General features: G+C 33.9%; 2 protein-coding genes and 1 long non-coding RNA gene across 3 annotated transcripts; 1 reads left to right on the top strand and 2 right to left on the bottom strand.

The window, feature by feature from the left end:
* Positions 1-27,632: 27,632 nt before the first annotated feature.
* Positions 27,633-29,424, bottom strand: LOC139526029 (uncharacterized). The gene is made up of 2 exons (XR_011665095.1): positions 29,257-29,424; positions 27,633-27,784 (listed from the first exon to the last, which is right to left on the bottom strand). It is a non-coding gene; the product is annotated as an uncharacterized lncRNA (long non-coding RNA).
* A 31,132-nt stretch (positions 29,425-60,556) lies between these two features.
* LOC139527362 (uncharacterized) lies at positions 60,557-64,312 on the top strand. Its single transcript, XM_071322750.1, has 2 exons — positions 60,557-61,554; positions 63,265-64,312. The coding sequence occupies exons 1-2, from the start codon at positions 61,261-61,263 to the stop codon at positions 63,613-63,615; spliced, it is 645 nt and encodes a 214-aa protein (XP_071178851.1). The 5' UTR covers positions 60,557-61,260; the 3' UTR covers positions 63,616-64,312.
* A 2,659-nt stretch (positions 64,313-66,971) lies between these two features.
* LOC139526279 (uncharacterized) lies at positions 66,972-67,472 on the bottom strand. Its single transcript, XM_071321410.1, has one exon. The coding sequence runs from the start codon at positions 67,470-67,472 to the stop codon at positions 66,972-66,974; it is 501 nt and encodes a 166-aa protein (XP_071177511.1).
* Between the last annotated feature and the right edge of the window lie 4,617 nt (positions 67,473-72,089).

The following is a 72,089-nucleotide window of genomic DNA, read 5'->3' as shown; positions in this document are numbered from 1 at the left end:
CGCGGACGCGAGCGCTATAGTTGGACCTGAGCGCGGACGCGAACACTATATTTGGGCCTTCACGCGGACATCGGGACACCAACTCCATATTTGGACCTGAAATCGGGACGCGAGACGTTATAGGTAGACCTGCGCGCGTACACTAACGCTATATTTGCGCCAGTAAGCAGAGAAAACATAACACATGTGATCGTTAGAAAGGCACATTTAAATAAAGATCGTGAGGCGGTAAACAGTAAAAGGAAATAACCCATCAATCATACATGTATAATCATGACACATGGAGTAAGGGAGATAATACAGATTAATACATGTGACAATCAATACAATACATTGGCGCAACTTCTTTCTCCTTTAAAGTCTCTCCGTCTCTCTCTCTTTACAATTGTCACCTAATAATCTCTGTTATTGTAAGAACATGAATGAAAATAAATGTTATCAATATGCATAAACTAAACACATAACTATCAATAAGAAACAAAATAATTCTGACATTTTTTTTCTCCTTTAAGCTGGGGTCACACATTCACGATTTTTACTGCCGTCCTTGACAGGACCATTCCCGATTAAAATTTGTCAAAAGTCTGATTAAGATCCTGTGAATCGTGGATGAAAATTCAAACTTTCATTTAAATTTGAAAAATAAATTATTTGTTCAAGACGACAATCAGATATTGTTCAGGAAGCGTCCAGATTCAGCCGTTTTCAGCCGAATTTGTCCCGATTATCCCGTTCTCAATCCGATTCTAATCCGATTTGTATCTTTCGCCAGGTAAAATTCGACCGAGTCTGTCACGACTGCGTCCCGATTCTACCGAATGTAATCCGACAGAGATCAGATAGTGACAAGACAGTGAACCGACGCTGACGGAAGTTATCTGTTCGAAAACTGTCGGCATACTCGGGATGATCAGGTACTATCGGAACGTAATCCTATCGCGGTCCGCTCTATCGTATTGCAAACGGCTTTGTCTGGTCTCAGTCGTATTGTATTCTGTAATTGTCGGGACTCTGACGTGGGTATCATTGACGAATTTAGAATAAATAACGGGACTGTTTCGGAACGGTTTCGGCAAAAACGGTTCGCAATCGACAAGATCTGGATGCAATCTGGACTCAATCGGCAGAAAAACAGCAATGAAAAATTTCTCCAGATCATTCCCGTTCCACAGGACACCGTCCCGAATACACAGAACATTGTTAGGAATTCGATCCGATACAGCAGAATCTGTCAAGACATAGGCACGATTGTAATCCGACTAGACAAAATCGGCTGAGTTACCCCGAATGTTACGGGACGCACCTAACTGTCGGGGTGCTTTGCCGAACTATTCGGACCCTTCCCGACCAGTAGGAATCTGTTACGAACTAAAACGACTGCGTTCAGACAATAATAGGACATTCCAGATAATTGAGGATACTGATTCGACTTTTTCACTTTTCGTGTCGTATCGCTGTCTGATCTCAAACGGGAGCAATAATCGGCAATGTGTGAACCCCGCATTAAAGTCTCTATATCTTCATCGAATGCATATTATTATATAAGTAGTTAAGCAAAAAATACTGTGCATATACATTGTAATAAACATAAAATGAGCAGTAAATGAAATACGACGTATCTCTAAGTAAACAATTAACCCAAGGTGACGAGTGAGCATTAAATTTAAAAGGAAATGAAATTTTTAAACCGCGCTGGCGTTTTCAATTCGGAGCGCTTACGAAGAACGCGCTTATTATCTTGTTCAGTGCTCGAGTTACTAAGTGTCAAGTCATGTTCGAGACTATTATCATGTTGCGCAGTCGGCTCGTCCAGATTTTCAACATCGTCGATATTTTCGCAAATAAGAATAGGCGGGGGCTCCGAGCGATCTGGTGGTAGGTAACGGATAGGCCCAGGAAGGCTATCTTCGTCATGGTCATCTGAATCAGACTCCTGATTGTACACATTCTGAGAATATCTTGGATTTTGCTGAGCACGTATAGTGTTTAAAACTTTTAACATTCCGAAAGCTTTACTTTGTAGGACGAGGCGCGGAGTTGATTGCCTGAGAATTTTTTGATGAAACACCATTCGCCATCACGGGCTACAACAAGGTACCGATCTCGCGATTGGGTCTTTGACCTGTCGGTATAGAGGTAAACCAAATCCCCTATATTAATATCAGGGGTCGGACGACCGGGTCGACTGCATTTAGAATTTTCACTAAATCCGTGATTTTTATTGCGAGCCTCGTGCTGTGCGCGAATAAGGTTCATGTCAGAAATTGGCAATTGTTCATGAGTAAACTGACTTCTTTGAGTCCATAGTTCGCGGGAGGACAAGCCACGCTGGCGAAGCCTAGAATTAAGTCTCGTAGTAGCAATAACTAGAGTATTTTCATATAGAGGAGAATGATCGCGTTCCTCACGAATTAACTCGTCTTCGGGCTCAGCGATGGCTTTATCGGCAACTGGATTTTTGTTCCGATTTTTAACACGGCCAATTTCAATTGATATGTTGAGTTGCTTTAAGTATGAATCGTCACATAAAGGGCGAAACCCCGGAGCCAGGTCAACTCGAACAACAACACTGGGACCGTTTAAAGGCTTTAAAGGTATCAATAAGTGTATTAGCCCATCTCGCAAGCTACCCAGTGTTTCGTCTTTGATAAAGCATGTACTAGTGTACGACGTTACAGTTTCTCTGACGAGTATGAGTTGACGGTTGCGCTTAAGAACGTCGGCCACGTAAGATATGCCAACCAAGTCCGGTGGGTCTTCTGAAGACTGCTCGATGAGGCTCTTAGGGAACCGTTTTAAAGACGCACATGTGTGACAGGAGTCACTAGCCTGTTCGGTCGCCTTTGGCATATCTAAAGCGTAAAAGTGGCGCTTTAAGACGAGGCTTAATTGGTGTTTTGACGGATGGTCCAACTTAATATGTAGAGCGGTGACGAGTCCGTCAAGAACGCTACGTGGACCAATGATCAATTCGTTGGGTGGAGCAAGAGGATCACAACGCAGAACAACTAACAAACCGTCTTTGGCGATTGATGCAACATTCAGGTAACGTTTGACGTCTTTGATGTTTGTCAGTCTTTTGGAGGGCCGAGTGCCTTGTTTTAAATGAGCGTGAGTGTGTCCAAGATCAGGGCATTCTGATTGAATATTAGTCCAGGCCGACTTGGTGGTGAAAGGTAAGCGAAATTCGTCATTGAGAACGTCTTGAATGCTTACGGCTCGAACGACAAAATCTTCGGTACGCGATATAAAGCAACAAACCTGATAATTAGGCTCTGTACAAACGGGTGCGTTTCTGCTTGCAATGTCGGATGGAATATTTTCACGACCGGATAAATGGTTGACGCTGACCTGGTATCGGCTTACAACCGAAAGAAACGATGTGACACGCGGACTGGCCGAAAATTCACCGCGACATAGTTTTTCAAATCCCTGTACGCATGGTTTACTGTCTGTCAACACATTAGCTTGCAGTTTTGACTGAATAATAAAGGGACTGAAATGTTTGACACTAGCGGCAATGGAAAGCGCTTCGATTTCACACGGTAGCCACAACACTTGATGTTTACGCAACTTAGCACTGAAAAATCCTGCTAAGGACACTTTACCGTCACGATTTATGTATAGGGTCGCTCCGATACCGCGTTTAGTGACGGATCCGTCTGTGACTATCCACAGTTGATCACTGCATTTAGGTAGCGTGATGGCTTTACGGGAGCTCAGAGACTTTTGGGCAAACTCGAAATGTTCTCTTAGCATGTCGGACCAAATAATTTTGTCAGCTGATTTCATACCACTTATTTCCTCTTCTAATGGGGCTATTAAGTTGGAACAATTCGGAATGACGCGGCTTAGCATCTTGTACGCACCGATAAATGAGCGAAGACCCCACACAGTCTCTGGTACGGGACACGAGGCTAGTGTTGCTACTCTGTGTGTGCTAGCGGAAATTGAACCCTGTGACCAAATCCAACCTAGGATTGTTATCGATTTTGGGCAAATAACAGTTTTGCTAGGTGATAGGCAAATTCCTGATTTTTGTAGCGACTGAAGAACGCACTCCCAATTGTATAAAAGCTCCTCCGGGATATTACCGCCACAAAATAAGTCATCTGCCAACTTAGCTACGCAACCTTTTTGTAAGAAATCCCCTACTATACGACACATTAGTTCTTCAAGAGCCGTTTCGGAACCAGGCATTCCCATCGCACAATGTGTATATACGGGAACTCCACGGTAAGGGGTAGCGACACCGCAATACTTCATCGAATCTTTTGCCAGGGGGATTTGGTAAAATGCGCTCGTAAGATCAGACTTGATTATATATTTCCACTGTGCGATCGTACGGAGAGTGGAATCCACGTCGGGCATAAGAGAGGGTTGCGGCTTACTATATTTGCCAACATTGCAAATGCTGTTACAAGTCGGAAACCACCGGAAGCTTTTTTGACAAGAAATGAAGGGTTAATATACTCGCCTGAAATTCCGACGTCTTCGGGTTTACGGAACACTCCTTTACATTCCAATTCGTCAAATTTGTTTTGGAGTTCCACCAAATTGTTTTTTGAATACTGTGGCATTCTACCTTTCCTTTGTGGCGGCTGGACAGGACCCATATTAACAGATGCTTCAAAAGGACCTATTTCCCCATTATAACCTTCAAAGTTAGGACTATAAACTTCACTGAACTTTCGCAGAAGTTCATTAAACTGGGTTTGGAGATCTGGACTAAGTAAATTATCTGGGTCTACAGAGACTTGTTTGAAAAATTGGGAAGTATGTGTTGAGTCTATGTAGTTTGTTGTTTTTATGTCACGGATATTGTCCGGAGCCTCTGGTGCGTTGTCTATGGTAGTCGTAAGTCGTACTCGACAGAAATGTTCATTTCGTTGTATGAACTGCGATACCGACGTGTTATTCACGATGCGTATTTTGCCTGCGACGGACTGAGCAATTTGGGGACTGAGCTAATCTTTCGTACGAGAAGCGTCAGTGTGAGGCTCGATCGCGAGAATGCAATCCGATTCTATTTCCGACGGGATGTCGTATTCGCCGTAACATCCTGGCCAAACTACTGAACTGTTGATGGAGCCCGGATAAGAAAGGCCTGTGTTCTACGTACGCGAGTTTTACTAAAGTTAAGTTCCTCGTTTGTGCTACCATATATAACAGTTACCTTGTCGCGTATTACGATTTTATGTTTGCTAGGGAAAATCGCGATGTCGTTCGATGACATGAAAAGAATACCGGCGAGTATATCAACGTCCAAGTCGTTTACTACTAGGGCCTCTAACTGTAACTCGATTCCGTCTCTCGAAAGTGTGAAATGACATTCACCAACTATATTCAACGGGGTAACACCGTCAGCTTGTAAAGCGGAATGGTTGCTTTTCTTGATTGTTACGCCGATGTAATCCGCGGAAGAAGCTTTTATCATACTATCCTCAGCACCCGTATCTAGTGTTAGCTCAAGCGGGAAATGTTTATAAAATGCCTTAAAGTAAGGGGACTGTTTAGTGCTCACCCGTCTTAAAGCAGATACAACTCTAAGCTTACTTGGACCTACATTATCATTTAAAAATGAGACCTGTTCATTATCAACATTGTCCTCAGACTCACTATCGCCTACTTCTGTACAATAAGATTGCCTTACTCTGGACATATATTGTTTGTCTTCATCAGGTAAATATTTACAAGTACTTAAAAAATGTTGGGACGGACGACCTGCTTGCTTACATAAAATACAACACTTTATTTGACGACCAGTTCTTATACTACCTGTCTTTTTTGCACTTCTGTCAAAATGTTTGTCTTTTATTGACGCCCGTAAAACCTTGGCATCAGTGGTTGAATGAATTTCGTCAAGTAAACTATCAAGTGCCTGTGAAATTTCAGGTTGCAAAGAAGCTAATGTTTTTGACCGTAACTCAGTTCCATATCGCTGCTTCACTAGGTTGGGTAAGTCACGATTAATAAGTCTTAATCAAGTTAGTACAATCAGGTTTTCCAAAGAAGGCGATAGTTCTTCGTCAGCTTCAGGTACTTCTCCGTGGTGATGAATATCGCCACCGGCACGAAGCATATTGTCTTCAATAAAACTAGCCAATCGCTGAAATAAGTCCTCAGGACGCTCATCTGGTTCCAAAAAGATGCTATTAAAATCAAGAAAGTGTCCACCAGTAGACTGAAATCCGTAGTGTAGACGAATTGACTGCCAAATAGAATTAATGGATGTCGAATTTTTAATTATAGTGTTTCTTGAAATAATCGGACAGTAATCTGCTATTTGCCCAAGCATAAGGTCCAAATGTGTGCACTTTTGGGCTGCTGTTCTTCGGTTAGCTTCGGCAACCGCCTCGCCATCGTCAGCAATGCCACGTAAAGGATTGGCGTTGGTTTTCTTCAGCCATGTGTAAATAACTGTGTAAATCCATCTACAAGGGACGCTGCGAAGTTTTGATCTAGGGACAAAGTATACTGTAAGTTTTGTCTCCATGCTTCAAACGATGTTATTGTTTCAACTTTTGAGAGTGACCATTGTTTTGGAGCACGTGTGCCTGCCATTTTGTAAAGATCAGTTAAGTCCAACAATAGAAAATGTTGTCGTGTTAGTCAGAATAAATGACAAATTTTCCTGCTCACCTTTTACTTCTAGAGTGGAATAATGTTCAAATTGTTGAGTTATTTGAGATGTGGGTTTCTTAAACCGCTGCCGCCACGCCAGTAAGCAGAGAAAACATAACACATGTGATCGTTAGAAAGGCACATTTAAATAAAGATCGTGAGGCGGTAAACAGTAAAGGGAAATAACCCATCAATCATACATGTATAATCAGCAGGTGGAAGATAGGTCCGCTGATGTATGCCCTGGGGTAATCGGTGCCCTCAGGTAATCGTGGCAATAGTGCCCATATGCGTAGTAATAACATGATCTAAAAATAGAATAAACTAAAAATACATTATTGTACTTTTTATTTCGACTGACAGTTCATGTGCGAAAAATAGGAGAAAACAGGAACACATACAACTTTTCACATTAAGTAACGACAAATAATTCACGAAAAAAATCCAAATATTTGGTTAATTTGTGATCATTGTAACGTGAAAAGTTTTTTATTTAGTTTAGTGAAACGTAAATGACTTATAATAATTAAAAAGAAAACACTTTCTGAATGACGATTTACACTTTTATAATAATAGTTGTCAAAAACTGGTTTCATAAATATAAGATGGGACGATTTACACTTTTATATTGCACTGTAATAATAATATTAACACTAATGCAAAATTGTTAAATATTGGCCACTTTCGTTGGTTTTTCTTTTCTTTGTTTGAAATGTATTTTATTTAAAGCTTCTTTGTGTACCATTCCTTGTTTATTCTAAAAGGGTAGTATATATATATATTATTTTCTGTGACTGTATCTTACATTAATTTGTAGGATCCTTTACTATAGATAATTTAGCTGATCTGTAACAATAACATCTTCATGCCTTATATATCATGTACTGTAGTACGCCGCTAGATTAAAACTGACGTGGAAAGGTAACACATGCCCACCGAAAGCTCTTTTTTTTGAGAGCCCAGGTGGTCGTGTGGTCTAGCGGGACGGCTGCAGTGCAGGCGATTTGGTGTCACGATATCACAGTAGCATGGGTTCGAATCCCGGCGAGGGAAGAACCAAAAATTTGCGAAAGCAAATTTACAGATCTAACATTGTTGGGTTGATGTTTAGACGAGTTGTATATATATATATATATATATATATATACAATTAAAATAGAAGAACCTAGATAACGATATGTATGCGTTCAATAATGATACATATAAAAAAGAAGATGTGGTATAAATGCCAATGAGACAACTGTCCACAAGAGACCAAAAGAACACAGAAACTAACAACCGTAGGTCTCCGTACGGCCTTTAACAATGAGCAAAGTCCATACCGCATAATCAGCGATAAAAGGTCCAGAAATAACAATGTAAAACAACTCAAACGAGAAATCTAACGGCCTTAAATATATAAAACAAATGAACAAAAACAAATATGTAGCACGTAAACAAACGACAAGCACTGAATTACAGGCTCCTGACTTGGGACAGGCACATAATAGTTGTACAAACAGTCGATATGTGAAAAGTATTCCATCAGTTAAATGAAAGTAAAAATAATCATAAATCTTTATGATTTAAGTAAAGCATACATTTATAGATCCGTATTTTACTCGCTTGGTTTTAAAATAGTTAATAACTATGTTTCTGATCTAATTTTGTATTCTATAAACTGCATCCATATATTTACTCTACAAATCTAAAACTCTCAGTCTATTGCTACACGTGCTGATCTTTCTATATTCATGCATAATATTCATTAGCTGTGTTAGCGTATCAAAATCGTATTATGGTCATTGTACCAGCTGCATGTTACCACAGATAAACTTTGCAAAACGCTTATTTTCTGGAAACCTTAGGTAACCACAATTGAATGGTCATAACTCCCTTCGTCAGCTTAGTCCAGATTACATCTATGTTCTATTGTTCACGTACAGGTTACATCAGGTCATCTGTAAATTACTGTAAAATGACCAGGTTACCTCAGGTCATCTGTAATAAAATTAACGGTACCAATTTTCTTGCACCAGATGCGCATTTCGACAATACATGTCTCTTCAGTGATGCTCGCGGCCAAAATATTTGAAATCCAAAGCTTATATAAAAGATGAAGAGCTATAATCCAAAAGGTCCAAAAAGTATAGCCAAATCCGTGAAAGGAATCAGAGCTTTGCATGAGGGAGATACATTTCTTAATTTATAATAATTTCTAATATTTTGTAACAGCAAATTTTAATAACACAAAAAATCCGTATGTTCATGCCAGTACCGAAGTACTGGCTACTGGGCTGGTGATACCCTCGGGGACTAATAGTCCACCAGCAGAGGCATCGACCCAGTGGTAGTAATAAAATTAACGGTACCAATTTTCTTGCACCAGATGCGCATTTCGACAATACATGTCTCTTCAGTGATGCTCGTGGCCAAACTATTTGAAATCCAAAGCTTATATAAAAGATGAAGAGCTATAATCCAAAAGGTCCAAAAAAGTATAGCCAAATCCGTGAAAGGAATCAGAGCTTTGCATGAGGGAGATACATTCCTTAATTTATAATAATTTCTAATATTTTGTAACAGCAAATTTTAATAACACAAAAAATCCGTGTGTTCATGCCAGTACCGAAGTACTGGCTACTTGGCTGGTGATACCCTCGGGGACTAATAGTCCACCAGCAGAGGCATCGACCCAGTGGTAGTAATAAAATTAACGGTACCAATTTTCTTGCACCAGATGCGCATTTCGACAATACATGTCTCTTCAGTGATGCTCGTGGCCAAAATATTTGAAATCCAAAGCTTACATAAAAGATGAAGAGCTATAATCCAAAAGGTCCAAAAAGTATAGCCAAATCCGTGAAAGGAATCAGAGCTTTGCATGAGGGTGATACATTCCTTAATTTATAATAATTTCTTATATTTTGTAACAGCAAATTTTAATAACACAAAAAATCCGTATGTTCATGCCAGTACCGAAGTACTGGCTACTTGGCTGGTGATACCCTCGGGAACTAAAAGTCCACCAGCAGAGGCCTTAAGCGACTTAAGTAAACTTGATATGAATGGATAATACTTGTTGCTATTTTATGGGTTATCTGAGGTAACCCTGTCAAGACAGAATACTTAGTAGATACTTTGCTAGTATATGCATTTATGCTGTAATAAATCAACGTCTTCTTTTTTAATGTATGAATTCATTGAAATTATAGTGTTTAAGTGATGTATATGTAAAGGTGATCTGAATTAACTTGAGTTAAATAGGTTGTACTAGTATTTGCTGTTATTGTTTGGGTTACCTCAGGTTACCCTGTTATAAAAGAATTCTTACTAGATACTTTGCTAGTGTATACATTTATATTTTAATTACACAATTTCTTTATTTAAAATGTAGATTTGTATTGTTTATGCGATGTATATATAAAGTTACCTCAGTTGACCTGAGTTAAATGGTTGTATTTGTTGTTATTATTGGGGTTACCTCAGGTAACCCTGTCATGAATGAATACTTCAGATCATTAATTGAACTTTTATAAAAAAAATGTTGATAATTTCACCAGCCATCCTCACCCTACACGTACATACGAAATGAATGATCGGTGAATACAAATAATAAAATCACCTGGCAAGTTTGATGACATCTTTGGTATTTAGTCACATTAAAATTTGGTTTTAAGATCTATCTAAATAAGAACTACATTTTCGTGCGAATTTAATCAATGACGCATTACCACGATTACCTGAGGGCACCGATTACCTCGGGGCATACAGCAGCGGACCTATCTTCCACCTGCATAATAATAGTATAATCATGACAAATGGAGTAAGGGAGATATACAGATTAATACATGTGACAATCAATACAATACATTGGCGTTGGGCCTCAGCACGGTCATCAGAGTTGGACTCGACATGGGGATGCATACCTAAGGATATGACTCACACGAACACCTTATTTGGGTGCAGAGGCTATAGTTGGGCTTAGGCGCGGGCGCTATACCTAAATATTGGACCAAGCTACCCTCCAAGGTGGACGTAACGTCACACCCTTAAAAGTGGACGGTATACCCTCCAAAACGGACGCGCAATTTGTTTTTGCTAAACGCTTACCCAACACATAGATAATAAGTCTGTGATAATTCTCTAAAGAATATTCTACCTCTTTAAATAGTTACTGCTTATACATGCTGTATAACAACTGTAAGAATTCTCCAAGATATCCTATTTATATTAATCAGATAAAATGTCACTCAATCCAGTAGGCGGTACTATAAGTAGATGCACGTGTAAAGATAATTGGATTCAAATGTTTGATATCAATACATAAAATATTTAAGGTCTTTCCTCTTCCCGAGGAAAGACCTTATTGTTTTTCTAATGTTTTTTTTTTCTTTTTTTTCTTCCAGCATTTTTTTGGCAGGCCCTCCTACCGCTACTATTGGAGTTATCAATACCAAAATTGAACCATCAATAGACCTCAACATGAACTTTTATCAGATGAACTTTTGTAGGATTTCACCATCCCCTTTAGGAGTAATCTCCCTTTTATTGATTTTTTTCAACATGGTCCCCCCAAAATGTGTTAAAAAATATCATGACTTTATTTAGTCAATAGGTAGATCTCATCATGATGTATTACCATATGAGGCTGCATAGGATTTCATCATCCCCTTTGAGAGTTATATCCCCTTCAAGCAATTTCTTTTATTTGCATTTTTCTCAAAAAGTATTAGAGATAGAATTGAATTGAAAATGACAGCATGTATTAGAACAGATGGCAATGTTTATAAACATAAACAGTCAATTTGTTACTATCCCTTATAAGGAGTTATTTCCCTTTAAAAATTAAAAATAATTTTTTAAAAATTCTATTTCGAGAACCGGAAGTCATAGAGACTTGGAACCTTCACCAATAATCTTAAATTCATATGACCTTTAATATGCACCCAAGGTCAAAGGTCACCGAGTGCAAAAAAAAAATGACGCTGCAATTTCAAGCTTACATATTAGAAAAACGATAAGACTTTGCTGCATACATACAGCGTATAAAATGTTCTTCACGACGAGCTCTACATTTTATACAATAAGCCCAAAAATGTCCGACCGTCTGTTCAAAAGTTACAACGGGATGAGTCTTAAAAGTATAGTATTGTGTGTATATCTTTTTAAAGGTAACAGATATCAACCTCCTATAAACTGCAAAGATGATCAGTAATTCAAGACCTTCAATTTGAGGTCAATGTCAGGTCATGATGAAATTTCACCTTGACCTTCACAGTATACTATAACCTTGACCTTGTGATATTTGAAAGGTCAAGTGGTCCTGAGTTGAATGGTGGTAGTCCCAAGTCTCTACGACTTCCGGTTCTCAATTTTGTTATTGCATCATATATTTGATGACTCATTGTTACCTTGATGAACTTTGAAATTGTCCCAATTTTTTTCTACAATGATGTCCTTTAAGTACAGATCATTTATCATTTATCAGATTTGAGATATCTATGATCGTTTTAGAGGTAATGCAGTTTGAAATTTTGCGAGCGGAGGCATGTATTTCTGAATCAACAACAGGTTACCACCTAAAATGTTTTAAAAATTGAAGAGGTTAACATTGTTATATGTTTGAACAAGTACCAAAAACTTTCCATGAAAAAAAAACCCCAAAAAATCAATTTGAAATTTTCATGTTTTGCATTGACTTTTTAAGTTTCATAACTTCTATTTATATAGTTTTTTTTAATTTTTTATTGATCTTTTTGGTGTTCAAACTACAGTGCATACATACATTTTTACAAGACATAAGTGAATGACATGACATGTATGGCATTGTTAAACTATTGACATTATGCCAATAAGACATAGTAAAACATTGCAAGATAGTGGTGTGAATATTCAGTATATGATACGTCTTAAGAATACTTTGGAATACATTATACTATAACAATATTAAAAAATAAATTTAATTAAATAGCTTTCATACATTCCCCCCATCTGTTGGCAAATGACTCGTGTTTGTCTTTAGAAATATATAAATATTCTAATATCTCCAGACGTCTTTTCAAAAATTTAAGAAAAGCTTGCACAGATATGAACAGTCTGTCTACTTGTGTGTTCTTTACATAATAAATGTAATATTTTGCCTGTAGAATGCAATAATTTAGAACTAAGTTATCAGAACTCAATACACCAAAAATGACACTGTCTTTATTCAAGAATAGTTTTTCTCCAAAAACTGAATACCACCAATTTGAAAAATCTCTCCAAAATTGTTTTATTTCTGTACATTCAAAAAATTTATGCTCTATAGTTTCTATTTCTTTACAACTGGCACATTCATTAGTTAAGGAAAGTTTATATTTTTCAAGAAGATAATTATGTGAGACTATTCTGTGTAGTAATTTATATTGAAAAGCTTGTAGTTTGCTTTCTATAGTACATTTGAAAGCTAATGAATAAATATTTTTCCATTGTTCGTCACTAATTTCTATATTAAAACTTTCTTCCCATCTTTGTTGTGAAATAGGAGAAACACTTCCCCGATCGATAAAAAGTGAATATACACTTTTAGCAAATGATTTACTGATAGGCATTTTTTTATTCTCATGCTCAAAAACGAATCCAAATGAGTTGCTGTTAGGTGACATGTGTTGTTGTAATAACAAATCTTTCCAGTCACGTGGTATAGCAAGCTTAATAGATAGAATGTCTACAAAAGTGACATTCAGGTTATATTTTTTGTTAATAGCGTCATGAGACAAAAAATCGCCTTTATCATCTACAATATCATTGATGAACCTTATGCCTTTCATGTACCAAGATCTGTAAAAAATACTCTTTTGATCAATTTTGATAAACGGATTGAACCAAATAAATTCTTTTCTAACATGAAATGCATTTAACGGGATGAAAATACCCTTGAAACGTTTCCAAGCAGATAGCACTTCTATATAAAAAAGAGGTGCTTTCAAATTCAAAAACTCAAATTCACATCTGCTCATAAACAAGTCCTCTAAATCAAAAAGGGAGAAAAATGCTTTGGAAACATGTTTCCATTTGGAGTCATGTTCTGATAGAAATCTTTTTACCCACATAATACGAAAGGATAACAGCTGTACTTCAAAATTTGGAGCTTTCAGTCCCCCCTCGCTAGGAGACTTTTGAATAACTTCCGATTTAACTTTCGGAGTACTACCATTCCATAAAAAACTATTAATATCCCGTTGTATTTTAATTACATAAGATCTTGGTACATGTGTAGATGAAATGACATAAATAAGCTTCGATATTGCAAGTGATTTAAGAATTACAATTTTTCCGATCAAGGAAAGGTTTCTGATCCTCCATAGTTTAATTATTGATTCCATTTTTTCTATGCATGTATCTAAATTAGAACAAACCATTTCTTCACAAGCATTAAATTTTAAACCTAAGGTTTTAAAACCATCTGTCCATTTAATAGGAAGGGAACCTTCTTTGTTAAACTTATTTCTCCCAATCCATGTTGCTTCGGTTTTAGAAAAATTTACTTTTAATCCTGAACACTTCTCAAAATCGTTAAAGGAATCTAATAAAATTTGCGCGGAGAAAACATCTTTCAAAAAACAAGTGGTATCATCAGCCAACTGTGAAATTTTGATTTCAGTATCCCCAATTTTTATACCAGATATCTGATTGTTCTTACGAATACTTATTGCCAGCAGTTCAACGGCCAAAATAAATAAAAAAGGAGACAAAGGACACCCTTGTCGAACACCTCTCTCAATTGTGAATGGACTAGAACTAAATCCATTATTAACGACAAGACTAGATATATTTGAGTATAAAGTTAAGACCCATTTCCGGAAATTGCTACCAAAATTAAAACAAACCAATGCTTTTTGAATAAATTTCCATTCTAGCGTATCAAACGCCTTTTCGAAATCGACCAGTAATATAAGCCCTGGATAATTCTTTAAAGTAGTTAACAATATAATATCAGCAATGAGTCGTAGATTTTCACCAATGTATCTACCAGCCACATATCCCGTTTGGTCCGGATCTATAAGCTTTGGAAGAAATAATTTCATTCTTTCCGCAATAACTTTGGCTAATAATTTATAATCAAAATTTAAGATAGAGAGGGGACGCCAGTTCGACAAGAGTGTTCTATCTTTATCTTTCTTTGGAATAAGAGTAAGAATACCCCGTCTTTGGTCTATTGAGAGGGTTCCGGTTTCGAAGGAATATTCATAGCTTTCTAACACATATTTTTTTATATCAATCCAGAAAAATTTGTAAAACTCAGCAGTAAGCCCGTCTGTACCAGGGCTTTTATTATTCTTAAATGTTTTTAAAACTTTAACGCACTCAGATTCTGAAATATCTGCATCGCATATATCTTTTTCCAGATCTGTAAGCTTAGGAATAAAATTTAAGTCAAAAAAATTAGAATCACCTGAATATTTATCAGGGTCCTCTTTAGATGCGTACAAATTTTCATAGAACTGTCTCTCTTCGTTTAGAATTTTTTCTTGTGACACAATTTCAATGTCGTTTACAACTAATTTGTTTATACATTTATTTTTATAATTGCGTTTTTCTAAAGATAAGAAATATTTTGAATTTCTTTCATTGCCTTCACAGTGCTCGGCGTGTGATCGTATAATAGCCCCCCTTGTTTTATTATTTACTATTTGCTCTAAATCTTCTTTAACAGTGTCTAATTCAACCAAAAGATTATTTATATCTTTATCTAAATATGTACAAGAGAGAGTTTTCTGAACTTCGTCTTGTCGTTTTTTTTAAATTGGACTCTCTTTCCCGTAATTTCATGTTTTTATATTTCGAATACTTGACGGTTGCACCTCTTATTTCACTTTTTATGGTATCCCATTTCAAGTTTTTATTTTCTAAATTGTGATATTTATTATTACATTCTGATAAAGTATTTTTTACTATATCCACATAATTTTTATCTGTCAGTAAACCCGAGTTGAATTTCCAGAAACCGGGACCTCTCTTACTAAAGTTTTCGCCGGACAGTGTCAATTTGATAAGACTATGATCAGATTTTATAGACGGGACAATGGATGTTTTGGTAACACTGCTAGACAAAAAATTCGATATCAACCAAAAATCTAAGCGACATTGTATAAGAGGGGTTCTTTGACGCCATGTATATAATCTAGAATCAACATTTTGTGTCCTCCAAATATCACATAACTCAAATTCTTCTATAAAATCTTCTAATTTACTCGTATATTTGGCAGGTGTGTTATATTTTGAACCACCCATTTTGTCTAAAAATGGATTAAGTATCGTATTAAAATCTCCACCCAAAACGAGATTTTGATCTAACCTTTCGTTTAATAAAACCTTGATTTTTTCAATATATAGTATTTGTTCATTTTCAAAATTTTTCGTGGGCGCATAATAATTTACAAAAACAAAATCTGTGTTATCAATTTCAACAGTTAGAATGAGATACCTTCCGTTTTCATCTGCTATTTTTTCCTTTAATATATAATCGGTTGAGCAGTTAAACAAAATAGCAACACCTCTAGAGTTCGTTTCCCCGTGCGAAAAATAAATATCTCTACCCCATTCCCTTTTCCATATAGTTTCATAGGATTCAATACTGTGTGTTTCTTGTAAGAAAATGATGTCGCTCTGAAATTTTTTCAACCAAAGAAACATGGATTTGCGTTTAAAATCATTTCCAAAGCCATTTACATTAAGAGACGTTAAATTGATACAATAATTAGCCATTATCTAGTTTTGGCTTTACAGTCTTATTAATTTCATATGTAATACACGTAACGTAGTTGAACATTATATAACTAAGTAGAAAAAAAATACAGAAAAACACAACAAAAATACAATACAATACAAAAAGAGAGAATTCTCTATTTATATAGTTGATATTGCATCATTTTTGGCACTTTGTCAAATGGGGTCATTTGATATATCAAATTGAAGGTCTCAATAAACTCTACTTGGGTCATTTAGTGCAAAAATTTTAATCATTCAGATTGTAAGGTTGTCGCATATCAAATGAAAGAACATAAAGCGTACATTTCAAATTTTAAATTGAAGTCCCCCAAAAATTGGTTGGGTGGGGTCATTGAGTGCAAAAAATAAATTTTGCTTTTAAGATAAGGTTGTTGTATATCAAATGAAAGGTCATGATATATACATTTGAAATATCAAATTCCTGACCACCAAAAATATCTTGTTTGGGGTTATTAAGTGCAAAAATTAAACTTTCTAGAACATGGCATTGTTCCATATCAAATGAAAGATCATAAAGTCTACGTTACATATATCATACTTCCAATCTCGAAAATGTAGGCGGATGAGGTCATTAAGTGTAAAAAGCGAAAAGTTTCAGAAGGTATGCTTGTCGTATATCAAACGAAAGGTCGTACAAATTACCTTACGAAAACATCACTTTTACAGGAAAGACCTTTCAATTGTTTTACAAACAATTGAGATACTAGTTATCTTCTTATTTCTAGTTTTTGGATTACTTATCTTGTTAACATGACAATCGTGAAACATTCAGAAGTATTGCTTTTCTATTTCTTTCAACCACTTAATTAATATCATATGGCCCTGATTAAAATGACACCTTAAATAATTAGATGAAGAGATAAAGCACATCTGGTGATTAAAAAATCAGTAACTATCTTTATACACTTTCTTTCAATAACATGTTTACAGGTGTACAGTGTTTTGTCTGGTTTTAATTAACGGACAACAACTATAAAAATATCGTCTGTGACATAAAATAATTATCTTTAGTTTTTAGATTACTTATCTATATAAACCGTAAATATTCGGTAGTATTGCTTTCCAAATCATTTTAACCACTTATAATTAATATCATATGATTAAAATTTCACCCCAAATGATTAACTAAAATCCACATCTGGTCATTAAAAATTGTTTCTCATTTATATCTTATCTATATATTTGAAAAGTCAACGGCCGTCATTGATTTTTATCTTCAAAAATACACGGATAATGTATTTAATCTATCTATATTTATATACTAGGTTTTAATGGAGTTTATAATAATGGGCATGAATAAATAAAGAATATAAATAAAAAAAAAAATAGAGAATAATTGACAAACAAATAAAGAAAGAAAGAATAAAGAAAGATTAAAAAAATATAAAAATAAATGTTGTCTGCTAATCTGTATGGAATAGAGAAAAAATTCGGCTGCTAAACTATAAGGAATAAAGAACTATGGGCTGTAAAATTATATAAAAAAGAATACAAACAAATATGAATAGTATGCTGTAAGATTTCTCTTTACTTATCCTTTTAGTTGTTGTGCACGTGAAGGAATTATGACTGTGCAGAGAAACCCGGTGCATTACGTTTGCGCGCATTACCACTACATTTGCGCGCAAAAATCATTACGTTTGCGCGCAGCTTTTGATTACAATTACGCGCATTTTTTGACAGGTAAATCCAGGTAATAATACTTATTTATTTATAATTTGTTCAATTATTTACCCTGCTCACCAACGATGAGGTGGAAGTGGGATTTCGAGCAAGATAATTCCGTTTTATTTTGCACAAGCACTAAATCCTAGAAATCTATACAGATAAAATTGTTAAAATGCTTAAACATAGCTAATCTTAAAAAAGGTAAAGGTATAATTGATAAATTCATTACTTCACATGTTGTTACGTGCCGAAACTCCATGTTTGTGCCTTGGTGTAACTTTAAAAAAATAACTTAAATTATTTACTACTTTATAAAACGATCACTATTCATTGAAACACTTTTTATTCTGAAACATTCGCAATGAAGTTACAGCCCTTGGATGGTGTAAACTTCCCAAAAAAACGTGTTTAGTGTAATGGTGTAAGGTGTATGGTGCAATGGTGTATGGTGCTATGGTGTATGGTGTAAGGGGAATGGTGTAATGGTGTATGAGGGATAGTGTGATCGTGTAACGTGCAATCGGGAATGGTGTGAATGAATGGTGTACGACATTTCATTGGTGGAAATCGAAGTTCTTTTTATTTTATTTTTTCGGATTGTAAACATAAACAATAATAATAATCTTAATTAATATTTTTCCAGAGTAGCAAATTACTATACCCGGTATAAAATATAGACTATATATATATATTATCTATGAATACGATTTTTTTTTAATGTGTTTATTAAAGTAATTATTTTATTTTTTCATATTGTTATTTATAGTGAACAATGGCTATAAGATTGGACACTTGTTATCCCTTTCGCTATCATAAATTAAAAGAAATGATTTTGTTTTAAGTAGAAGCCGTATAAAGAGGTTATCCACGATAGGAACATTATTTTTTATATCATGTGTTATCAACATCATTTTTAACGTCGCTTCGTTCCCCATTTTTGACAGGCTCTTCATAAATATTCCTTCGTAATTCACGTTTGTTTGCCTTGGATTTACGATTCTGTTTTCCAGAAAATGTTCAAAAGAAAATTGTACACTGTACAGTGTTACATGTATTGCACATAAGGTGTTGTATAACTATGAACAGTTGTGTTAGATTTGTCATTATGGATTATAAATGATATCGTGAACGTTCGAAAAAATACTTTATATGCGAACAGGAATGTAATATTTGCCACTTGAAATTTAGCTACCAACAAAATCAACCAACCGACATAATATACTACGTGTAACAGTATACTTTTCCAAGAAGAGAACTTCTCATTTTTTCATTATAAATTCATGAAAGTAGTTATAAAGTACAGAGGAAATCTCTCATGTCAGTCACATTGTTGGGGGATGTACTACTGGATTAGTTTTATAAACCTTTACTATCGCTGTTTGTCTGCCATTAATAGATATCACACAGGTTCCGGTAAAATTTTGACGTCATAAAACAAAATATATGACGCCACCATGGAACAGTGATTGTTATACAGTTGGAAAGCAAGTCCTTGGAAACGTCCGTTGTCGTCAAGCTTTATCAGCAACAATAGCAGGGGGAATTAATTAGGTGGCGCTACAGTCGTCCGTAACGTCAAAAAGTCCGCCAAATCAATCGGCTAAAAGATTGACGTTTAAAGTATTTTTTGCAACTTGTCATGCTTTTATTACAATTAAATTTTAAAATTTGTAGGTTTTGTGACCAATATAATTTCTTTACGACATACAAACATTACAAAAAATAGCTTGTTATTGCTATTCCTTTATCCTGTCCGTTCTAAAAAAAAATAGCCATCTTTTTTGTTCGCCGAAAAAATCGATTTTTCCTAATTTGACGTTTGCGTATCCAAATACAGAAAAGAACGGTTATAATCTTAAATGAAACCGGGAAACCTATTTTAAATTTATACACTGTTTTGAAGCCATCATTTTTTACTTTTATACATCAATTTTAGTGACCACCAGCCATGTCAATTTTTATCTGGTTTTAGCTACGTTTCTACTTCAAAACAGTAAAGTTTAGCTTCTTTTCATTGTACCTGTTTCAAAGTGCTCTAAAATACTGATTTTATTAAAGACATGAATGAAATTTTGATTAAAAGTTGTGGATTTTCACAATTCCATACGATACTTGTATTTTAAAGTAACTAAAACCCCTTTTGATCCCCTACACAAATTGACGGTGACATTGTTTTCTTTTTTCAACATACGTCATGTAACGTATATAACAAAATATGTGTCAGGGTCATGTGCATAGTAAAAATTTACACATTGGAAAAGTGAAACAACAAACAAAGATCTTCTTTATGAGGGTTTGGATGGGGTTAAATGATTAAAGAATAATGCCCTTAAAAAATGAAGATTAGAGAATAATGAGCCAAAAAATAGAAGATTAGAGAATAAAAGGGTTAATTTTTGGAAGATTAGAGAAAAAAAGAGTTAATTTTTTAAAGATTAGAGAAAAATGGGGTGAAAATTAAATGTTTACAGAATAACAGACCCCCCCATCCATACCCTCCTTTATTGCGTTTAAAGCTAAACGTCTTGGAAAATTCTGACAGATCTGACAAATTATTGATAGCATACTGTATGGATGGACAAAAGCACAAAAATAGCAATAGAAAATGCATTGCAAAGAAAATTCTGTAGGAAAAAAACATATGAAAAAAGAAAATGAAGGTCAGTTAATAAAATTTTGCTTATATTATTATCTCTTTATTTAGTAAGCTATATTTTCATTCTCAATTTTATAGTAATAAGAGCAAATCTAGCTTATCAAGCCAAGTCAGCCAAACAAGAAGTTTATTCATAGAGATGTGTTCTTACAAAATTGAATTTATTCAAATGGCAAATTCTTGTCAAATTTAAGCATCTTTGATCATTATTGAAGTAAAATGCACAAAATTTGTCTCACCAGTTTCATTTCATTTCCTATTACTAGTATTCAGGTAAAGTATATGCTGATACAGCAACCTGTTCAAGAGAAGAAGCCCCATTTTTTCCAAAAAGTTACTTTCATAATCTATAAAATACCCTGAGAAATAAGACTAAGGGCTACTGTGCAAGCTAAACTTAGTTTAATTTTACAATAATAATGATTCTGAAATTCAAAATTGTGTCACTTTCACTTATAATTTAAAGCATATTTTTTTACAGAATTTCTGTCAATATTTTTGGTATAAAACTTATAAATCCCTTTTTGGTATTTTACTGTTCAACTAAGAAACATAGGCTTGAGTTTAAAGGCTCTCTTAATTTGAAGAAATTTGTTGTAACTCTTGGTCACACTTTATAGAATATAAAATATATATGATCAGTACTATTTATTTAATAATTATATCAATTTTCAGAAAGATTATTGAAATTGTATAAACTATGTTTTATTGCATAAAAATATAATCAGAAGTGTTTAAAAAAAATTCTGCTAGGAATGATCCCATTCCCACATATAAAAATTACATGTAGTATATATTTCATCCGCCAGATCTAATTTCTTTCAATATAGCTAGGTTTTTAAATTTACATGTAGATGTCATTATCCACATTTCTGAATTGTTTTTTTTTTACTGCAGTAATATTTTGTCTTTTAATATTTACATTTTATAGTCCTTCTCTGAAAAATAGGGGGAAGTATCTCTTCTTTATATTATCATAACATAGTTATAAATCGAGTTTCGATTATTTTCTTTAAATAAAGTAAACTCCTTTTTTTAATTTTTATGTATTCTGTATTCTTATGCATTTTGCTGGGTTTTTATTTTTGACTTGTGATATTAAGGGGAGATAACCACTTGCACAAATCGGCATAAAAACCACCGCTTCGGTTTGAAATCAATTTGACGTTTGCGTATCCAACATTCTATTGCCGAGATATTCATATCGAGTGTTTGTCTTAATGAGATGCTTTATTAAATTTAAATTCAGCCCATCATTTTTAGTTTCCTCGTAAATATTTAGATTTTTCGTTCAGGAGACTTGACAATTTTCACCCAAACTCCAAGTTTGCAGATAAAATAAAGAATAAAGGACTTTGATTTGATGTGTGAGCTTTGACGAGAATAAACTATGGATACTCAAGATTAGTTAGGTCAATAAGTTTTTATTACAACAATAGTATTCAGTGAGTTAAAATGAGGTTTGTCTCATCCGTTTTTTTACTGAATTTTCACGGTCACGTGACTCTATTGTTGCTGATAAACTTGGGGTCAAACCGTGACCTGCTTTCCAACTGTATATATGCATCAAAAGTTCAAGCAGCCGGCTCAGCCAGGATTAGCGATATGGTAAGTCTTACAAAACACCCTGAACCACTGGGTTTAAATGAGCACACCTCAGCAAGCACGACTTATTTATGCGCAGACCCAACAATCACAGAATAGCCAAAATGAATCAATGACATACCCATCCATATTCAGAAGTGGGAAATACAGATGAGACAATATCTGAAAAAGTCTAATTTCCATGTCCCCCACTTCACCAGCAATTATTTTTTTATTCAACCATCTTTTTTGAAAATTTTAAGTTTCAGTATAAACTAAATTATATAATGCACCATGGCCTGCCAATTAAACACTCATTCTTATATTTCTTCCAATAAAATATTGTAATTTAAATGTTCAACCCCCCCTAAAATCATGTTGTCCCCTGTGTTTTTTTGAAAACTAAATCATTCAAATAATATCCAAATTAATTAAACAGGCGTCCGATTCTCACATATATTATATATTATATAATAAACTTGCCCCTAATTTGTCTTTTTATATTATAACTATAGCATGTAATAAAATTTTGCAAATTTTAAGAGAAAAAATATTTGTCCCCAGGGGTGATTTCCCTCCTGTTACCACTGGTTTTTTTTTACCTGTGGAAATGTTTACAAGACCAAGAGTTATTTTCCCATTATGTATTGTGAAGAGCATCATTTCCTGAATGCATTAGTACAAAGAAATAGTTGGAAAGGCAGCCAGGTTTGAAAATTCAAGCCCATCCAAGGTAAGAATTTATAGAAAAATACTTATTGGTGTTCTATCCTGTTACAGCCTTTTCTTACACTTTCTGAGAATATTTTTAAGTGTGCACCACAGCATTAAGTGTGTTTTTATATCATCTTTTTAAAAGTTATATGTCACAGGAAATACACTTACATTTAATGTGATAAAAAGGACAAAAACTATCGCGTAATTCCTTTCTGTTACGTTCTGTCATGTTACCTGATAAAAAGTAACAGCATAACCATCATCAGTAACAGGAAGGATGTTCAAGACAATTTCACTGAAGAATCGAAAAGTTAATCTACTATATGCCAACCATTTTATTTAATATAAGTTATCACTACCATATTAAATAAATTTCTAAATAATATACAGTATATTTAATAAAAAAATAGGTTTTTTGCTTTTGATAACAGCAGAGAACATTGTGCAATTCTAGTTTAGTAGATAGTAACAGAAAGGAATTTATTTTAGAATTTTTCCTTACCTAGGCAGATTTTTCATCTTGCAAATACAGTTTCAAAGGATAAATGACATTGTTTGCTGTTATCTTCCAATTGTGACCAATTTAAAATGGTGTATTTTTCTTAAACTTTAAAATAAAGCAGAAAAATCCTTTCTGTTACCAACTCTGTCCTGTTACCGTTGTGCTGTTACTCAAGATTCTTTCATGTTACCGACATATCTGACTATATTTAAGTATATTTCTAAACCTTTTGTATTGCAAATGCTAAAATAAATAATTGGCATTTGATAAACTATTGCAGGATATACTAGTAAACCACAAATAGTGTCTTAAACTTATTCCTTATTCCCATTAGAAACTTTTTAAAATTGATTCACTTTGGTAACAGGAAAGAACTGGATTTGTTTTGTACCATTTTTAAAATAGCCATTGTTTCCTTATTAAACAATTGTTTGAATTACAGACAACAGTTCCTAGATCCCCAATGTGTGTTCTTCGATTTGTGCTATTAAAATACTGGGTCTAAAAAAAAAAAATTTGTTTTTTCTTATTTCCAAAAATTAGACTTTTTCAGATATTGTCTCAGATACAGATACTGACTTCATTGACAGTTTTATATTACGTAAACAGAAAAGAATCAAAATATTGCTGATTTGCTATGCTGCTATATAGATTTACATAATAGATATGATTAAGTGCTTATATGGTCAGTTTTGGTTGACATGTTTAAATAATTTTATTATATGAGTCAGCATGGTCAGCCTGAGGTTTCAAATCACTGAAATTTTGTTGCGAGACAATATTTTGAATAAAAATAAGACATGCCAACAATCAACAAAATTTATATAATGCAATCCATTCTGACATCAAAATATTGCTGATTTACTTTGCTTCTATATCATTTTGTATATTGATTTACATAATAAAGAGCAAATATATATGGTCAGTTTTGTTTGACGCATTAAAATAATTTTATTATTTGAGTCAGCTTGAGGTATCAAATTACTGAAATTTTGTTGACACCTTAAAATAATTTTACTATACATTGCTATATGAGTTAGCTTGAGGTATCAAATCACTGAAATTTTGTTGACGCGTTAAAATAATTTTATTATATGAGTCAGCTTGAGCATTGTTGAGGTATCAAATCACTGAAATTTTGTTGACAAGTTAAAATAATTTTATCATATGAGTCAGCTTGAGGTATCAAATCACTGAAATTTTGTTGACGCATTAAAGTAATTTTAATATTTGAGTCAGCTTGAGGTATCAAATTACTGAAATTTTGTTGATGCCTTAAAATAATTTTACTATATGAGTTAGCTTGAGGTATCAAATCACTGAAATTTTGTTGACGTGTTAAAATAGTTTTATTATATATGAGTCAGCTTGAGCATTGTTGAGGTATCAAATCACTGAAATTTTGTTGACACGTTAAAATAATTTTATCATATGAGTCAGCTTGAGGTATCAGATCACTGAAATTTTGTGGACGCATTAACATGATTAAAATAATTTTATTATATGAGTCAGCTTAAGCATTGTTGAGTTATCAAATCACTGAAATTTTGTTGATGAGTTAAAATAATTTTATTATATGAGTCAGCTTGACATTCTTGAGGTATCAAATCACTGAAATTTTGTTGACGTGTTATAATAATTTTATTATATGAGTCAGCTTGAGGTATCAAATCACTGAAATTATGTTGATGTGTTGCAATGTTGCTGTCATTTGTATAATGCAATGCATTCTGACATCAAAATATTGCTGATTTATTACATGTACTATGCAGTTATATATATAGATTTACATAATAAAATGTAAATATGGTCAGCTTTGGTTGATGCATTGATATAATTTTATTATACAAGTCAGCTTGAGGTATCAAATCACTGAAATTTGGTTGCGAGACACTTTTTTGAATAAAAAGAGAACATTTTGGCAATCTAGATTGATTGAAACAAACCTGTTAAATAAATGCGTGCAAATGTAATCAAAAACTGAGTGCAAATGTAAAACATTTTAATTCCAAAATGTGTGCAAACAGAGCGCACCCATTAAAAGGAGATGTGGTAATATAGTATATGATTGGTAATGAGACCACTCTCCACAAGAGACCAAAGTAAGTTAACTATTAAAGGCCCCGAGATGAGCATATTATCCTGTCTGAAAAAAGGATTCATTACTTTTATTAACATGATTAATTATTTAGTCATGATATGAGATCCTAAGTATTTATTACGTACTTCTGGAATATTTGCTGCTGCACAATAAGGGAGGCAACATATAACGTGCAATGGGGATTTCAAACTTATAAGACGAAAACATACCGACAATGCCAGGCAAAATAAAACGAAAAACACCTGAGTTCTTTGAAATGTCAAAATTGCCTTATTTTGGGCAGCATGGGCAGGGACTTTCTATACTAAGTCCCTGTTTTGAGGAACTTCGTCTAACACAAAGTAGTAGAAGTAGTACCAACATGGTACAATTAAATAGCTGGTGGTATAATTTTATTGTCGATTTCATGTTTTTAGTAACCAATATATAGATTAAGCGTTATAATGGACATGATAAAATAAAATCATATACTGGGAGTTTTGTACTGTGTCATTCAAGGTTTTCCCCCCTTTCGTACGATCAATGTGTTAAGAGGTGTGATACGTACTATATAATCCAGGACTCGTAAGAATAATATAAACGTCGATCACAGTTTAGGCGAAGAAAATATTTACGAATATAGGAGCAAGAATTACAAACTCCCATGCTTTCAACGCATTTCAACACAGATTATGTGTAATGAGGATAAGGGTGTTTTTCAATAAAAACGTACTTTCTTGTCCTAGCCACTTTTAAAAAAATGTGTTTGATCTTTGCAAGTAATTTTTTGTGCTGTCAATTAGATTTAACATTTTTAAGCAAAGAAACAGTTTATTTTTTAGAGGGATTGATAAGATATTGATTCCTGAATGGTCCAAAACAACCGAAATGACATGTCCCTAGACCGCCTGTTCAACATTTATACTCTAAAATATCGTAAAAAAATGTAGAAATAAATATTATTTTTACTTAATATAAGTTCTTTAATAATTCAAAAGTATGTTTAGAGCCAACCCAGCAGGCACACAACGTTGATTTAACATTGAATCAATGTTTATTTTCTATGTTGAATCAATGTTGAATTATTATTAGATTTTGCAAATTTGTATCAACGTTGAAATCCTATGTTGAATCAACGTTGATGTTCAACATTGAATCTATATAGATTAATGGTTGCTTCAACATTGTTTCAACCAATAGCTTAATTGAATTCAGATTGAATTCAGGGTGAATACAATACTAGTATTCAACACGGAATCAAAATTGGTTAGTGGTTGTGTTCAACTGTGTTTCAACCTAAACTAATAAGTTTCATTCATCCTGTATTTTCTTTGTCTTGCAGTCCATAATTTTATACTGTAGCAATATTCAAGCTATTGTCTTCTTAAGGCGCTCAACATGCAAAATGCCATAGCAACATTCTGCCTCAGGAAACCTGATCCAATAACTGCTCCATTGGACCCAAGTTTGAAAAATAATCTCAAAACAAATTTGATGAACTTTAAATAAAGTCATTGTCTGGTTATATTTGACATGGTGTGGGCTTTAGCTCATTGTTGAAGACTATGATAACCCAAAGATAAATAAATAATGTTTTTCGGTTGATGGCCGTCTTGTTAACAATAGGTACAACAATAAAAAGTGTTTGGGTGCACAAAACTTTGAATAGATGTCATTGACTGCCAATTACTTGTAAAATATCAGTAATTTTCAAGAATAAAACTGAATGACTTCATTCGTGTGATGACCATGATGATGATAACAACAAATCAACTGAATAACAAATAGGTGTGTTGAGGGCTTTCCTACGTACCATAATTTAACCACCAAGATTTTTTTAACATTAACGATATGCATATAACAACACAAATTATCATCCAAGAAAAACATTGATTTCGAAAGCACAACCCTTAATACACAAATTTTGCTCAATATCTATTTGAAATATCTGAGTGATCAAAATATAAAACAAAGTTTGCTGTTCGGACACTTCCTATCCCATGTATTCTAATGTCCAACCACTGATTAGAGAGAAATATTCAATACGATAAAATTAAAATAAATTTATTTATTAATAGTGAAACTTCATCTTCTCTTTTCTCACACCTTGTCTTTTTGGAGCCAATTTAAGAAAGTTTGTTGTTTTGTCAGACACTTGAATTGCTGTTCCGTGATTCCATCTAGGTCTTCATGATGACATCTACAAAATCAAAAGTTGTAACATTGTCAAGTTTAATTCTGTTCAACACATTTAACTGTTAATATCTTCATAATGTTATTACTTTAAAGTATAAATCAAAAGTAAAAGAACCGATGAAAACTAAAGTAAGTAACAGTTGTCCTTTGAAGTCTCAACTACATTTCCTTTTAGATAGACTAGAAGCTATAATCTGCAAGAAAATCCTAAATACTACGTACATTTTAATTTGAACAAATTGAAGGTTTATCCACTTATGTCTTTTTCTGTATTACTTGTGCTGCGGCATGGATATCTGTCTAATTGACATATTTGAGGATGGTAAAGGGAGGTTCTTAACACGGAAACACGTGAAATAAAAAATAAAAAAACCGCTGCAATGAAAATAAAAATTGGGGTAAAGGAAGCACGAAAAATTAAATCGTGAATATTAAGTAAAAAAGTACTAGAAGTTATTACTCAGTTGTTATTAGAGATCACACAGTCATGATAATGGATAATGGACACAATGACCCTGTGGTCAGCTTTTCCCTTCCCATGTTTCATCCGAATCGGGGGGGGGGGGGGGGGGATATTCATAACTTGATCGCAATTTATATCCTGGGAACACATAATTTAAAACAATCTCCCAACTGACTTCGAATTTAGTCCTGGTTTACTTTTATATTTTACTTGAATGTTGGACTAGCACGAGAAATTAAGAGTACCCACACAAAACAAGGAAAATAAATAAAAGGAAACATAAATAATGCATGTCGAACCAAATACGCGAAATAAAACGCCAAAACACGCGAAATAAAAAGGCCATAAATGCAAATAACTTTTTACCACCCTCATATATCCCTTTATGTTTGATTACCTTGTCAAATTCTACTTCAATTTTGACAGTCAAATATTTAAGGTCCAACTTGGTGAGTCATGTATAGCTTCTGACCTTTCCATCCCAAATTTGTAAACAAGCCCCCCTTTTTATGCGATTAAAATTTCTTTTTACTTGTGATTCATTCATATGATTTCAAATAGTCAATGATGAAAATTCTTGAGACGTTGCAAGATATCTTGGGAATGGTAACATGCTATCCTGATCCTGTCCTGATCCTAAGGTCAATCCTTAGATTGTCCTAAACATCCCCCTTTTTCACGTGTAAAACTTCAACTTTTCAGTACAGTTTTCATAACAACATGATATGCTCACATTTCTTTAATACGATAACGTAATCACAACAATTAATATAAATACTTAGGGACGACATCAAAAGTTCAATGTAGGATAAAAAAACTTAATTCATATAGTTTTTTCACTGACCCCCACACCCCCCCTCTTAACTTAATTTGGGAAAAATTGATTTACCAATAGGGATATATGTAAAAATCGATTTTAGATATACAAAACTTGCAGAATTTTAACCCCCCCACCCCAAACTATTTGATTTAAGTTTTCTATCCTACATCGATCTTTTGATGTCGTCCCTTACGATAAAAATGTAAAAGCTGTATACAGGAAAGATATTGATAAAAACTCTGCAGAAATAACTTGTGGTCTCGATAGCGGATATTCAAACTTTGGCAACGAACTAATGCGCGTGCGCATATCTGAATAGTCTTAAAATAGAAATGTTACTGTGCCGCGAAAATTTAAATCGTTATTTAAATTGATCTATCCGTTGTTTATATTACAAGTTGTCAACCATTGTTTATGTACTGATACGTTTTTCTCTTTGAATTGATAAAAAGAATAGAAAAAAAATGAAATGAAAACAAGATATTTGACATCAGAATTCAAGGAAAAAGGGGGAGGGATCTTTTAAGGGGAAGGGGTTATTCACAAATATTTAATTTTATATTTACTGTATGATCCTGTATACATGCTTGTTCTATTATTATGTTTTGGGGTGGGGTGAACTTTTGGAATTTTCTATTATTAAATAATATTTCAATATCTGGGGTGCGAAGTTCATGATTAATCAGTAATGCTTATATACACTGCGATTGTTTTATGTGTTATCCTATAATCACCACAACAATTAGTGATAATTCTGCTAAATATTTTATTTAATGTGAATATCGTTGTCAATTTAAAAATATTTGTGATGTGTCCAATACTTCTTTTTTGACAATTCTGGTATCCACAACTACTGGGTTTTATATTCATTAGCCAACGTTGATTCAGTGTTGGTATTTCAACACAATGTTAATTCAACGTTGAAACAATGTACTAATTTCAACGTTGCATTGTCAACGTTGAATCAATGTTGAATATTTGTTGATCAATGTATAACCTAAAATCAACAAAGATTCAACGTTGATTCAACAAAGTGTGCCTGCAGGGAACATATTTTAATAAACAGCTTTTAACATAGGATTTTTGATTTCAGAAGGTGTGTCCCTGACACAATGTCCACTACGAAACGAAGTCATTAAAATTTGCTAATAAACAGTTTTATAAAATCAATGTAATTTGTGTTTGCAAGAGATATAAACATTAGGGTCTTAAAAAAGAAGTGATGCTTTTATAACGGCAATTAAATTGTTGGTAAGAAAAATTGAGCACATCAAATGGACCAGAGTGATACCGTATTTTTGTAAATGTCCACTACGAAACGGGTCAAATCTCCTTCAGTATCTGGTTTTAAAATTATGAAAAAAATATCAGTGTACAGCTTAATACATACTTCGATGAATACAGTCAGTCTTGTTACTATTGCAATATAGGGGTTGTTGGGAAAAATAAAACATTACAATACAGTGGCGTAGCTAGGTCATTTTTACGTGTACGCCCGAACCTCGGTAAGGGGCCTGAATGCCCAAGCGGTTCCAGACCAAAAACAATAATACTGGAGGTTGATAAGCAGGGACAAGCCTCCGGAAGTTTTAGAGTAATAGAGAATGTCATAAAATTCCTGTCATTGAAAACTCATCAACAACAACATTTTATAGATTCAATATAATTTATTTTTTATGTTTAATCTATTTTTGTGTTTAAAATCTATTTAGAATGAATCTAATGACGGTCATTGGTTTAATTTGGAGTAAACATCCAAACCGCAGTTACCTTAAACTATGATAAAAGGGAGCCGTGGATAACCTTCAATCATTACCGAAGCAGTATGCGTGGTCTTTCATTTAGGATTATTTTACTTTATGAAAACAAGATGGATCAATCGCAGAAAAGTGTTCTCGACTTCTTTGGTAAAATGTTTTCATCTGAAATTGAACCTAGCAGAGCGATGGCTTCTGCATCTGTCGATCTGATGTAGCAACGTAACTAGATCTTACAAGTATTCGAAAGCTTGCAATATGTTACTAAACGGTGACCAGATCGTCTGACTTACATCGCGCAAAAACTAAAAAAGGAACGAAAAAAAAATGGCTTCTGAAATTAACCATGAAAATAAAACACTTCAAGGAAGTTTAAGTGAATTCGACGAAGGTTTAACAAAGTAATTGATATGTAATAAATTTTAACGTTAGACTGTTAAGGCAAAAAAGATCTTAAAAAAAAAAAACCGGGAAAACTCATCATTTATAATTTCGTCATTATGCTCTGGATACTCGTTTGAGCATAAACAGTTTTTGTCCAGCTACCGTAAAATTTTACAAATGTTTGACAAAGTTATTTATATCTCAAAACTAAAACAACATAATGAACCTGCATGTACATAATTATAATATTGGCACTACCGACGAAATTTACGATCAAAATAGCTCGCTTTCGCGACATAAATGTCATATGGCTCGACAAAAAATGAAAACCACAGCTCATAATGAATTGCTTTAAAAAAATAAAGGAGAGAGAGTATAGAATTAACGGTAGATTTAGAATTTGACAGAAATAATATGAAACTAATTTTCGTCACCTTTATTCGCAATTACAAACCATTGAAGAAAGAATTAGAAGGTCGATGTACTGTTAACCAATTGCTTTATTTTTATTCATATGAAAATAATTTTTTTTACCAAATTCAAGTGTACGCCCGGGCGTTTTGACGTAAACGTAGCTACGCGCATGGAATATGTCCCCTACGAAACGGTCACCTACGAAACAAGTTTGGGAGAACAACGTTTCGTAGTGGACTCTACCACTACCATGCAGTCTTTTTTTACTCTTTTTTCAATTATATTCGTGTCATGTAATTTTTATTATGTTCTTATTAACATAGAATCTAGGGTTGATGTCAACTACGAAACTTTTTGTCCACTACGAAACGGTTTTGTCAACTACGAAACGCATCAAAATGTCCACTACGTCACATGAGTTGTACCTTCATATGTGAAGTACTGTATAATCTTTATCGATAAAAAATGGTTCTCCAATTCAGAAAAAAAATGAGATTTTTATACGACCGCAAATTTTGAAAAAATTTTCGTCGTATATTGCTATCACGTTGGCGTCTGCGTCGTCGTCGTCGTCGTCGTCGTCCGGCGTCCGAATACTTTTAGTTTTCGCACTCTAACTTTAGTAAAAGTGAATAGAAATCTATGAAATTTTAACACAAGGTTTATGACCATAAAAGGAAGGTTGGTATTGATTTTGGGAGTTTTGGTCCCAACATTTTAGGAATAAGGGGCCAAAAAGGGCCCAAATAAGCATTTTCTTGGTTTTCGCACCATAACTTTAGTTTAAGTTAATAGAAATCTATGAAATTTTGACACAAGGTTTATGACCACAAAAGAAAGATTGGGATTGATTTTGGGAGTTTTGGTTTCAATAGTTTAGGAATAAGGGGCCAATAAAGGGCCCAAATAAGCATTTTTCTTGGTTTTTGCACAATAACCTTAGGTTAAGTAAATGGAAATCTATGAAATTTAAACACAATGTTTATGACCACAAAAGGAAGGTTGGTATTTATTTTGGGAGTTTAGGACCCAACAGATTAGGAATTAGGGGCCAAAAAGGGACCCAAATAAGCATTTTTCTTGGTTTTCGCACTATAATGTTAGTATAAGTAAATACAAATCTATGAAATTTAAACACAAGGCTTATGACCATAAAAGGAAGGTTGGTATTGATTTTGGGAGTTTTGGTCCCAACAGTTTAGGAAAAAGGGGCCCAAAGGGTCCAAAATTAAACTTTGTTTGATTTCATCAAAATTGAATAATTGGGGTTCTTTGATATGCCGAATCTAACTGTATATGTAGATTCTCAACTTTTGGTCCCGTTTTCAAATTGGTCTACATTAGGGTCCAAAGGGTCCAAAATTAAACTTAGTTTGATTTTGACAAAAAATGAATCGGTTGGGTTCTTTGATATGTTGAATCTAAAAATGTACTTAGATTCTTGATTATTGAAGTTTTTTTGGTCCAGTTTTCAAATTGGTCTACATTAAGGTCCAAAGGGTCCAAAATTAAACTTTGTTTGATTTCATTAAAAATTGAATCCTTGGGGTTCTTTGATATGCCAAATCTAACTGTGTATGTAGATTCTTCATTTTTGGTCCTGTTTTCAAATTTCAAATTCTACATTAAAGTCCAAAGGGTCCAAAATTAAACTAAGTTTGATTTTAACAAAAATTGAATTCTTGGGCCTCTTTGATATGCTGAATCTAAACATGTACTTAGATTTTTGATTATGGGCCCAGTTTTCAAGTTGGTCCAAATCAGGATCTAAAATTATTATATTAAGTATTGTGCAATAGCAAGTCTTTTCAATTGCACAGTATTGTGCAATGGCAAGAAATATCTAATTGCACAATATTGTGAAATAGCAAATTTTTTTTTAATTAGAGTTATCTTTCTTTGTCCAGAATAGTAAGCAAGAAATATCCTATTTGTGCAATAGCAAGAATTTTTTTAATTGGAGTTATCTTTCTTTGTCCAGAATCAACTTAAATCTTTGTTATATACAATATACAATGTATATACACTTTTTACTACCAACTGATAAATTTAAATAATCTTTACCATTCAGTGATAACAAGCAGTTTTTTTACATCTTAATATTTTATGATGTATTTAAATGAGTAGTTATTGTTGCAAACTCCATTAGAAATTTGAATTGATATCAGTTTTGAAAAAGGGAAACGGGGATGTGAAAAAAAGGGGGGGGGTTAAATTTTTCTCATTTCAGATTTCATATATAAAAAGAAAATTTCTTCAAACATTTTTTTGAGAGGATTAATATTCAACAGCATAGTGATTTGCTCAAAGGCAAAAAAAACCTTTTAAGTTCATTAGACCACATTCATTCTGTGTCAGAAACCTATGCTGTGTCAACTATTTAATTTTAGATTTAAAAAGTTTGAAGAAGAAATCTTTAATTGATTTGTAAAATCTTGGCATTTGTTTTGTGTAAAAAAAACCCATGTAATGTCAAAAATTTGATCACAATCCAAATTCAGAGCTGTATCATGCTTGAATGTTTTGTCCATACTTGCCCCAACTGTTCAGGGTTCGACCTCTGCGGTCGTATAAAGCTGCGCCCTGCGGAGCACCTGGTTCTAGTATATAACGTAAACAAACTGGAATGTCTATAGGACACATTTAAAATTGCAAAAAATATGTGTGTTTAGAAGCAGTTTCGTAGGGTACAAAAGACCCCTACGAAACAGAACACAAATTATGAAAATAATATCATTTTAAAGAGTATTTAAGATTGCACTTTTTGTTTTCAAACAGGTCTATAATAGAGGTATTCAAAATAACTCTTGAAAATAAATTTTAGACAAGTTGATTTTCCATTTTTTTAGGTCTGAAAGGAACGCTTTTATTGAAAAACGCCCATAAATGAATCTGGTATTTTATACATTTCATAACTAAAAAAAATAACAATACATATGTTTGTATATCATGTATATAGTTGTCCATTTGTCTATCACAAGTCCTTTCCCGGTTTGTTTTCACATGTAGGCTAAACGCATTACAGATAAAAGTTTGAAAAATTGTTTTATATAATTTCACTCATTCAAGAAATGTTTTACTGCATGCATGAATGAATTTATATTAGATATATATATTTAATCATTTTGGCTTTGACAGAGTTTAAACTATAACATATTTATCTCAGTCCCTGATGGTCACATGAGCATGATAATAGTCCATCAAACATATACAATATACAAGGTTGTCGGGTAAAGAAGTTGGATATCAAACTTGAAAAGACAACCTGAGGCGAATTTCACACGGATATGTATTTTCTCTTCAACAATATTCTAATTCTCTTTATTTTCATTTAAACTGGACTAATACATTTTCTGGCATATACAATAAAAATTAACATACGATAAAATTGAGAATGGAAACGGGGAATGTGTAAAAGAGACAACAAAACAACCAAAGAGCAGACAACAGCCAAATGATTGGTCTCAATCCAAGTGGGGAGGCGACGAACAGAAAACAATGGAACCAATATTTAATAATATAAACTATACCACAAGACCACAAGATACCCTTTGCGTTCATTATCACTGGACTAGTATATATTTGTTTAGGGGCCAGCTGAAGGACGCCTCCGGGTGCGGGAATTTCTCGCTACATTGAAGACCTGTTGGTGACCCTCTGCTGTTATTTTTTATTTCGTCGGGTTGTTGTCTCTTTGACACATTCCCCATTTCCATTCTCAATTTTATTTACATACTTAATATGTTCTATGGAATTTATTTCTGCACAAAAACGAATTCAGAAAGTTAACTAAATTGTTGAATTCATATTTTAGTGCAAAATTTGATCAATTGATTGTTGATTCCATAACGTCCAGTGGCAAACATTTCATGCATATTTAGGACGAAATATCATTTAAAAAAAATATGGGAGGGTTGGGATCCCGCTAACATGTTTAACCCCGCCACATTATTTATGGATGTGGCTGTCCCAAGTCAGGAACCTGTAATTCAGTGTTTGTCGTTTGTGTATGTGTTTTTCGTTCATTTTTTATACAAACAAGGCCGTGAGTTTTCTCGTTTGAATTGTTTTACATTGTCATATCGGGGCATTTTATAGCTGACTATGCGGTATGGGCTTTGCTAATTGTTGAAGGCCGTACGGTGACATACAATTGCTAATGTCTGTGTCATTTTGGTCCCTTGTGGACGGTTTTCCCCTTGACAATATTATGGTAGTAAATAATGTTCATGTTCATGGACACTTTTTCATACTTCAGGACATATTTTCATAGGAAAGTGTGTTCAGGACACATTTAAATAAGTAGATATTGTCCATTGACAGTATTTACTATGAAATGTGTCCAGTGGACATTTTTTCATGGGGGCCAATCCTACACAATGCCATAAAAAGAGACAAGAAATACAAAAAAAAAAAAAGATTTAAAAACATAGATGTATGTCTTAAGCTATACTACGGAGTTTATAATGCTCACTTTAAAATTTGTTTTACAATTTTATATGAACAAATTATAATTTGAATTAAGAAATATTTTCAAAATTAATAATTGATAGTCATGTTTATTATGAAAATGAAAAATATATATAGTCAATTGTAATTTAATTTAAATTTTTACCTGAATTTACCTGTAAAATGAATGCGCGCAAATGTAATCAAAAGCTGCGCGCAAACGTAAAACATTGTAATCCCCAAATGCGCGCAAACGCAGTGCGCCCGAGAAACCAGGTTTGAACCGGTTAAAATAAGCAGATACTGGCTCTGTAGGTGGGCGGCTATTAGTATACGGTCCAAGCAAACAATTTTGATCTCTATATATTCCTCTACATAAAACTGGTGTTGAAGATAACAAACTGCTTAAGGAAGAGAGATAGGTCAGGACGAGTACAGAAACGATAAAAGTTGTATTTATAAATTTCAACCGTATAGAAGCTAAATTCGTCTTCTGTACTAATTTATTTATCCACAACACGATTTAGCCTGTTAACCAAACGTTTGTCTCTATCCAATGTATTAACAATATTGTTAAACCAGGCATGCGCAGGAAAGTAATCATCAACCAGTTGATGTTTTTCTGTATATAAAGAAGAAGATCCTCATTTTCCGGTAGTCCAAATTTCCCTCGCTTTATCACAAGACCTATACCTATTGTATTTATTGTTAAATTGCATAAACTATTTGCCACTGGACGTTCAGCAACCAACTACTTTTTACGTTTATTTCTTAACTACGGGATTGGGTTGAATAAAGCTATAAGAGAGAGACTAAAGGTTAAACTGAAATGAACATTATGGACGAGTTTTGTTTATTTATTAATAGCGAAGACTCGCTTTCAACGTTTGCAAACAATGTAGGTGGCAATTTCAAAGTGCGGCTGCCCAAACGCTATTCGTTAGATGGATCGTGGCAATGTGCATTATTGGAAGTGTCATTCATACCGGAATTAGAAGCCTCAACGAGACGTATGTATTTCTGTTCCGATTTCGTGCACCAGTCGTACGTGAGGGAAACGGCTCTCCCTATTCTCCAGTCGATACGGTTATTGAATGAAGATATCACGGACGTGACGTTTGAGAAACCAAGCCTCTATTTTCCGGTCACCAGGAATGAATTGTATCACATCGAATTTGTATTGAGAGACGATCATTTGCAAATATGTCGTCTAAAAGATGACCACGTATTTCTCTTGCTACATTTTCGTAGGAAGAATCTATAAGAGGAAACTACACATTCATATTTAGGACATTACGAGTATGTTTAATTGCAATATTTGCTGTAAAGTATATGTGTGGCCGCACGATCTTCAAAGACATATGAGAAGTAAGCATTCTTCCGATGAGTCACTATACCAGCCAGATGTTACCCAGCAGCAGCAAAAGCAGCAGCAGCAGCAACAGCAGCAGCAGCAGCAGCAGCAGCAACAGCAACGAAAGCAGCAGCAGCAGGAGGCTTTCGTGTTTAGACACCCTTTTACCATGATCGTGTCCGGTCCCACCTCCTGCAGAAAAACTCATTTTATGAAAGATGTGCTTCAACACATAAAAAGACTGTGTAGTCCCAGTCCAGAAAGAATTGTTTGGTTGTATAAAAGGTGGCAACCTCTTTACGAGGAAATACAACGAACAGTGCTTCCACGCGTTGAATTCATTCGTGGAATTCCTTTTGATCTCGAAAGGGACGATTTTTTCGATCCCAACATTCGAAACATGATCCTATTAGATGATCTCATGTCGACCTCGGCCAAAGACTCCAGAATAAATGGTTTGTTTACGGAAGGGACTCACCATAGAAATTTATCAGTCGTCGTTTTGAATCAGAATTTATACTTTGGCAAAGACCCCACCCAGAGACGAAACTGTCATTATCTCGTTCTCTTTAATAACCCCATTGATCGTCAACCCATCATGACGCTGGGCCGACAGATGTATCCTTCTCGAGGGGACTTCTTTCTCCGGAAATTCGAAGAGGCAACGAGGACACCTCTCGGGTACCTTCTGGTTGACCTAAAAGCTGGAACCCCGGAAGCCTCCAGATTACGCACAGAGGTCTTGCAGATCGGTCAAGGAGAGACACATGATGAAAAGAAGGAGGACACCCATCTCTCCGAAGACGAAAGTTCGGTCTCGTCAGACGAAGACATGTGTGACAGCGATATTTTTCGCTTTGTTTTATTTCGTGGACATTCAAACTTTATCTAAAAGCAAGATACTATTGTTCTCAAAATTGTCAGCTTACATGTTAAGAAGTTAATCCATTTTAATCCTAGCATTGTCTATTTCTGGTTATCGTATATATGTTTTTAATTGTATTATTCGTTTATAGTATTACGTGACAAATTTCATTATTACATGTAGTTATGATTAAGTAAGATTACGTAATACATTTAATATTGTTTCTATGTAAATGGTCAGTTGGATACCAGCGGTCAAGCTGTACGGACGCCGTGCATTTACAGTGACATTCATTGTGTTTAGTATAGAACATGTTATAAATTGTTGGAGGTACCCGGGACAGTTTGCTTAGTTTCAAACTTATTAGACAAACTGTACACAAGATCATACCTACGCTCTACCACTGTACAATGGATTACAAATTGAAACAAAGATTAAATAGGTGGAGTCCACCTGATCTTCGGAAGGACTACAATATGAACAATCAGCCATGTTTCGTAGAAAACGGTAATTATCCAATACGCTCGGATTTTCATCGTGTCACCAACTCAAATATCGATAAAACAGTGAGATGTTTCCGCTGTGGACAAACAGGACATTTTTATAAACAATGTGCAGAAATTAGAATAAGATCAAAGAAAAAGCTAAATAGAGATTTTGAAAGACTTTCCTTATTTATTCAACGTAAAACGTGTGAAAATTTTCCTTTCTTCAACTTGGACGATGCAGAATTTCGTAAAGCAACACGGGCAAATTCGATTCTATATTTCCAGGTTAATTTACTTCAAACGAGTCAAACCAAAATTTTGAAAGAAAAAGTGAAACTTGAATCAGTCGTTGATTTGGTAAAAGAACAATTGAAAGAAAACAGAAAATCGCTCAGACAGGAAATCGATTGTCTTAAGCAAGAGAATAGAACATTAAAATTGAAGATCCAGAAAACAATTTCAAAAAGCACAGAATTATCCCGAGAAATAGAAATTCGGAATCTTGAAAACGATAAATTGGAGAGAGCAAATAGAACGCTGTACATCAAAATATCAGGCCTGGACGTATCAGAACTAGCAAACCAAAAGAAGATAAAAGATTTAACCACTAGTTGCAGGAAATTAGAAACGGAAATAAACGCTTTAAGGAATGACTCTTGTGACTGCAAAATTCAAAATCCGTTTATGTCAAGGCCGATTCAAAACAAAGGACAAAATGTAAACCATGATCCATCCCGTGGAAGAAACCCATCCCGTGGAAGAAGAAGACAATATTTTTATTAGACTCTGGGACAGAGTCTTATTTCAGTTGGAGGGAATTTGTGACAGCGATATTTTTCGCTTTGTTTTATTTCGTGGACATTCAAACTTTATCTAAAAGCAAGATACTATTGTTCTCAAAATTGTCAGCTTACATGTTAAAAAGTTAATCCATTTTAATCCTAGCATTGTCTATTTCTGGTTATCGTATATATGTTTTTAATTGTATTATTCGTTTATAGTATTACGTGACAAATTTCATTATTACATGTAGTTATGATTAAGTAAGATTACGTAATACATTTAATATTGTTTCTATGTAAATGGTCAGTTGGATACCAGCGGTCAAGCTGTACGGACGCCGTGCATTTACAGTGACATTCATTGTGTTTAGTATAGAACATTTATTGGAATTACCATTTGTTGTATCTTTCCGGAATATTTACCGTTGAACTTTTATTGTAATTAATGTTTTGCACTATTGAAGAAGTTATATATAAACCATCGTAAAGCTTAACTTAGTTTTGTTGACTTTATCCAGTGACTTTCCCCCCGAATTCTAAATATAACAGGAACGACGAAAACCCCTGTTATACATGGCCGACGAGGCAACAGACGTATCGTCGGACGATGCTGAAAGACCAGAAGATTTCATCGCCTGTCGGGATTGTGGAGTAGTGTTTGCTCACCTTCGAGGATTGGACACCCATATTCAGCAAGGGTGTGGGAAGAAAAACGCCATTGCTCTTCCGATGACCGGGAAAGATGTAGAGGATGCTTTGAGCGGATTGCCCGTGACCGTGTGCTGTGCAGAAGACTTGACTAGCTATGTGAGCGACAGGCCTAGAACGTTTGTTGTCAATACGGACAACTGTGACCAAAAGGGGAATCATTGGGTGGCTTTTTATTTTCCCGCATCGGGTCCACCCGAATTTTTCGACTCCTTAGGACGATACCCGGAAACGTACCAACGCTATTTTAGAAATGTACTCATCGTGAATGGACCGGAATACTGTGTGATTGGCAATCAAATTCAACCCAATGATTCAAATACCTGTGGCTTGTATTGTATTCATTACGTCAAATTGAGATGTCGAGGACTGGAGATGAAGGACATTATCAGCACCTTTTCATCCACTGACTTGATTAAGAATGACATCAAACTCGTAGCCGTATTTGGTTAAATACAAAAAAAAAATAATGATACAAAAAAAATAAAGAAAGAAATAAATAGATAATAAAACAGGAAAAGAAAAGAAAAGAAAAGAATCTTAAACCACCTACATGAATATGTAACAGGTCTCAAGTCCTGAACCAGATCTGGTATCTGGAAGTGTGAGAGAGATTTATCCGAACACCACTTTCTAGAGTGTGACGTAACGTCCACCTGGGAGGGTAGCTTGGTCCAATATTTAGGTATAGATAAAGGCAACAGTAGTATACCGCTGTTCAAAACTCATAAATCCAGGGACAAAAAACAAAATCGGGGTAACAAACTAAAACCGAGGGAAACGCATTAAATATAAGAGGAGAACAACGACATAACACCGAAACGTAACACACACAGAAACGGACCAAGCATCAGACAAAACACCACGAGAATAACAAATATACCCGCGCCTAAGCCCAACTATAGCCTCTGCACCCAAATACGGTGTTCATGTGAGTCATATCCTTAGGTATGCATCCCCATGTCGAGTCCAACTCTAATGTCCGTGCTGAGGCCAAAATATAGCGTTAGTGTACGCGCGCAGGTCTAACTATAACGTATCGCGTCCCGATTTCAGGTCCAAATATGGAGTTGGTGTTCCGATGTCCGCTTGAAGGCCCAAATATAGTGTTCGCGTCCGCGTTCAGGTCCAACTATAGCGCTCGCGTCCGCGCGAAGGCCCAAATATGGCGTCGGCCTGTGAGTCATACCCTAAGATTTCAGAGTCAATTACGGCGTCCACGCTAAGGCCCAAATATAGCGTCGGCGCGTCTCGCGTCCGAGGTTTGGGGCTCATACTCGCCACCTATCACTACTAGTCCAAAGCCTGGTGAGAAATGGTTAACAGCAAATAAAACTTTTCTTGCCTTTTTGCCAGGTCTGAACTAAAACTAGTTAGACTGCCTTAGATGTTATAACACATCCAAGGTATTTATATTCATATACTTTTTCAAGATATTTTCCTTTAATTTTCAAAAAGGGTTTATTTATTTTACTTTGGTTATTTTGTAGTATCATGGTTTTAGATTTTTTTGTATTAACTGTTAATTGCCATTTATCACAATACTCAGAGAGATTATTAAAGCTATTTTGCAGACCGTTTTCGCTCTCTGATAATATGATTAAATCATCTGCAAATAGGAGACTTCCTATGTCTGAATTTATAGACATTGAACGTGACAATTTTGACATGGTAGTTATTCTTACTACCCGTACGAAAAACATGACACTTGCTCCAGCCGGACAGTACTTAGCCGTACTGAGAACCGTACTTATAATAATCATTGGGACTTTTCTTTGAATTGCTTATATTGGATACACCGGCTGGACTTTCAGCGAAATTAGCCGTAAACCGGCTCGAAATGTTTAAATTAGCAGGAGTCCAGTTCAGAAAGTCTAGCTGGACTTTCATAAAAGTACGTCTGAAAAAATTCCAGGTGGCATTTCCGGCAAAAATAGGGTCTCTAAAAAGTTTACCTGGACATTACAAAGTCCGGCTGAACTTTAAGAAGTCCAGCTGAACTCTAAAAAGTCCAGCTGGACTTTAAAAGTACGGTTTGACTTTTAAAGATGATCGCAGCAGCCCAACCCACAAACATTTTTTTTGTGAGGGGGGGGGGGGGGGGGGTTCCAACCTCAAGAACCCTCCCTCTGGATCCATCACTGCTCAGATGGTTGATTCTTCTGATTTAATTTGCATCATACATCCCTTGCTGTAATCTGAAAATACAAAAAAAAAAACCAAAAACAGATGCAATATGCGTTTATATACATGCATACTGCTTATTTCTTTTTCTTTTTTCTTCTGTCTTACTGGCAAAACCCAAAAATGGGGAATAAAGAAGCCAAATGCTTACTGCTAAAATATTTGTGGTTAAATTATATTATTAAGCGTAAATAACTTTATAAAGACCCTTTAAAGTGCTTAAAAATAAAATAAAATAAAGTTAGCTTTGAAAATCACTTAAACTGTAGAAATCAAAAACCTTTCAAACCAACTCAAAATAATAACCATTCTTTAATACATTTTTTTGGAATAATAATTCAAAATAGGAAGTGACTGTGACAAAACCTCAGGACAAACAGACAAGATGAAAATGTTTACTTGAAACATTACTATTTATTGTAGGTTGTTTTTTTTTAATTCTTTTTACTCTTCAAAAATAAAAGTCAGACTATTTACAATATTGGAATTATTTTATGTTGAATAAAAAGAGCATACAAGTATCAGATTATATCACCAAATTGGTGGAATTTAATTTAAAATTATTGTACTTACCAGAATATGCAATCCAAAATAGATGCAAAAAGCAATCTTCCTAAATTGTCATTGATGCCAGTCAGAAGGATCCATCTTCTCTATTTAATATGAAAAAATCTATTTCCAAACATTTGCTTTAAATCCAATGTAAAGTTCTCATTTTGTTCAAGAAAGAACAGACACATCTTCCTGTTTTATTCTAAATTCAAATTTTGTTGCATGAGGTTGTTTGAGGAGTTGTTTAAAATGTTCTTCTTGTGACTTTTTGCATACATCTTAATTTTGAATATGTGATATATTAAAAAAAAGAAAATCAATTATTGATTTGTTTAATTATAAAATGTTTAATAAATTCAAAGTGATAAAAGTGATAGTAATTGCAGATATATGTATTTAGAAATGTGTTCTCCTGCATATGGCCCCAATCTCTGTGGAGATAGTAAGTAACTTCCTGTGACCTGTCCAGACTGAGGTTAATTGAAAACAGATGGCACTTTTCTACAAGACTACTGCTATTAAATCACTGTTTTGGCTCAAGTTTCTAATTGAGGAAAAGAATGAATGATCAATATTATTTTATGCATTCATCTTATTAAATATAAATATACTAGAAAATGTATAAATTTAACCTGTAACAGATGTTGCTAGTGTTGTTTTTTTTATGAAAAAAAATAAAAAAAAATGTTAAATTATTGTTGAAAACATATTAACTTTGATATGATTCAATCAAAAGTCAATTAAATTTAATTTCAACTTGGTTACTTTCAATCAGCAGTTAAATATCTTATAATAGAATTGAAAATCTAGGGAAAAGATCACATCTTATAAGTTAAAAAATTGAACTAAAAGTATATTGTAAAAATTTGATATCATTATTATTGCTTGCAATCTTTCATTTATAACTGTTTTTCATTTTGAATTTTGAAAGACATTTCCTTTCACAGAACAGAATTCTTGTGACAAACTTTTTATTTCTGGAAGGATAAAATTAGCTGATGAAAATTTTCTAAGTCTAAATTCCTGATCATAAATGCATGACTGTAAAATTTTCTAAGGCAAAAATCCTGCTTATCAGTCTACAGATAGTATAATTTTTTCTCAAAAGTCCAGCCGTATTTATTTTCTTGTCAGAATTACAAAAAGTGCGGTTGGACTTGTTAAGAAAATACCGGCTGGCAAATAACCCAAGTATAAGAAAAAGTACGTGTACGGCTCATGTAAGACTGGACTTTTCAAAGTCAGACTGGAATACATTGTACGTCTCAAGTCCAGCTGAAGTCCAGTTGAACTCCTGTTGAAATTTTCGTACGGGTATGGACTTTATAAATTTATTGGATCAACATGAACCTCAAATACCCAATGTAATTTGACCACCTTTTTAGTATTCAAATTAAAACTGCAAATCCCATTAAAATTCTATCAAAGGATATCTAAAATCAAAAAGTTAATTACTGTATCGTTTTTATTCCAAAAATTATTTTTAATTGAGTTGTAATAGTAATTAGTATAATGGATGAATTCTTTCTTTGCAAAGCAGTAGTTACATGCTATAGCAACACAAACATAATTATTTACATTGTGACACACAATACAAAACAGAAAACAATATAATAAGATATTACAATAGACAAATGATCAACTAATTAGATGTGATCTAATCTGCCAGGCAGATTTCAAATAATTACATAATTTTCCAACTAAAGATCAAGATTTTGTTTGATACAAAAACATAAGTTTCGTCACATTTGGCCACGAACAGTAATAATTTGTAAAAACTGCAGCCGTACATGTCTATACACAGGACACACTAAAGTAAAATGGTACTCATCTTCAACACTTTTCATATTACAGCAAGTACATAATCTATTTTTTCTTAGTATATTTGTATAACGCCCCACCCCAACATTTAACTTCGTTGTACCACTACGTAGCTTTGTGAAACTAGAGGCTCTAAAGAGCCTGTGTCGCTCACCTTGGTCTATGTGCATATTAAACAAAGGACACAAATGGATTCATGACAAAATTGTATTTTGGTGATGGTGATGTGTTTGAAGTTCTTACTTTACTGAACGTTCTTGCTTCTTACAATTATATCTATAATGAACTTTGCCCATTAGTAACAGAGAAAACTATTTGGTAAAAATTTACATAAATTTACCAAATTAATGAAAATTGTTAAAAATTAACTATAAAGGGCAATAACTCCTTAAGGGGTCAATTGACCATTTAGGTCATGTTGACTTATTTGTAGATCTCACTTTGCTGAACACCACGCTGTTTCCAGTTTAGCGCTATCTATAATAGTATTCAAGATAATAACCAAAAATGGCAAAATTTCTTTAAAAATTACCAATTGGAGGGCAGCAACCCAACAACCGGTTGTCCAATTCATTTGAATATTTCAGTTCAGATATACATTGACTTGATTAACAATTTAACTCCTTGTCAGATTTGCTCTAAATGATTTGGTTTCAGAGTTATAAGCCAAAATCTACATTTTACCCTGTTCTATTTTTAGCCGTGGTGGCCATCTTGGTTGGATGGCCAGGTCAGCGGACACACTTTTCAAACAAGATACCCCAAAGATCAAGTTTGAATTAATTTGGCCAAGTAGTTTTAGAGGAGAAGATTTTTGTAAAAGATAACTAAGATTTACGAAAAATGGTTAAAAATTGACTATAAAGGGCAATAACTCCTAAAGGGGTCAACTGACCATTTCGGTCATGTTGACTTTTTTGTAAATCTAACTTTGCTGAACATTATTGCTGTTTACAGTTTATCTCTATCTATAATAATATTCAAGATAATAACCAAAAACAGCAAAATTTCCTCACAATTACTAATTCAGGGGCAGCAACCCAACAACGGGTTGACCGATTCATCTGAAAATTTCAGGGCAGATAGATGTTGACCTGATAAACATTTTTTTCATGTCAGATTTCCTCTAAATGCTTTGGTTTTTGAGTTATTAGCCAAAAACTGCATTTTACCCCTATGTTCTATTTTTAGCCGTGGCGGCCATCTTGGTTGGTTGACCGGGTCACGCCACATATTTTTTTAAATAAGATACCCCAATAATGATTGTGGCTAAGTTTGTTTTAATTTGGCCCAGTAGTTCCAGAGGAGAAGATTTTTGTAAAAGCTAACGACGACGGAGGACGACGACGGACGCCGGACGCCAAGTGATGAGAAAAGCTCACCTGGCCCTTTGGGCCAGGTGAGCTAAAAATGTGAATTATAGTTATAATCTACTTAATCTTCAAAACAAAAAATCTAATTTTAAAATTCTGTACATAGTAAGTTTCTCACATCCTGTATAGATGCAAACCAGCTTTGATATGTTGATCTTTTAACCTAGTTTTTATTACATCTAATGATATATTTATACCAGACTGCTGGTACCATACAAAGTTTAAACCAATACTAAACAATAGGTCACGAACATTAGAAACCTAATTAGTTTTACCGGTATTTGCATCTCTGAGTAACAATATATAGATATCATACACAATAAGTGGTTTATGAGTTACAATTTTAACAAGTATTTTAAAACTTTTTAATTTAAGCAAATACATATCAAGTAAAATTAAAATTGAGAATGGACATGGGGAATGTGCCAAAGAGACCACAACCCGACCATAGAAAAAAACAACAGCAGAAGGTCACCAACAGGTCTTCAATGTAGCGAGAAATTCCCGCACCCGGAGGAGTCCTTCAACTGGCCCCTAAACAATAATGCTAGTTCAGTGATAATGAACGCCATACTAATTTCCAAATTGTACACAAGAAACTAAAATTAAAATAATACAAGACTAACAAAGGCCAGAGGCTCCTGACTTGGGACAGGCGCAAAAATGCGGCGGGGTTAAACATGTTTGTGAGATCTCAACCCTCCCCCTATACCTCTAGCCAATGTAGAAAAGTAAACGCATAACAATACGCACATTAAAATTCTGTTCAAGAGAAGTCCGAGTCTGATGTCAGAAGATGTAACCAAAGAAAATAAACAAAATGACAATAATACATAAATAACAACAGACTACTAGCAGTTAACTGACATGCCAGCTCCAGACTTCAATTAAACTGACTGAAAGATTATGATTTCATCATATGAACATCAGGCACAATCCTTCCCATTAGGGGTTTAGTATCATACCATCATAACATATATGAGAAGAACATAACCCGTGTCATGCCAACAACTGGTTTTTGAATAAATGTGTTTAGTTCCGATGCAAAGACCCTATAAGTGAATCAATATTAACGCAAAAATATGCAATCTTTAATGACCTGACAACAGTATCGTAGTTATATCCCTTCTATTGACCAATAACAGTTCGGTCCTATGATTAAGTGCATTAAACAAGAATTTACACAAATTACGCAAATCTTTTACATTTTCAGTGCTGAGAAGTTGCACTAATTTGAACGACGATGGATGTCTATAAAAATAAGGTTTAATAAACTGTCTCCTTAATTCTCTATAACATTCACATTGTAAAACAAAATGGAATTCATCTTCAGTGATTTTCAAAGTACAAAGAGTCCACTTTCTATCTATCCTATTTACTCCATGATAACGGCCTACTTCAACAAACAAATTATGAGAAGACAATCTAAGGCGAGTTAAATACACTCTAAAATTCATATGTTTAGTTAGATAATTCTGTAAACATACATTATTGACAATATATTTATATCATTCAAAATCTGTTTTGCTTTTTGGTTTTTACAAATAATAATAAATTTGTATCAATTATCGAATTGTCTTTGTTATACCAGATCTTATTTGAACCTAAGTTAGATAATACTTGTTGTAGTTGATAAATCCAACTGCTTCTAATATTACAGACATTATACAGTTGTTTTCTGTAGCAGTTTGTAAGAATACAGTTGCTTGTGGATAATAATTTTAACCAGTACTTCACTATTTTGTGCATTCTAAAATATATCAGAGGATATCTACCCAATTCAAAATAAACCATAACATTTGTTGCACAATGTTTGACACTTAATATGTTTTTGCAAAAATCAAGTTGTATTTTTTCAATATTTGAAGCTTTATTGAAGCCCCATATTTCACAACCACAACATAAAATACTGCTAATGTAAGTATCAAATAAATTCAAATAAACCAAAAACAGCTTTTCTACTTTGCGCATCTAAATGTTTTTGAGCTTTAGCTTTAAAATGTAACAGTACACCAAGGTAACAAAATTCATTCACAATGCATTGCCATTATAATACCAAAAAGTAAAATCACAAAAATACTGAACTAAGAGGAAAATCAATTCGGAAAGTCCATAATCACATGGCAAAATTTCTTCGTCTTTTACAAAACCTCCGTTTCTAAATACCATAATTTTTTTACAGTCAAACCCCATTTACAAGTATATAATACTAATAGTGTATTTTAAATATTTTACAGTGGTTACTTGCCATGGCTTTGTTTGGACTTGTTTGTTTGCTTTTTGGCCTTGAATGTTTGTTCCTAATATTTTATTAACTGTGCATTTGCATTCAGATATCGCAGATTAAATTTATTGTTTTATAGTGTATTAATGTACGTTTTTTGATTGAGTTAAGCCTGTCAATTAATATTTTATCGTGTGTTTTTCTATGTTGTGATGTTAGGTAGCAATAAACAGTTAGGAAAAAATATAAAAATTTTACCTTATAAATTTTACCATCCCCTTTTCATTGCTTTCTTGCAATATCAAGCTTACTGTTTGTGTCATATATGGGCATATGTATGTAATCCAAATCTTCCATAGATTTTATATCAAGTATATAAAATGGTAAAATATAATTTCTTTTGTGTGTATCCATGGCAACAATCTGCATTTATTTGTTATAAAATATTGCAAAAAGGGGGGAAAAGATGTCTCATATTTCCCCAAAATTTGGCTTAAAGTAGACTTTCAATCGCTTGAAGTAATACCTTTTCTGAAACTGTGTACATATATCATTCAGCAAATCCAATGAAAATCATTTCTTTCATCTCATTTTTTTGTAAAATTGCGTCAAAAACTTCGTGTAGAAAAAAAGTGTTTGTAAACATTACATTGATTTCTGGACCGATGGCCGGTCTTGCTATGAAAATACGGTTTGTCAAACAGAAAACAGCCCATAAAACATGTAAAAAATAATCTTGATACTCTTATAAACCATCTTTGAAGGCTAAATTAGCACTCAGCTGTCTAAAAATGAATTTTATTACACAATAACTTTCCTGTTTGAAAAATCCACAGGGGCCAAAATGCGAAACTAAAGTCCTAACTGTCTATTGTTTCAGAAAAAGGGAGAAGGTTTGGATCCATTAAAACGTTTAATCCAACTGCAAATTTTTGCACCTGTCCTAAGTCAGGAATCTGATGTACAGTAGTTGTCGTTTGTTTATGTAGTTTATACGTGTTTCTCGTTTTTTTTATTTTATATAGATTAGACCGTTGTTTTTTCCCGTTTGAAAGGTTTTACACTAGTAATTTCTGGGCCCTTTATAGCTTGTTGTTCGGTGTGAGCCAAGGCTCCGTGTTGAAGGCCGTACATTGACCTATAATGGTTTACTTTTTTAAAATTGTTATTTGGGTGGAGAGTTGTCTCGTTGGCACTCACACCACATCTTCCTATATCTATAATGTGTCTAACATATCTTGCAAGCCAATAACTGAATCAGAAAATAAAATCATATCAGCAGCATACATAAGTAAAAATAACGACAAGTCTTGCACTTCATATGGTATATTACTACTACGTAGAAATTCATTTCAAAGTCATTTACATTACACATAACGAAAAAAGTTCTGCAAAAGGCTAAACAAACTAAGAGTTAAAAAACAAGCATGGACAAGTTCCTCGGGATTTTAATTTTAACAAGGGAATTTTCAAAAAAAAAATCTCCAATCTTTGTTTAAATGTATCATCAGATCATAGTATCACAGCCAAATATTTGTACTTGAATATTTTAGCTCATATTAAACCGATCCCTAAATTATAAATGCCCGAAGAAAGATAAAATCAATAAATTTGATGAATTTTAGCATTTCAAAAAATACATGTTGGTGACCTTCTGCTGTTGTTTTTTCTATGGTCGGGTTGTTGTCTCTTTGACACATTCCCCATTTCAATTCTCAATTTTATATATATATATATATACATATATAGGAAGAAAATATAAAAAAAATTATGATGGAAGTAAAACTATGTATTGTTTAACGGATAAATCCAATTTGGTCTTTCGATGAAAAGTTTTACAAAAATATGTTAAACCAGCAATAGTGTTTCACATTGCCGTCAACAGCAAGCACCATTTAGCGCTGAAGATCATTCTGCTTTTAAACAAATATGTTTATTTATTATACAATATTTAGATTTAAGAAATAGCTATATAGGTTGAGATTTCCCAAAACATGTTTAACACCGCCGAATTGTTTAGCCTCTCGCAAGTCAGGAGCCTCTGGCCTTTGTTAATCTTATATGGTTTTTAATTAAAGTTCATTTATATGTTTTGGAGTTTAGTATAAAGTCCATTTTTACTGAATTAGTACACATTTATATTTAGGGGCCATATGAGGTCTGTCTCCGGGTGCGGATTTATCTCGCTGCGTTGAAGACTCATTGGTTTTTGCTCTTTGGTCGAGTTGTTATTACTCTGACATATTTCCCATTACCAGATTACAATTCTCAATTTTATCCTTATTGTTCAATTTCTAGAAAGAATCCCATGTTCGTGAGATTAAAAAATACAGGGGAGATAGTCTCGGTGGACTGACAATTGTAAGGCAGCAACCATTTGATTTTCTGAGGGGGGCTATGGTTTTTTTTTCTGTACAAACTTTTTTTTTCGCCTGCGGCGAAAAACAATCTATTTTTTTCGCAACAAATCAAAAACAATTTTTTTCTTTCAATTTTAGCATTACATATAGTGGCAGCTGAGGGTGAAACAAACAATTTTTTTCCCTCAGAATCAAAAACAAATTATTTTTTTCTCCAAAAACTGGAAACAAACTTTTTTTTTCCAAAAAAAACCATAGCCCCCCCCAGAAAATCAAATGGTCGCTGCCTAAAGAACTGTAGTTCGGATAGGGGGAATAAGATGGACAGTCCTTCCTCTCTAAAAGCGACATATGAACTAATTCAAAGGATATTACAAGGGTTTTGGCTCGCATATATAAAAAGCGTAGCACTCACTTAGCAAGATAGGATTGATCTTTTCTGTTTCTATCGGCTGGTGATGCATATATATGCATTCCACAAAGCAAAACGGGCGTTACTCTAACAAAGTAACTATCCGTTGGTAGAAGTACAGGGGGTCTTAGCTATAAACTACAGAACTTCGGATAAACACAGGCACTTTTTTACGTCCTTTAATATATTGAAATCAAATAAGTAAATTGGATTTAAAAACGTTACTTTTTTATTTATTGACAATAGATGACAGCAGGTTTAAGAATGCCAATATTTTAGTAGATAATTAAATAAAACGAATACTAGTATTAAACATGTTCCAACATAGCGTATGTTTTTCAAACAAAATTGTGAATAACATTTGCATACAACTCACGGTAAAATATTTAGCAAAAACAGTCAATCCGAAATAATGTCAATATAAATTGAAGTCCCAATAAAAAAGTTCTTCTCTTAAAGAAAAATAATGGTGATTCTTTCGAAAAAAAAATAGTTGCTATTCCCGAACTTTTACACACTTTTTTTTTTATGCAAAGACGAAGAAAACTGAATAAGTGACATGCTTAAACGATTAAGAATTACAGTTGGATACGATGAAGTTGAAGGGTTATGAAACATAATCATTTTGTCTGTTTTTGTAAGAAACGAAGGAAACAAATGAAATAAAAAAACCATCAAACTCCAAGGAAAATAAGAAAGGGCAAGTAAAAAAAATTGGCAAAACCAAACTGATCTTTGCTATTGGATCTTTGATACATCAAGCAATCACATTTCAAAATGTCGTTGTTGCCGGGGGAGGAGATTTAATACGCATTGTTCCTGCAAGTATGTGTGTATGCAGATCATAAATACATGTTTTAGACTTATATCTTTTATATTTTTATAAATACTTTTCCACTTAACATATTTAATCTCACTTTAATTTATATCTGCTAGTATCAAATTCGTATCGTCGTTTGTTGGTGTTTCTTTTATTTGCCTGAGATGTGGAAATAAATTGGAACAGCTGCAAAACCATATGACGCTAATCAGCAGTATTTTTTTTTTCTAAAATAGCAAGTCTTGTACTCGCAAGTCATATCGTAGGTTGTGACGAGGTGACGACATGGGCTGTTTTTGGTGAATGTACGGCGTATTGTGTCAATGGTGTGTTAACATGGATGGAGTTATGGACAAGAGAATGTTGTACGAATGGTCAAGCCGATAAGAACTGTGCAAAAACAGAATTAGAATACAAGAACGTAACCTATATTGGAACTGATGATACTACGTGTTGCCCAGGTAACCTATTTATACCGTTTGATAACACGCTTAGTGATTCCAAATATTCAAGTATGCCTTAGTTCTATATTCTATTATTAGTTGTTGTTGTTACTTTTGTTTATGTCACAAGTATAATGTTACTTATATGACAAATAAAGATTATATGTATAACCTTTAATTTTTTTTATCGATAATCATAATTTGATTTGTCGTATATATTGCTAAATTTGTCCCATGTCTTTCTCATTCCAACATCTTTTGACAATTGTTTTGTTTTTTAATTATAAACAATATTCTGCATAGGGTTTAAATGGTAAATACATATTTCACTGTCCTAACAATACCGAGGTATATATGCTAACAGCAGCCATTCAGTTGCTACTAAATAAAAAAAGGTAAAAAAAATCTAAATCATCTAAGGTTAATTTTACCATACATTATGCTTTAACAAAAAACTAAGCATGTAACAATGAAATAGTAAAGAAGATATATCACCGTCTAACCAATATCATGAATATAGAGGGTTGTATATATCATGCCCACAGCAGCCATTCGGTTGTCGCTTACTAAACATAGACAAGGAAAGTCAAAATGTCAAGAAAGTCTAAGGTTAATTTGGTTTCGCAACTTTAGTATTAGTACATTTGTACATACGGAATTATTAATTTTACAATTCAATACATCTTGGTAATGGCAGAACCAAATTGCAAGCTTTTTGACATCTTATTGGACTAGCAAAGCGGTACCGGTCCAGTTGTAGTTAGTTATAATGTATGCAATCGATTTTAGTGGACATGAGTATTGGAGTTATCCATCTCAGGTACGCCCATGATCAACAGTATAGAAACATTGCCATACAATATAACATGGTTCCGCAGTTAATCATAAGTATCAAATGAGTGTTCCGAGTATGTATTTGTTGGTGGTACATTTTGTTGCTCTAGAAACTAAACATTGGAAATGCGAAAATATTGATTTTTTTAAAGAGAAATATACGAAGAAAAAGCCCTTTAAACTAGGGCTAAAAAGTTATCATCTTTGATAGATTAGAATTGCAAGCTGGCAATAAAAAAAGAAGATGTGGTATGATTGCAAATGAGACGACTCTCGACAAGAGACCAAATGACACAGAAATTAGCTAAAGGTCACCGTACGGCCTTCAACAATGAGCAAAGCCCATACCGCACAGTCATCTATAAAAGGCCCCGAAATGACAATGTTATTTTACATGAAAACTTCATTATTTTGAATGTTTCATTGATCATATTGGAATCCTTAGAGTATATATTTTCTCAGCATTTCTGAATAAGTTCCCTTACCATTAAAAAATAAGAAAAAAATCTTAAATCTGTTCTTTTCTCAAATAATGGTGATGTTGTTAATGCCAGACCGAGACTACCATGTTTACAATTCCCAGTCCCAAATGTCAATTTTGTCTTATATCAACAATCAAAAACATACATTTTGTAGATATGAAAATAAAACTCCTGATATACCAGTTTTGTGGATTTTGTTGGTCCAGGCTAGGTGAACCAAGAATTTAAATGTTTAGCACAGAACAATATTCTATAGGCTTGTATGCAGACATTTTAAAGACTGCAAAATCCTATATATATACATATATAAAAAAAGGATAAAATTCTTCCTTAATCCACGATAATTGATGCCCACAAAAATAAATCAATCCACAGTATCTGAAAAAAAACCATGCAGAATTAAAAAAAATATTTAAGATTAAAAAATTAAGAGTACACGATTTCAATACCATATATTGCATGTTTACAAAACAATCGAGCACGGAAACAATCCTTTATTTGGAATTTTATGCGACTGTCATACAAGTGAATGGTTGAGCTAGCTATTAAACCAGGTTTATTCCACCATTTTCTACATAAGAAAATGCCTGTACCAAGTCAGGAATATGACAATTGTTATCCATTCGTTTGATGTGTTTGAGCTTTTGATTTTGCCATCTGATTTCAGAATTTTTTTTATTTTACTTTTCACAGAGAATGGAATATTTTTGATAAATAACTTAGTTACGTTTATACTTTTACTGCTTTGAATGAAAATGCAGGATTTATTATACTGAATTAGAATTCAATGTCCAGATCAATTTGTATTGAAAAAACTCACCTCACTTTTCTTTCTCTCTCTCTCACTGGTGTACAGACTGTCTTACTCTCTATCTTATATTCGTATATTTAGAAGAAAAAAATGCTTCCTAAGAAAGATGTATTGATAAGATAGTATTAATGGATTTATATATCATAAATTGCTAATATATTTGCTGTAAATTGGAAGTTATAAACAATAAAAATAGAAAAAAAAATAAAAAATATTTGTTAAAACCATCGTCATCCCCGATCCTTGTTTCAAAACTAACAGGCATAGACCTATCTATCTTGGATGAAATGCATAGTAAATTCCCATGAACTTTTTGAACAATTAAAGAAGTATTTGATTTTGATAAAACCCCATATCTCCTTGTTAGTTTTTTGGCATGCAAGGAGAACTCTGCTTTTCTTAGGGGGTCTTTAAAGAGTTCCAACGTGACCAAGGTAATGGTATTGTGGTTGGCATGTTCACAATAATGAGGGGTGTGTAATTGGTTCAACCACTTCTTGTCAAGCTGATGAGTTATAAATGCATTGCAGTTTTTATGAGCAAAAGGAAAGAGTAGCTCGCACAGTCAGAAAAATCTGTGTGAATGTAGTGACAGGTATTTTAAGGGAATATTTAAATACATTGGGATTTACATGTAAAGCAATATAACTATCTTACTCAGGATGTTGTAATATTCACATCACTCACTATTTTGATCCTAAATATGGATAAATAGTTCCAACTGCCAGTGGATGTCAAGCAGCCAATAAACAATCATTATCATATAACAAGATTTAAAATCTAAATTTTAAATCATTTATCGGTTGTGCTCAGGCATCATGTCCGTTATACTACTTCGTCAATTATTATTAATATTTGGTTTTTAATTGGATTATCGATCTTCCCAAGTGATTCATTTACCCATAATCCGCCTTTTACCGTCGACATTTGGCAAAAGAAGACGCTTTTTAGAGCAAAAAATATTTGAAGCACATCTACACACATCTGACACATAAGTTGTTAAAAACGTTATTTATTTTTAAAGTATTTCAAACAATTTTGTTCAGAGATTTGATTATCGTTTATTTTGACTCGATTGATACAATTATCGAAGCGCCAGGGCGAAACAAAAAATTTTCATGCAGAAGACTGCATGGCATGGTTTTGAAAATTTTGACTTTTTGAATTAGTTTATATCTATCAGAAGTTTAATTTTTTTTAACATTATATTGGATAGATACAGTGAACGCATCAAATATTGGAGATAGCAGAATTCCAATATTATTTGTTTGAGGTGGATGCAAATTTTTTTTTCATCGATCGGCCACAGCAGAATCGGGCAATTGTGTGTCTTTTACATTGTCTTAAATCATATATTATCTGACATATAATCAAATATTTACATAAGTTATCATAGTGTGTCTTTTTCAGTTTAAAATGCTTAGAGCTTCTAAAAGAAAAAGGGTGGTGCCCAAGGGAAGAGGAGATAGCGTGGCTCCGGCCGCTAAGAGAAGTGTCTTGCGTCGAAAAGTTGGAGATGTCCATCATATCAGATCACCGCTACTAAACCCATTCCGGTTCCAACAACCGCTACTGAACCCATTACGCATTCAGGTAATTGTCCAGTATTTCAAAACCCTTCTCCTTGCATTAAGGCCAGTGATGACCTTGCTAGAAATATCCCTGTAAGCTTGAGACAAAAAAATATTGCTGGAGAGTATAGTGACCTGGCTTTACTGTTAGTCAATTCACAAGCCTCTGCAGGGGATAAACAAAAAGTAGTTATTTCGCAGGGAGAAATTTTGCTACAACCACGGCAGCAACAACAAAAAATTAACTCCATAGATACCTGGACAGACGCATATTTAGTGTATATAAGTATATATTGTACTGCTCACCCGCATGTATTTCAAGAATTACTAAAGTACATGCATAGTATTCGATTAGGTGCTAAGCGGTGCGCACTAGGGTGGAAATCGTATGACGAACAATTCCTCCTCAGAATGTCACAGGATCCAGCAGGGTCTTGGGCTGTTGTTTGACCCTAAGCTATGGCTGCTTTATATGTATCCTCCGTCTTCTAATAGTAATACGCCAGTAAGCACGGGGCGCTTTAAACGTTATGCATTCAATTACCAGGGCAATTGCGTGAATCAATCATGTCCTTATAATCATTCTTGTTTAAGATGTTCTGATCAGCACCCACTTATACAGTGCCCAAGACAAAACGTTTTTCCTAATAGGGTAGGTGGAAATGCAAGATTTCAGCAACCTAGGCCTCAATTCAGACCGAGATTTCAAGCACCTGGTGGCAACCCAGTGCAGTATTCCAACAATACGAAATCGTATTCTGGTCAATATATGAAGTGATTCTTTAGCAGAATGCAATTAAAGTTGTGGCACAATATTTTTTTATGTTTCTATGTTAAAGAGATGTGTAAGAATTTATGACATTGTTCATATTGTTAATTTTGCATAGAATTAAGATTGTATTACTTTCAGAGTCTAAACTATTAGGCCACCTATTGGATAAAGGGTGGACTCCAATAAACATACTTGAATTAAACACGTATCTTGGTGATTATGCAAATAGGGTGGATGCTCAGCTCCTGCTTGAGGGGTTTACTTTTGGATTTAGGATACAATATGAAGGTCCACGTATTTCTACTACCGCAAAAAATTTGGTTTCTGCAGAAATACTCAAGTTCGAAACATTAGCAAAGTTGCACGACGAGGTCAAACTTGGTAGAATTTTGGGTCCATTTTCTAAAAAACCTATATCGACACTGCGAATTTCTCCAATTGGACTTGTTCAGAAACCAGATAATGGTTGGCGTCTCATATCTCATTTGTCTTATCCAAGTGGAGGTAGTATTAATGATTTTATATCCGAAGATTATAGTAGTGTGAAATACTCATCATTTAACAATGTTTTGAAGATGATTGCAGCTCTCGGAGAGCGTGCGAAAATTGGTAAAATCGATATTCGCCAAGCATACAGGCTTTTAATGATAAATCCTGCAGATTTTGATCTTATGGGTATCAAATTTCAGGATAAGTTTTACATCAATAAATGTCTACCCTTAGAATTTAGTAGCTCATGTCAGCTTTTTGAACGATTTTCGACCTTTTTACACTGTGTTGTTCAGTCAAAGCCCGGTCTGGACACTTTGGATCTTTATTTGGATGATTTTATATTTGCTGGACATGAGTCAAATAATAATTGTGAGTTGTTAATGGACACTTTTATGAAAGTTTGTAAGGATTTATGCGTGCCATTGGCAGACAACAGTTGGTCCTACAACAACCTTGACATTTCTTGGTCTTGAAATTGATACTTTACTAATGTTGGTAAAAATTCCGGAAAACAAGGTCATTAAATTAAGGTCTGGTATTCTATACATGGTTGGTCGGAAAAAGATAAAATTGAAGGAACTAGAGTCAATCATTGGGCTAATGGCATTTTGCTCACGTGCAATTCCGTCATCAAGGGCTTTTACTAGAAGGTTTTATGATGTTATTTCAAACCTCCAACACGGAAAGTCGTATTATTATGTAAAAATTAATTAAGAGCTGAGATCTGATGCTTTAGTCTGGTTAGAGTTTTTAGAAAATTTTAATGGCGAATGCTTCATTTCGGAAAGTCTCTGGTTATCAAGTGATACGCTTGAGCTGTTTACTGATAGTTCTGGAAATGCTGCTCTTGGTTGTGGGGCTTATTTTGACAAGCAATGGACTCAGTTTCGATGGCCTGTCGAGTGGAGGGATAAAGAGTTTATGTCCGATATATCTTTTTAAGAGCTGGTGGCTATATTATTGGCCATGTTAATTTGGTCCCCTCAATTTTGCAACAAGAAAATTTTATTAAGAATATATAATCAAGCACTAGTTTTGATAATCAACAAGCGAACCTAATAATCAACAAGCGAACATCAAAGTACGTAATGAAGTTAATTCGTCCTCTAGTTTTGTTATTAATGAGAAAAAATATTCAGGTACGTAATATTCCAGGCGAAAGTAATGCAATTGCAGATTCTCTGTCTCGTTTTCAGGTGATCTGTTTCCGTACATTGGCCCCGGAAGCAGATCAAACTCCACCAGACATTCCTGTGGAGTTTCACATCGATGGTCATTTCGGAACTGAAGTAGATGTTTTAATAAACAATTCGGTAGCTCCTAGTACAGCAAAGTTGTACACCAGGGCTTTCAATTTTTTTTAACAGTTTCAGGAAAGATATCGGTCTTGCTAATGTATGGCCTGTGTCACTGCACGACATTGTTGCTTTTATTACATATATGTATAAATCTGGATTCGCTCATTCAACAATTAATTCGTACACATCAGGCCTAAGTGTCTACAACAAACTAAATGATTATGAAGACTATACACAAAAATTTATCGTAAGGAAAATGATCGATGGTGTAAAGCGTACAAGGTCGCCTCAGACGGACACTAGACTGCCTATTTCAAGAGAGTTATTGGGTCGTATTTTGTCCATATTATCTTGTAGTTGTATCTGCAGTTCATTTTGACGGTAAACCATTGACTAAATACCAGTTTTCTGCAATACTCAAAAATTCACTACATGCTTTAGGTTTTGATAACGCTCTTTGGTCGTCTCACTCTTTCAGAATAGGTATGGCTACAACCTGTGCCATTGAAGGGTTATCCGGCGAAAAGAATAAAAGTTTAGGTCGTTGGAAATCAGGTGCATATTTGCGTTACATACGAACTCCCGTTTAATTGTTTATGTATATTGCTGTTAGTTTCAGATTCTCCTATAAGGGTTTGGATTGTTGGAATTATTAAGAATGCGTTTGTGGAATCAAGGCAACGCCCGGGAAGAGCTAATTTGGCTTTGAATAGGTTGGGAGTAAATATCTGGTGGCAAGGAACCGGTGGACTAACTCTCTCTAAGATGGAAAAAACGCATTAGATTAATGCTGAGATTTGAAGACCCTCCCAGCTTTATTATAGTGCACATTGGGGGAAATGATATAGGTAATATCAAACTAGGTTACTTACATTTCCAGCTTGTTAAATTTATGTCATGGTTATCAAATAAATTGCCTGAAACGACTTTAATTTGGTCGCTAGTCTTACCAAGATTGCAGTGGAGGTATTCAACCAATGGGAATTGTATGGAGAAGTGCAGACGTCGGTTAAACAGCTCCATTGGTGTCCACATGACAAAGCATGGAGGCTGTTACATTTGGTATCCTGACATAAAAGCTACACATAAGTTCCTAGCAGAAGATGGGGTACATTTAACTAAGATAGGAAATGAAATTTTTCTGAATATAATCCAGGGAGCAGTAGAAACAATTATTTCTAGTAAGACGGGTGGCATTACTTTTCCAGACGACTATTATACACTTTGAATTTTGATAGTTGACTCGTTGTAAATATTATATCTGCTCATATTATGAACTTTGTAATTAGTTTAGATGAAACATCAGCGCTACTGATGCTGTTTTATCTATAATGTAAATAATTTCTTCCTTGTTCCTCTGTTCATTTATTAGAAATTGTTTCATTCAAATTTGCTTGAAATGTCACAGCTACGCGCAGCTCCCCCCAATTTTATTGGCGGTTGACGGTTCTACGAAACTTTTATCTGAGGGCTAAAATTTTCGCAGCACCGTCAATTTGGCAGATTTCGCTGCGCTTAAAGAACATATTTGCAGTTTACAGACTTATTTAAATCGTATGATAGCATTAGCCTCTGATTTCCATGGTTAAAAGCTTATCTCTAACTTGCCCCTTTCCTTTTCATATATGTTCTGCCACCTCGAACATATTCTGCGATCATCATACAACATTTTCAAAGAAACATATGCATTTCGATCTTCTCAAGTGATTGATTTACCCATAACCCTCCTTTTACCGTCGACATTTGGCAAAAGAAGACGCTTTTTAGAGCAAACTCGCCCCCCCCCCCCCCCTTAATTTTTTAGAATGCAATTCCTGCGGATGATACTGCTGTTTGGTTTTTGTTTGTTTATTTCAGATTTGTATTGTCCACATAGATTATATCGTCATACCATGTTGAAAGCTGATCAGATTCTAATATAGAGACTGGCAATCAACGAAAAATATATGATTATAGATGAATACTGGCCGCAAAAGAGTGAACACTTCTTGTCAAGCTGATGAGTTTTAAATGCATTGCAGTTTATATGAGCAAAAGGAAAGAGTAGCTCGCACAGTCAGAAAAATCCGTGTGAATGTGATGTTGTCCTCATCTTTTACTGGTAAAACGCCAGTTCCGTGGATGCGGACACGAGCACATCAGACGACCGTTGAAAACACTAACAGGTCGACTCACCAACGTTTTTTCACTGCAGAAACGGAATAACATCAAACGTTCTCGATGATATTGAACCTGACGCAATATAATATAGAGAGCAGGAAACACTATACAATGAAACTCGTCTTCCACATTATGTTGTCGAAACACAGACGGAACGACAACGAACACTCGAAGTGCGCTATCAGGTGCTGCTAAAACATACAGCAGCTCAGACACATCTGAATTCAACACAAACGATGTACCATTGCCAACGTGGTGTTGTCAAAACCAAGAAGGAACAGCAAGCACCTTGAGTGCTTTAACAGTTGAAGCCACTAGATACAGGTATGAGGATTGGTATACCGTCAAATCTCTCTACCTTCAATCGAACATACCTTGAACGCAAGGATGGAAAATTTGGAAACCGCGCTTAATTTGCTGCAAAATAACTATGAACATATGGAACAGGCAATGAACCAACAAGTTGAAAAGGTCGTTGAAATTTTAGCAAATGATATCAACAAAGTTGATGTTATTAGAATGTTTCTGGATTATAATGGGAAAGAATTAACCAAGATCAGAAACAAAAGACTGAAAGATGCTGTGCAATTATTGACGAATAGTTCGAGAACAATGAGGAATGCATTGATGCAACAAACATCAGCGATTAAGAAACTGAGTGATGCTCATCAACGGACAAAGGTATAACTGATACTTTAGTGTCTAGCTCATTTATCATATCAACAGATTAAGGTTAACGAGTTTTTTTTAAAATTTCAAGTTCATTGAACATGCGGAAAAGTAATTCACTTTAAAAAAGCATTTTTTGAAAGACTTGTGACTTTATGTCAGTTGCCGTACGGCTTGAAATTTGGACTGAACTATTTCTAAAAGATCTAATATAGGAGGGTCATCAATTTAATAACTTGTTTAACGTTCAGTGGGAAATTTTTCATGCACATCAGGGACAGGTAAATCTGACATTCGTGTTAACATTGTGATCAAAACATGCTTTGCTAAAAACCCAAGAGCCTATATATATCATGTTATTATTCTGTAATTTGTCAACTTTTAATTAAGATAACACTTTTGATTGATTAAATGTAGAGAGTCTAATGGCGATGTTTTTACACCTAAAATAGATATGTTAAATATATGGAAAAAAAGTAAGGTGATACAGGATGTAATTAAAACTTAAATTCCATTTAAAACTTTATGTGTTTAAATAACGGTCGAAATGTATGCTCTATATCTTCCTCATATTTAAACGATTATATACTAAAGTATAAACGTGTGACGGTTACCATTATTCAAACTCAATTAAGGAATGACTCAGTGTAAAATTTTTGATGTCTATGAAAAAATAACATAAAAAATGTGGTCCACACTGAATGACGCGCGTAGATTGATAAAATATTACAGTTATTTCTGAAAATTTTAAACTAAATTTCATTTCAAACCGACGAAAATGACGAAAAAACGTTGATGACGTCATGGTCACATGACAAAATTGTGTCTATGATATAATAAACAAAACGACGTCAGCCAATCAGAAGACGTGTTACATCTACAATTAAATTATTTTTAAAATAGTTTAAAAGATTTAAACAAAAATGTATATATATATATATATATAATCCCGGCGAGGGAAGAACCAAAATTTGCGAAAGCAAATTTACAGATCTAACATTGTTGGGTTGATGTTTAGACGAGTTGTATATATATATATATATATATATTACATGCTATTTGGGATCATCAGATAGGGCATAGGCTGAAATTTGCATCAGTGTTCTATATCTCTTGGTCCCTCAGCCAAAGTGGACACAATGAACTGACAGGCAATGTAATTCTTATCTCCTGTGAAGGCTTAGTAATAATAAACTATACTGGAGTGACATCATTTCACCATTTTATAACATTCTGATCTTTAATTATGTTCACAGGGTTCGAACCGATACGCATATTGATATGTCTTAACCTTTTTTTCATTCGTATGAACGCATCAGGCTGATAAGTGATATGCTCTTGACTTGACGGTGATTAAATGAGGCAAGTCATCACAAAATGATACGGGTCCGACCTTACAACCTAATAACATGAAACAGCCCTACCTCGAACCAGATTCAACCAAACATAATAGCATAACATCATGAACATAACCTCATATTGCCCGACCACGCGACATGGTGCCAAGATGTATTATAAGCCTGGGTGTGATTGTATGGCTAGTTTATGTCCGCCGCCTTGATACAATATCCAAAAACAATCATATAAGTGCTAAATACATTTTTAAATATTAAACCTAGAATATGAACCGTGGATTTATTCCTAATAGCCTATTGATTATTGTTATTGTAGAATATAGGACTTGTTTGTGACACAATTATTGTCAAACAATACTTTTTACAGACGCCTCAAATGGACAAACGAGAAGTAGACAGCCATGTGTGTCAATGGTTAGGGATTGATGGAAGACGAGCAGTAATCACAGAAACACCACAAGCGGTTACAAAGAATTTTAACATTTTAGATGATAATGATAATATTAGTATTGCCGCCCCGACACCATGTTTGTACGGAACAAGACAAGTCATCCATTGTAATACCGGAAGTAAAATAGACAAACAAGAATACTTAACTACGGGTGACAGAAATAACAATAATTACATTCATTCAAATAACCAAAGAACACAAGCTAGTTCAAATATGAGTCATGCAAGGCGTCCGTTGTTTTGCGAACAAAAAGGAATATATGTGTGAGTCTCCCTCTACCGCAAGTGCATGCTGTTCATATTTATTATTGAAAAGCTGGATCATATGCAACATTCGGGCATTCATAAAATATCGCATTCCAGTTTTGATATGCTTTACGTGCACTATTCATTGTACATATATAGTTATGAAAAGTGTTACCTCATATATGACATTTCGTGCAACCAAACAATCAAAAAATGTGGAGCGATTTTAATGGATAAAGCCTCAAACTGAAAAACAGAAAAGTGCACATAAGGTACCAAAGTCTACAAAAAGATGGCCATTAAATCAATACGAAGATGGACAATATTAGGACAGGCGAAACAAACATTAAAAAAACCGGTAGTATACTCGTGATTCGAAAGGGAAATCAGCTCTGGTCCTTTTCTTCTCCAGGTGGCATCTGTTGTTATTCTCAAGACTGAACAGTTTTGTGACATGTCGTGAACAAGGAAAAGATGATGGAACCAAGGTAATGTATCCCGTTAATCAGATTAAGTATCGTTTTATGCAAAACGCCAATTGTCAGTTTCGTATTTTGATGACTATGACGTTACGCACGATACTGGTGATACCTGACGTTACATTAAAATAACGTCGAAATACACTTTTTGACTGACGTTTTATCCAAGTCGCTTGTATGAACGTATGTAACGAACGTATGAATTTATGTTTGTCACGATTGTCCCCCCATTCGTTTTTACCTCTTTAAAGCATTCCCTACATGTACATGTATATATTTTCATATATTCTTGGTTTCTATAACTATTGTTCTTTATAGGGATAAATACTGATTAATAAATTTCTAGCATTTTATTTCATTAAAACATTCCAAAACATTTAAATGTGTTTCTTCTGTTATTCGAATGACATTGTTTGCGGTTACTTCAGAACAAATATAGACCACTGACGCAGCAGGTACAACCGCTTTTCTGTTCACAGGCGATATTAAAAAGGCGAGTTCGTTTTGTTGTAATATAGACCACGAAACACAGGTGTTCCCGCAGGGAGTAAAGATCCCCAAGAATCCGTTGTGTCAATTCGTAACGTTTCCATGCTTTTTCTCTATTTTCAGCATGTAGTACTCCTAATCGTCGTCAGTTCTTGCAAAGACACTTGTTCATTTTTTTCATTTTCTTGTGCATTCGCTCTGTAATTTCGCTTCATTTCCCATTCAGTATAACCACCAGTTTTTATCGAATAAGAACACTGGTCATACATGTGATGACAACAGTGTACACAGAAACAAGACAATTCACTGATATTTATCAATCCTTGAGCAGAATCACGACTAGCTCTTGCTAGGCATCGGCTTAAAAGACAGTATGTTGTCACGGTGAATAGTTTCCGCATATCGGAATATTCTTCTCTTACAATGTGACCTCGGTTGTGTTAGAAATGAATTCGCGTATTCATAGAGATCTTTTGCTGTCATTATCTGAGTGTGTCTGCGTAAAATGGCACAGTCGGCTTGTCTCTTAATAATTCCTCCAGCAGCGTCTTGTGGTCCTGAAATGCACAGATAAGTTTTTTATGTCAACTGCATGACATTGGACCTTACCATTTTACCGCGTTCAATGTTTATGATTTTTATAATAGTAACAATACCGAAAGTCACGAGAAATATAAGAGATACATTCAATACCCTACAGCGACTGCCAAGATGAAGAACAGAAATAAAAGCCCTGTTCCTTGATACAACGTATTTAATTTTGTGTCAGGTGTTATTTAGTCCGACGCACATGTTTTATCAAAATACATTTATTTCAAATTCGATATAATAAAAAAAACATGTAAAAAAACAACTGTCTATAATAATGTTTTCAAACATTAACCCATAATGTCACAGCTTGAAAGAAAATAGTTTACCGATAATGTGAATACCCGACCGCTTTTAAAATATTAAGATTTTACACGAATAACTCATAAATATTCAATCAAAAGCTAAATAATATGTAGTCCATTGTACTCGAAAATGTGAGAAAAATCATTAAATCTGTGTCCAAGATATCTAGCGTAGAGACTGACAGACGGAATGACATTCAACTGTATTTAAAGGCAATCGTAGTAGTAAGCTCGAGGATAATAAACTAAATTATTATAAATACCTGTTGCATGGGAAGATTCGAAGAAATTTCTTGTGAAATGTTGATATCCAAAGTCGTCGCTTGATTGACTCATATCTCCGAAACAGTGACTGCTCTTGTACTGGGCTGCACACCCGTCAGTAAACTCGTACATTGTTTCTACTGAATATGAAATCGACTGTAAATATTCCGCTATATAATTTCGGACTTGGTGAACAAAGTAATGATCATGAACTAAGTCTGGGCTTATAACGAAAAATTGTTCCGTGATAATTTCAGGAAAGTCTTCTGAACTATCAACACCATCGTATTCTAGCAATGCATGTCTATGTAGAATAGTAACATGGACTGACACTTCGGTTTTTTGAAAGTAAGTACAATGAATCTCAGTAAGCTCGGAACACCTGTAATTTTCACTAAAGTCATGCACACAAACACATTGCTTTTCTGGGAGATTTCTAACAAGAATTTAAAATTGTTCATTTTGCCATGTAGCTCTGTGCTGATGCACTGGAAAAGTTTCATTTAGTTTTCTGAAATATGAAAACAATTTACCAACTTGACTTTCTTTTTTCACGAGCATTAGTTTCTTTATGGTTTTGTTCCCTTTAACATTAACGCTTACATTTTCAAACTTTTCCCACTTTACAATTCTGCAGTGTCAGATACATCAAGTTCACAAGGCAGAAAATTCAAGATTTTAACTCCACAATCGGAACAGTTTCTTTTAAGGCACTGTAAATTGTGTGAACCATCAACTTTTTTTGCATAATGTTGTATTAACGACATCAGATATTGAATCGTACACAGGAGTAGAATAGCATTCATTCGGTTCATTTTCTATCAAAAGTTTCTTTCGGAATTCCATACACGATTTAAAGACAGTTTTAAATTCTACATGGTACTTGCAGCAACATGTTTGTCTATCCTTAGGTCGGACGGGTCGCACAAAGTAGGGTTTGCACCTTTCGAACATTCTTTGAGCTATTTTAATAGAGGGGTTTTCTCCGATAAAGTCCAAATACACATCGGTCTGTGATTTCCTAGTATGTGTGTCATGTGGCTTGAATAAGTTTTCGGACCAATGCGGACCCTTTTGATATCTGCCTTGATACCAGTCGGACGAGAACCACGGCTAACTCTTCCTACCGGTAATCCCAATTCCCTAGCCAGTTTCATTTTGCCTTTATTGTCACTTATTTTTCACCACTTACTGATGAAATAATAACATTTATCGTTTTCAAAAAGTCATCCGATCTTTTCCTCCTACAGTTGTCAATAACTGGGTTTTTTTTCTTCCGTCAAGGCTTTTGATGTTTTGTGTTCTTCTATTTCCTCCGGCGAAGAAATCACTTCAGAAGATTGCAGATTTCTCACAGTCGGCGAGTTCGAATTTTGCAAGTATGCGACCATGGTTGTCACCCGCCTGTCTGGGCTCTTTGGTAGGGCCAGTTTCAGTTTCTTCAATGCCCGATGTTTTTCTGTTCTATTCTCGAAAGTATTTTGCATATTTAAATCCTCGTTTTGCCTTTGATCATTGCTATTTTCTTCACGTTTTCTCTTTCTATATTTCCGTTTTCTCTCCGTTTCTTCTGAGCGTCTCATTTGTTCTTTTTCTTGTTTCTCTCTATGTTGTCTTTGGCGTATTGCCTCATCTGATAAAGCATACTCGTTTTCCTTTAGATTTCTATTTCTGTAATAAGATTCAAACTTTTGTTCTCGTCGCTTTTGAAGCTTTTCTTGTTTGTACCGTTCAAGTCCTTCCTTAGATGACATCCTTTTTTTCACTGAAATAATTATGAAAGTTTTATTATATAATTTATTATATATATGATTAGGACAGATTTACGATGACAAAAAATAAATACAAATACAAACACTTGCAGTTAATCTTGAATAGTTTAAAAATAACCGATTGATTTTCACAGATAATGTAATCTTCAAATTATTAGGAGCAAATTGTTTCTCGCTTCTGAATCGACTAATTTATTTATTCAAATCACGGGGCCTCCAAAGGCCATACAATGCATACATTAATCATTTTGACAATTATCAATAACAAAATACGTCTGTAACGTTACGTGTAACTTTCAAAAAAACGGAGTTCCATGTATGTGACATTTTATTGGACATGCGGTTTTGTTTGTAAGTTGTGCAAACCTGGGCGCATTGTCATGTTTCAAGTCTCAAAATGCGAAGAAAGGTTTGTACTTTTTAAAGCGGTAAATAGAATTAAGGAAATATTCAATAAAACAAATTAATTTAATCTCATTCGACCGATTAGTGCCGGAAAATGTGTGAAAACTGCACTTGTGACAAATTATTGGACATGAGAAAAATTCCGACCAGTGTAAACCGACGTAACAACAAAGAAAAAAATTAAATGATTTAAAAGGCGATTCTTTCTACAAAATAATGATACCAATATTGATTAACTTACCAGTATTCTGTTCATAAAAATCACGTCCGTACGTTCGGCTAAAATATTTCCCTGCTTGTGAGACACTTTTTTATATCTCATTCAGGGGCCAATTGCTTCGCTTCTAGTACTGGTTGTGTTCAAATTTTTTGACGTCACAATGCTATGACGTTGAACGTTGCGCTGCCCAAAAATGGTGACTTTTGGTGAAAAAATCACAAATCTTCAGCACATTTGCCCACATATCGTCATCTATTTGTAACGCGGGACACGAGAAAAATGACGTTATTTATAAAATCGTGTTCGGTTTATTCACATAAACTTGTATTAAAATCATTTCATTCAAGACTTAAAATAAATTCCTAAGACATTCAGCTTTATTGTGATGTAAAATTTATATGTTTTCTAGTAGCAACGACAATATAGTGACCAATTGTTGCTTATGCCATGTTTTTTTTTTAGTGTCACCAGTTCCGTGCATAACGTCTATGTGACGTTTCATTGTTCGTACTTCCAAATGAAATCAATTTCACGTCAAGTGTTGAATGTCCTTTGACGTTTATGTTTTATTTTAAATTAAAGCATTCTTTCATTGTACTATTTTTCGTAACGGTGTCCATATATTCTTCAAATTCTGAAATGGCGAATAAAGAAATTGAGCTTACGCTGCAGTTTTATGTTATTACTTTAACTTGTATAGGCGTTTTGAGTCGGTTTTACAAAATTACCACTAAGATTAATCGTTAGAAACTGATTTGTTTATGCCTTACGCATTTACGGTTAATCTTTGTCGTAAGATTTTTTTTTTGTGAAACCAGCTTCTGAAGCTATCAGTTTCACACGATACAAATTCTTGCTGTACGAAAAAATACGTAAAATTAAATATTAAGTAATATATTTGAAAATGTTCGTATTTAACATATAGTGCAATGGGCAAAGGAAAATAGTTTAATGTGTATTACCTCCCATTTATCATAAACATCTGATGAAAAAAAAGAAGGATATACAGTATATTTCGCTATAATTCATCAGAAAGCAACTTAATTGTTACATGTTATTGTCTCAATATCAGTTTTAATTTCTGACAGTAATTTTCTAGATTTTAAAACGGATAGCTGCTTAAATGGCTTCATACATTTCGATTGCACTACTGAACCCTACGTTAACACGAACACTTATACGATTCATGATCAGTGCTAAAGTGATTTGACAGTTATAAGTAAATATGCTCTGTATCGTTTAAAGAAAAGAATCCCGAAATTCACTGAATAGAAAAGTCTATCAATATGTGGAAAAAGTTAATTTATTAGAAAAACTAAGCCAGATGAAGTATTATTACTTTTTAACACAAACAAATTTGTAAGATATCGATGTAATGTAAACTTATGTATTAGTATCCACTCAGTGGAAATGAAACAGTAAATGTTTCTAAAAATGAGTGAAAATGAAATTATGAGGCTAAATAGAAGGAATAATAGATTTACGCGGATGTCTTCTTCTCTCAATCGATTCATGACTTTTCAACGGTGGTATACTATTGTTGCCTTTATTGACTATATCAATTAGCACTTTAACTTGCTAAAATGCAAAATCAAGTGTTTCAGAACATAACAAATGAACAAAAGTAACTGTTTTGTGGAGTTTAATTTTATTGAAAAATCAACATTTTTTCCCTTTCCATTTTATGCACTGTAGTTACATATAGGAAGATGTGGTATGAGTGCCAATAAGACAACTCTCCATCCAAGTAACAATTTATAAAATTAAACCATTATAGGTCTAGGTACGGCCTTCAACACTGAGCATTATGACTTGGCAAAAGGTAAGATAAAGGTATTGGTTTTGGAAACAGTTTTAGCCTTTATCCCCCATAAAGACGTAACATTCGCAGTTTTTTTCTTTAATTATCACTTAACACATGTTATCATAGAAATACATTGACCAATGATTTTAGGTACTTAAAAACAAAAAGTTTTCAAACAATGTTATTTAACAAAAGCAGAGGAAATTGTTCGTGAACAACCTTTTCGAAATGTAATATTTTAAAAAAATTTTACGACTCTTCTGTTGAAGTTTGGATAGGTACTTGTGACACTAATAAAAAGTGTTAACATTTAAGCGACATGTCTGACAGTTTCAACTGCGAAATTGTCAAAATGTGGCGCAAAATACATAATGATAATCACAGAAATACAGTGAGGTCATTCCCTTTTCAAATTGGGAAGAGTTTAAAAAAGTGTTAACTGACACTATTATATTTTTATAAAGTTTGTTTGTTAATAAAAAAATTAATCTGACGACCATTCGTTGTCAAAATGTATTCTTATGGCATAATCTTTAGCTGTATCCATAAATGTCTGCTAGCAACACAAACTCGATTATATGTCTCTAAAGTATTATTTGAAAACAAAACATCAAAAAAATTCTCCCGAAACCAAATGCAATTTTTGCTCGAAATATTTTTGAAACTTTACCAGTTTTCTACTCATAAGAAATAATGTCTTCTGATACCATTATCTGTAAAAAGAGGATCGAAGCCGTCAAAATAGAAACTGAACTATATTAACCATTATCTATCTAAAGCAGATTTGCTAAAGATTTTTATATTCCAGGCAAACCCTAGTCGCATTTGGCAAAAGTTTTATTGAATTTAGGATTCTCGATGCTCTTCAACTTTGTACTTGTTTGGCGTTATAGCTAATTTAAACAGAGCATCACTGATGAGTCTTATGTAGATGAAACGTGCATCTGGCATATCAAATAATACTTACCCTGGTACCTTGGGTAACTATTAAAGCAGTTGAAAATGGAAATTGACTTTTGTTTAATAGTATCAAGAAAGAGTGTGACTGTCTGAGGCAAATATACTCTTTCAAGTCCGGACATACTTACAAGCTAGTCTAAAGTAAGGGTTAGCATCCTGTGTGTTTCATATATTAGAAGAATCTTTGTATGGTAAAAGATCCATACATGATCATTTCAATTATGTTTGTTTGTGCTTTATATACATTTCTTTGTGTGTTTCTTTGTTACACATTTATTTAGTTTTATAGTGTTGAAGATAATAACGCAATATTGACGGCTGTATCCCCATTTTATGACAATTTGACCCAAACTGTTTGTTTGTTTTGTTCACGCATCGTTGTTAAAAAAAATGGAATTTGATGGGACTGGCATACAAGTTAGAGGTTTAGCTTGATATAATACCAGATTTAATCCACAATTATCTACATATTAAGTAAAATGGCTGTACCAAGTCAGGAATATGTCAGTTGTTATCCATTCGTTTGTTGTGTTTGAGTTTTTCATTTGCCATTTGATTATGGACTTTTCGTTTTGAATTTTCCTCACAGTTAAGTATTTTTGTGATTTTTCTTTTCACACAATTTTGTTAATATAACGGAAATGTATACAACTGTCATACAAGGAAGAATTTAAGGAAGCTCAAAATCCAGGTTTATCCAAGCATCACCATCGGCGAACTTATGGTTTTGTATTTTTTATGGACCTTCCCTTTTTGAATTAACCTTATTGGATATGATCTAGTTACCTCATTGAAGCAACCAGTTTTTGTTTTTGTTTTTGATTTATTTATTACTTTTTTTGTGGGAGTTGTATTGGTCTTGATGTGTTAGTGATCTATGATTTTTTCTAAACTGCCTTTCGGTTGTTTTAGAAAAGTAGGTCAACATATTTTTTTAATAATATGACAGAACCTTTTCTTGTACTATCAGGCTTTTGATTGTTGTCATTTTAAAGCTAGATATAAAACAAAATGTAAATAATTTACTTGTTTTAAAATTTTTGTGCGTATTTTCAATAATATCGAAATAAAAGAATTGATATATATTTGCATGACGACTGTGCGTGATGTCTTATAACATAAATGTATATTAAATTGACATTTTACAGTTTAACATGATACTAATAATTAGGGTAATGTAGATGTAGACCACATGTAAAATGATAATTAT

The sequence above is a fragment of the Mytilus edulis genome, chromosome 6, assembly GCF_963676685.1.
Source record: "Mytilus edulis chromosome 6, xbMytEdul2.2, whole genome shotgun sequence".
Taxonomy (NCBI): Eukaryota; Metazoa; Mollusca; class Bivalvia; order Mytilida; family Mytilidae; genus Mytilus; species Mytilus edulis.
Note: the sequence above shows the minus strand (reverse complement) of the source record. Positions and strands in the feature narration are given on the sequence as shown.

What these genes read in the sequence shown, in the direction of transcription:
- LOC139526279 (XM_071321410.1), bottom strand. Translation starts at nt 67,472, where the DNA reads ATGTCATCTAAGGAAGGACTTGAACGGTACAAACAAGAAAAGCTTCAA.
- LOC139527362 (XM_071322750.1), top strand. Translation starts at nt 61,261, where the DNA reads ATGGAAAATTTGGAAACCGCGCTTAATTTGCTGCAAAATAACTATGAA. An exon ending in ATGCTCATCAACGGACAAAG is followed by an intron (nt 61,555 to 63,264) that starts GTATAACTGATA and finishes TACTTTTTACAG; the next exon opens with ACGCCTCAAATGGACAAACG.